Source organism: Theobroma cacao, chromosome 7, assembly GCF_000208745.1.
Source record: "Theobroma cacao cultivar B97-61/B2 chromosome 7, Criollo_cocoa_genome_V2, whole genome shotgun sequence".
Classification (NCBI taxonomy): domain Eukaryota; kingdom Viridiplantae; phylum Streptophyta; class Magnoliopsida; order Malvales; family Malvaceae; genus Theobroma; species Theobroma cacao.
Genome location: NC_030856.1, coordinates 13,568,218 through 13,634,210, shown reverse-complemented (window position 1 = coordinate 13,634,210; position 65,993 = coordinate 13,568,218). Strand labels below are relative to the sequence as shown.

At 34.9% G+C, this 65,993-nt stretch overlaps 3 protein-coding genes and 3 pseudogenes across 6 annotated transcripts; 4 read left to right on the top strand and 2 right to left on the bottom strand.

Annotated features, from left to right (window-relative positions):
* Positions 1–7,746, top strand: part of LOC108662966 — a 36,056-nt pseudogene extending 28,310 nt beyond the window's left edge.
* Positions 11,733–13,390, top strand: LOC18594910 (40S ribosomal protein S21). 2 transcript variants are annotated; one of them, XM_007022608.2, is made up of 4 exons: positions 11,733–11,840; positions 12,048–12,148; positions 12,240–12,372; positions 12,945–13,390. In XM_007022608.2, exons 2-4 carry the CDS (start codon positions 12,099–12,101, stop codon positions 13,008–13,010), a joined length of 249 nt encoding a protein of 82 aa, XP_007022670.1. In that variant the 5' UTR covers positions 11,733–11,840; positions 12,048–12,098; the 3' UTR covers positions 13,011–13,390. The 2 variants fall into 2 exon arrangements, with proteins under 2 accessions (XP_007022670.1, XP_017980560.1); XM_018125071.1 differs by having other exon boundaries at positions 11,771–11,840; positions 12,087–12,148.
* On the bottom strand, positions 16,083–19,889 carry LOC18594911 (annotated as a pseudogene).
* LOC108662793 lies at positions 21,283–29,662 on the top strand (annotated as a pseudogene).
* On the bottom strand, positions 36,108–44,985 carry LOC18594912. 3 transcript variants are annotated; one of them, XM_018124613.1, is made up of 13 exons: positions 44,973–44,985; positions 43,818–44,028; positions 43,338–43,388; positions 41,545–41,675; positions 41,332–41,448; positions 41,106–41,225; positions 40,790–40,869; positions 40,073–40,239; positions 39,183–39,236; positions 37,201–37,310; positions 36,704–36,817; positions 36,488–36,613; positions 36,108–36,405 (listed from the first exon to the last, which is right to left on the bottom strand). In XM_018124613.1, exons 2-13 carry the CDS (start codon positions 43,992–43,994, stop codon positions 36,378–36,380), a joined length of 1,275 nt encoding a protein of 424 aa, XP_017980102.1. In that variant the 5' UTR covers positions 43,995–44,028; positions 44,973–44,985; the 3' UTR covers positions 36,108–36,377. The 3 variants fall into 3 exon arrangements, with proteins under 3 accessions (XP_017980102.1, XP_017980101.1, XP_017980103.1); XM_018124612.1 differs by lacking the exon at positions 44,973–44,985 and adding an exon at positions 44,700–44,918; XM_018124614.1 differs by lacking the exons at positions 36,704–36,817; positions 44,973–44,985 and adding an exon at positions 44,700–44,918.
* LOC108662792 lies at positions 62,740–64,431 on the top strand. The gene is made up of 2 exons (XM_018124374.1): positions 62,740–63,822; positions 63,937–64,431. Exons 1-2 carry the CDS (start codon positions 62,740–62,742, stop codon positions 64,429–64,431), a joined length of 1,578 nt encoding a protein of 525 aa, XP_017979863.1.

Genomic DNA, 65,993 nt, shown 5'->3' with positions numbered 1-65,993 from the left:
TATATATATATATATATATATTATTTCTCTCTTGAATGTTCCACAAACTTCCTTCATGGTCGGCCACATCAAAATTTTGTTTTTTCTTCCTTCGCTTGTTGCTCCACATGGCCGCCCCTCCCCCCTTTAATTCACTAAGTAAAGAGTCTTTGACTCTTTTATTGACCACATGGGCTGCTACCCATGTTGGTCTTCTAATATTTTTTTTTATACACATACTATTATTATTTTACTCTATGTTAATTTTATTTTTCTCATTAATTTCCATTGCATATCCTTTAACTTTTATATGTTAAATTCGATCCTTTTAATACATCTAAAAATTTTAATTTTCATCTAACTTCCTATCTCGATGCGTGTACCACCGAAATATACAAATTGCACCTCAACGCGGTATTACCACAATATTTAAATATTTACTTATCCGCGTTGGTTCGACTTAACAAAACACGCGTATTTCACTTTTATCACTTATTTCTACAAAAATTCACTTGTATTTCTTCTCCCTCACTTGGATCAACCATATGATCTTTTTTCATGACTGATTTCGACATCCGGTTAAATATTAATATTTTAATATTATTTAATTAATAAAAATATTATTTTATTCTAAAAATTTTATCTTGTCTCCTTGATACCCAAAATACCTTATTATGCCTCACTTGACTTCCGAATCACCTTTTATCTCACAAATTCTCCTCCAATAAAATTATTATTATTTTATTATTATTTCTTCTTGTGCGGATCATTTTATCCTAAACTACTCCTTTCGTCTTTTATCACTTTTAAACATTTTAATTGACTTCAATTTGCATCTGATCAACTTTATTTATCACCATATCAAAGTATGGGGTATTTCAATATTAGTGTTGCTTTTTCTCATTTATGGAAGATTCCAGTTCTCCCTTTATATTTGTTTCATGAGGGAATTGGATTATTACTATGGTAAAAAACAAAAGGTGAAGTTGCCCAAGCCTAAGCTAATGCTGGTCATTATTGTAAAACATTTACAAGGGGTAACTATGGATTTAAGTAAAGTTTATCTTTATTTGGTTTCTTCATCTTTTACCTCTTTTTAGCATTTAACTTTACAACAATTTGTCTTGTTACAGATGCCATGTCTAGCTTGCAGCAAGCAATTAGGTACTTGAAGGCTTAGCAAGGTAGCTAGATATTACAAGGTATCATGTTTGTATATTAAGTTCTTTAATCCTCGTCTAATTTTGCCAATTGTGTTCTTATCAATGGTTGTGCTTTGAGTACTATTGTTGCTCTTACATCCCACCCTTCTCTTCGAAGCATTTAGTTTTCCTCAATGAAAATGGATTTTTATTAATCATTTAATGTAGGATACAACTCTGGCTCACGCCAAAATAGTATAATGAAACAGATGCAGTCGTAAATGGACTTGTTTAGCAATTGTCACCTAGCCAGTTACATCTCACCCTAACAATTATCTGTACATAAAGAATTTGACAGAGTATAGTTTAATGCAACATACAAAGCATGTCAAACATTAAAGAACTAACAGATCAGATTAAAAAAGTACACCAGATAGTGTTAGACTAGTTAGTGTTGATAATGGAAAATCTGCAACAGCAAAAAAAAAATGACCATATCCAAATAAGAGGATGATAATATAGTGACCAACAACCCAGTAATAGTATACCAGCTACCAGATCATTAGAGCAGCCAGATGCCAAATGCCATATCAGAGCAATGATCATTAGTTTCAAACTCAATAAGTATTTGTATGTTAATTGTTTTAGTTATTCATCATCATGGGTCTCTTTTTTATATGTTGGAAGTTCCTAAATTCTATGAATCTGAGTAGAACTTTAAGCCATCGGTTATTCTAAATAGGAAGTGGATTGCCTCTAGAGTGAATAAGTACTATTTTTGCTAATTAAATAGTAAGTGCATTGAGCTCTTGTATGTATTGTGAGGTCCTTGTATGGTGATTTTAAAGTTTATACATAAACATGTGTGCTTTTCTTATATGTGGGTGATTCCTAAATATTATGAGTCTGAATAGAACTTTAGGCTATTGATTTTTATGAAAAGGCTGCAAATTTCCTCTAGAACAACGAAAAACTATTTTTGCTGTAAAAGCATCAACAAGAGGTAAGTGTGGATTTAACTTTACTAAAGTTTTTCTTCAAAGGATTTCTTCAACTTTTTTCTCTTTGTGGGATTTAACTTTACTTTGTCTTTATACAAATGCTAAATCTTGCTTATAATAGGCAACAAACTTGTTTTGTGATACTAGAAGACTTAGTAAGCCGATTGGAATATTTTAAATTTTTTATACATTTAAAGTATATCTCATGCTTTATCTCAACATTATATGTGAAATCAGGGTGCAGATTAGAGGAATGCATACTCTAATACGAGATTAGGAGAGCTCTAAGCATCATTTTATCTATTATTCAGATTGGCTTCTTTATCTGGTACCTTCTACTTTATAGCTTATGCATAAATTGTGTGTGTGTGTGTTTGTTTAAAATTGAAATATAGCTAATTTTATGGCTTTTAGCTTAGGTGGTGGAGCATGGTCCTAAACATATTCCAATCACTAAAAAGCAAGTAGTTACACCTGTAAGTACATTTAATTAAATGTTAGTGTTGTTATGAAAGATTCCAATTCTCCCTTTGTATTTGTTTAACAAGGGAATTATATTATTTCTATAGTCAGAAAGGAAAGGTGAAGCTACCCAAGCCTAAACTGATGTTGATCATTGTTGTAAAAAATTTACAAAGGGGTAAGTGCGAATTTAACTTGTCTAAATTCTGTCTTTATTGGTTTTTAACATCTTTTGCCTTGTTTTAGGATTTAACTTTACAACATTTTGTCTTGATACAGATGCTACATCTTGTTTGCAGCAGGTAGTTAGATACTTGAAGGCTTAGTAAAGCAGCTAGATATTACAAGGTATTGTGTTTGTAAATTAATTTCTTTGATCTTCATCTAATTTTGCTAATTGTGTTCTTATAGACAGTGGTGCTTTTAGTGCTACCGATGGCTTCATTCCCCACCCCTCACTTGTAAGCAGTTGTATGGTGATATTATTAGTTATTCATCAACATGGGTGTCCTTTTATATGTAGGAAGTTCCTAAATTCTGTGACTTTGAATAGACCTTTACGCCACTGATTACTATAGAAAGGCAATAAATTTCCTCTGGAGTGAAAAAGTACTACTTTTGATAGCTAAGCAATAAGTGCTCTCAACTCTTATATATATTGTGAGGTCCTTGTATTGTGATTTTAGAGTTTATTCATGAGCATGCATACCTTTCTTATATGTGGGTGATTCTTAAATATTATTTGTCTGAACATAACTTTGGGTTGCAAATTTCCTTTGAAATGAAGTACTACTTTTGTTGTAAAAGCATCAACATGTGTTAAGTGTGGATTTTACTTTACTAAAATTTGTCTTCAAAGGGTTTCTTCAATTATTTTCCTCTTTTGGGGATTTAACTTTACTATACTTTGTGTCTATATAGATGCCAAATCTTGCGTACAACAGGCAACAAACATGTTTTGTGATACAAAAAGGCTTAGTAAGCTAGTTAGAATATTTCAAATTTTATGATACATTTAAGGTATATCTCATGCTTATCTCAACAGTACATGTAAAACTCATGCTACAGATTGGAGGAATGCATACTCTGATTTGAGAATTGTGTTTTTGTTTTTTCAATGTGAAATATAGCTGATTTTGTTGCTTTTAACTTAGGCGGTGGAACATGGTCCTGAACATATTATGTTCATTAAGAAGTAAGTAGTGACACTTACAAGTACATTTAATTAAATATTAATGTTGTTTTTTATCATTTATGGAAGATTCCAATTCTCCCTTAATATTTGTTTCATGAGGGAATTAGACTATTGCTATAGTTAGAAAAGGAAGGTGAATCTGCCCAAGTCTCGGCTAATGCTTGTCATTGTTGTAAAACATTTATAAAGGGTAAATGCATATTTAACTAAAGTTTGTCTTTATTTGGTTTCTTCATATTTTAGGATTTAACTTTACAGCATTTTGTGCCTTTACAGATGTCATACCTTACTTGCAACAAGTAGCTAGATACTTGAAGGCTTAGCAAGGCAACTAAATATTACAAGGTATCGTGTTTGTATATTAATTTCTTTGATCTTCATCTTATATTGCCAATTGTGTTCTTATCTATGGTTATGCTTTTAGTATTATTGTTGCTCTCACATCTCACCCCTTTCTTCTAAGCATTTTCTTCCTCGATAAAAATAGAGTTTTATTAATTATCCAAAGTGGGATAAAACTCCGTTTCAGGCCAGAACAATATAGTAAAATATGGACAGTTTCAAATGGACTTGTTCAGCAACTATCAATTGGCTAATTACATCACACCCTAACAACTGGCCGTACAAGAGAGTTTGATTGAGTATAGTTTAATGAAACATACAGAGCATGTTTAACACTACATAACAGACATATAAGATCCAAAGTGTACACCAAACAGTGTTAGAACATTCAATGTCCATAATGGAAATTCTGTACCAAGAAAGAAAGTTGACCGTACCAAGAAAAAATTGTAACAACAAAGAAAGATGACCATATCTAGCGAAAAGAAGGATAATTTAGAGACCAGCAGCCCAGTAACAGTAATCCAGCAACCAGACCATTAAAGCAGCCATCAGCAAGATGCCATATTAGAGAAATGATTATCAGTTTCAACATCAATAAGCATTTCTTTGATATGTTTTTAGTTATTCATCAACATGGGTGTCTTTTTTATATGTAAAAAGTTCCTAAATTGTATGAGTTGAGCAGAGCTTTAGGCCATCGATTACTATAAAAAAGTAGTGGATTACCTTTAGGGTGGATAAGTATTACTTCTACTAACTAAACAGTAAGTGCATTCAGCTCTTATGTATATATTGTAAGGGCTTTTTTGGTGATTTTAGAGTTTATTTGTGAACATGTGTGCTTATCTTATATGTAGGTGATTCCTAAATGTTACGAATTTGAACAAAACTTTAGGTTATTGATTATTATGGAAAGGCTGCAAATTTCATCTAGAATGAAGTATTGTTTTTGCTATAAAAGCATCAACAAAAGGTAAGTGTGGATTTAACTCTACTAAAATTTGTCTTCGAAGGGCTTCTTCAACTTTTTCCTCCTTGTTGGATTTAACTTTACTCTATACAGATGCCAAATCTTACTTACAACAGGCAACAAAAATGTTTTGTGATACTATAAGACTTAGAAAACCGGTTAGAATATTTTAAATTTTTCTATACATCTAAGGTATATCTCATGCTTTATGTCAATGTTATATGTGAGACTCATGGTGCAAATTAAAGGAATGCATACTCTAATTCGTGTTGAGAGATTTCTAAGCATGATGTTGTCTATTATTCAAATTGGCTTCTTTATTTGGTACTTTGTGTTCTATAACTTATGCATAAATTATGTGTGGGTGTGTTTTAAAATTTGGAATATTGCTGATTTTGTTACTTTTAACTTAAGTGGTGGAGCATGCTCTTGAACATATTTCATTCACTAAAAAACCAGTAATTACACCTACAAGTACATTTAATTAAAAGTTAGTGTTGCTTTTTCTCAATTATGAAAGATTTTAGTTCTCCCTTTATAATTGTTTAATGAAGGAATTGGATTATTTCTATGGTTAGATAGGGAAGGTGAAGCAGCCCAAGCCTAGACTAATGTTGGTCATTATTGTTAAACATTTACAAGGGTAAGTGTGGATTTAACTTTACTAAAGTCTGTCTCTTTGGGGTTTCTTCATCTTTTACCTCATTTTAGGATTTAACTTTACAGTATTTTGTCTCAATATAGATGCTGTATCTTGTTTGCAATAGACAGTTAGATACTTGAAGGCTTAGCAAAGCAACTAGATATTACAAGGTGTTGTGTTTGTATATTAATTTCTTTGGTCCTCATCTAATGCTGCTATTTGTGTTCTTATAGATGGTGGTGCTTTAGTACCGCTGCTGCCTTTACATCCCACCCCTTCTTGTAAACATTTCTATGGTGATGTTATTAGTTATTCATCAACATCACAGTCTTTTTTATATGCAGGAAGTTCCTAAATTGTGTTGCTTTGAACAGAGCTTTAGGCCACTGATTACTGTGGAAAGGCAGTGGGTTTCCTTTGGAGTGAATAAGTACTACTTCTGCTAATTAAACAATAAGCACACTCAGCTTTTGTATATATTGTGAAGTCCTTATATGGTGATTTTAGAGTTTATTCATGAATAAGCGTCCCTTTCTTATATGCAAGTGATTCATAAATATTATGAGTATGAACAGAACTTTAGCTATTAATTATTATGGAAAGGTTGCAAATTTCTTCTAGAATGAAGAAGTACTACTTTTGCTGTAAAAGCATCAACAAAGGTAAGTGTGGGTTTTACTTTACTAAAGTTTGTCTTCAAAGGGCTTCTTCACCTTTTTCCTTTTTGTGGGATTTAACTTTACTATACTTTGTCTCTTTACAGATGCCAAATCTTGCTTACAACAAGCAACGAACATTTTTTGTGACACCAGATGGCTAAGTAAGCCAATTAAAATATTTCAAATTGTGGTACATTTAAGGTATATTTGATACTTTATCCAAACATTTTATGTGAAACCCATGTTGCAGATTAGAGGAATGCATACTTTGATACGAGAATGGGAGATTTATAAGCATGATTTTGTTTATTATTCAGATTGGCTTTTATGCCTAGTACCTTTTGCTCTATAGCTTATGCATAAATTGTGTTTTCTTTTTAATTGTGAAATATAGTTGATTTTGTTGCTTTTAACTTAAGTGGTAGAGCATGGTTTTGAACATATTCTATTCAGCAAGAAGCAAGTATTTACACCTGCAAGCATGTTTAATTAAATATTAGTGTTCCTTTTTATCATTTATGGAAGCTTCCAGTTCTCCCTTTATATTTAGTTCTGGAGGGAATTGGATTATTAATATGGTCAGAAAGGGAAAGTGAAGCTGCCTAAGTCTAGGCTGTTGCTGGTCATTGCTGTAAAACATTTGCAAGGGGTAAGTGTGGATTTAATTTTACTAAAGTCTACTTTTGTAGTGTTTCTTCATCTTTTGTCTTGTTTTATGATTTAACTTTAGAGCATTTTGTCTCGATACAAACACCATATCTTGTTTGCAGCAGGTAGTTAGATACTTGAAAGCTTAGCAAGGGAGTTAGATAGTGCAAGGTATTGTATTTGTATATTAATTTCTTTGTATATTAGGCACTCATGTTGGATATTCATTGGACTAACGGTCCACATTTACAATTTAATAAAGTCTATTTTCATGGATAATCATTGATTCATGCAGATTTTTTTTGTTACAAATAAAAAGAAATTGAAAGAATTAAATAATTGAAAAAAAGACAATCAGCCCAAAATGTATTTATTTCATAAGTCAAATTGGATATTTAATTATTGGAATAATTGTTAGAGACTCAAATGGTGGATATACGAGAATGATAATTTATAAGTTGTTCCATATCTCCATGAATTTAGGAACTTCTACTCGCATTGTATTATTTGGTTCACGTTGTTCATGTTGAGGTGATTGAGAAGTTCGATTCTATATTAACATCATGTGGATTGTTTCATGGATTATTTATCAAGATATTAAGTTTTGTCTAAGTCAACTGTTGATTGATTTCTTCGACTTTAGAGGGTGATGCTGATAGTGCTCTCGACAAACTTTGGCAGAAAAAGAAAGTTGAAGTTTGATTTTGGTCATTTTGACTTTAAATTATTTTAATTTAAAGATATTTTGAACTTTGAATGAATTGTATTTAACTAATTAAATATGTTTTAATCAATTTTAATAAATCAAGTTTTGCATTTGATTTACATCGAATTAGTTTTACTACGGCCCACTAAATATTAAGTTTAGATTTCTTATTACAAATTTTAACTTTTGTATCTTAGAAACACTTATTTGTATAATCTTGAGTTTTAATCTTAATTTAATTTTAGCAAAATCGAGAATAAAAACGAATATTAAACAAGATTATGTTGCACATTTGAAATAATTTGGTTATGTTAGGAGACTTTATATCATTTTTTTTTCAATTAATATCTACTAATTATCATTTAATTACAAAATATCACATAGAAAATTTAAAATATATATTTTTAAAGTATTATTATTTATATTTTAGGATTTTCAATTTTTAAATTTACTTATTAATGAGTTGTAATATCTAATTCAATAATAGTATATAGAATCTATACAGTAACCATATATCAAATATAATTTTTATAATTTATAATTTTGTAATTTGTAAACTACTAAATATATCAATTTAAATTTAAAAATAGACTTTTGAATTTGCACACTTGGCTCTAACTTTAGCCCAATGGGGTGAGCCATAAATCGAGCCTAGAATACCAGTCGGACGGCAGCATTTTATTCTTAATAAAACTCATCAGTTTATTTTCCATATATAAACTCTAAATAACATCAGAGCCTTAAACCTGACCAAGCGGCTGCCCTTTTCCTCTTCTAGGTACCCCCTCTCTCCCTTTCTCGATTTCAAATTCAATTTTTAGGATTCTAAATTGATCTCAATTTCGTATTATTTGAGTAAACTTGCCAATTCCTAGAAAACCATACAATAGATAACCACGTTTTCAAGCTTAGAGTAATATTCTTTTTCCCAGTTGAATACAATAAGATCATTTATTATCTCTTCATCCTTCTTAGGATCCATGGCAAAAGAATAAAAGCTTCTAGGATGTTCTAATCATGTTTAGTCCCAGAAACCATCATCATAATTCATATAAAGCTCTCATTGCCTCATCTTTTTATTTATGGCTTTGCTTTCTTGCAAGACATGATTCAAATATCGCTCGATGATGATGTCCCGATCTTTCGGTGAAAAACGAAAGCGTAATAATTCTTATTATCAAGAGGATGACTATATATTATCTTCTTCTCAAGGGATGTTTCCCTTTGTACCATGTAATTTTGACACCTTCAAACTTATCGTCAATATTCTCGTAGTTGTCTAAAAATAGAAAATGCACATTTTTCCTAAAAGATTCTACTCTCAACTTAGAAAATAGAAATGATGTTTTTTCGAGTTAATTACTTCAAATGATGTCATGCTCAACGTATCAATTTTCAGAAGAAATGGTTAAATATTTGTATAAATTAATTTAGTTCTTTTCAAAAGAAAAATTGTGACTATTTTCCTTTTCATTTCTAAGTGTAAAGGATTTATTGTGAAATGAGAGATGAAGTGTTCCAAATAAGTAAAAAGATCTATTAGAGGTAGTGGAGAGAAAGATTAATATAGTTTCTAATATACCAAGTGTTATGGTTGGTGAAAGTGAAAAAGTGAATGGCAGAGTAAGGTTGAGAATAGGTAAAGAATAGGCACACAATAAACTAACAATATTATCAAAGAAGAAGAGCAAGATTGTGACTAAGGTGGAGAAAGACTAATTAATAGAGAATTAAGGAAAGCATATTTAGAGTAATAAGCTAAGAGTAAAAATATGTTTGCACTAGTTCAAGAAATCTTATTCCACTTAAAATGAATGGTCAAAGCTCTATATATAGAGAGCTAGAAGAAGCAGTTACTCAAAAACTTTCCACAACATCCCAAAGTGAAAATAACTCATGCACCTATCATTTGCTTTTAGTTACTTCAAATGCCATTTGTGTGAAAGCAATTCATGAAACCTATCATTTTTTTTAATTACTTCTAATGCCATTTACGTGAAGTAGTTGTTCCACTTGTTCAAGACTATACAAACACTTTGATACATTATTCATTGATTCAACATCAAAGTCAAAGTTGCAAAAATGCACATTTCCATAATAAAGTACATGATGTTGTTTTTATAAGATAATCTGTAATCTTGTATATATTCATTTTCTTTAGCATGAGGTTACTCTTACAACAATTAATTTTTACGTATTTAAATTAATAAATTAAAGTTAACTAATCATAACAAAATAAATTAAAATTTAAAATAAGTAAGAAATTTTAGTAAGTATTATATTAATTATAAGTAAATTTTAGGTATAATTATATACTAGTACATCGTAACAAAAAACAAAGGGGTAGAAAGGAAATAAAACTAAAAATCGTTATTTAATAATTATAGAACTGAAAATAAACTATAAAAAATCAAGTTGCTTGTGAAGTCTCAACCTTCCCAACATAAAATCTAGACATGTAAGGCTCAAATTCCTATGAGGTCTGGGTAATTGTGATGCTACTTGTATTATTATTTCCTTGTCACATGCTTCCCTAGGTATTATTGGTGAATAATATAGCATTTGTTTTCAAATTAGAAGCAGAGATTTATTAAGAAAAATACTAAAAGAATGGAATATTCTCTCTATTTATATATGTATTGAGGTGTGATCATTAATTTTCCCTGGCCTGAATTCAACTTATACGACTAAATTGTATTGATTAAATTGTTAGAAAATGGACAAATAAGAAATATTAATAGAGGCAAGTAGGAAACCCCGAAACAAAACGTTTTCAATTATATGCCACCATGCCTATGTTTGATGATAGTATTATCATTTTTAAAAGCAGGCACTCATGTTGGATATTCATTGGACTAACGGTCCACATTTACAATTTAATGAAATCTATTTTCATAGATAATCATTGATTCATACAGATTTTTTTTGTTACAATAAAAAGAAATTGAAAGAATGAAATCATTTAAAAAAAAAGACAATCAGGCCAAAATGTATTTATTCCATAGGTCAAATCAGATATTTAATTATTGAAATAATTATTGGAGACTCAAATGGTGGATATGTGAGAATGATAATTTATATGCTATTCTATATCTCCATGAATCTATAAACTTTTGCTTGTATTCTATTATTTGGTCTACGTTGTTCATTTTGAGGTAAAAGAGAAGTTCGATTCTATATTAACATTGTGTGGATATTCCATTGATGCTTTATCAAGATATTAAGTTGTGTCAAAGTCAGCTGTTGATTGATTTCTTCAACTTTGCAAGGTAATGCTGATAGTGCTCTCGACAAACATTGGCAAAAGAAGAAAGTTGAAGTTTGATTTGGGTCTTTTTGACTTTAAATTATTTTAAGTTAAAGATATTTTGAACTTTGAATGAATTGTATTTAACTAATTAAATATGTTTTAATCAACTTTAATAAATCAAGTTTTGCATTTGATTTAAATCGAATTAGTTTTACTACGGCCCACTAAATATTAAGTTTAGATTTCTTATTACGAATTTTAACTTTTGTATCTTAGAAACATTGATTTATATAATCTTGAGCTTTAATCTTAATTTAATTTATGCAAAATCGAGAATGAAAACGAATATTAAACAAGATTATGTTGCACATTTGAAATAATTTGGTTATGTTAGGAGACTTTAAATCATTTTTTTTTCAATTAATATCTACTAATTATCATATAATTATAGAATATCACATAGAAAATTTAAAAAATATATTTTTAAAGTATTATTATTTATATTTTAGGATTTTCAACTTTTAAATTTACTTATTAATGGGTTATAATATCTAATTCAATAATAGTATATAGAATCTATACAGTAACCGTATATCAAATATAATTTTTTTAATTTATAAACTGCTAAATATATCAATTTAAATTTAAAAATAGACTTTTGGACTTGCACACCTGGCTCCAACTTTAGCCCAATGGGGTGAGCCACAAATGGAGCCTGGAGTACCAGTCGGACGGCAGCGTTTTATTCTTAATAAAACTCATCAGTTTATTTTCCCTATATAAACTCCAGATAACATCAGAGCCCTAAACCTCACCAGCGGCAGCCCCTTCCTCTTCCAGGTAGCCCTCTCTCCCTTTCTCGATTTTAAATTCAATTTTTAGGATTCTAAATTGATCTCAATTTCGTATTATTTTTTTAGGGTTCTAAATTGATCTCAATTTCGTATTATTTGATGTTCTAATCAGCAGATGTTGGCTTTTGTGTTCTCTTTAAATATAGTTAGCTTTTCTATTCTTTTTACTATAAACTGGGTATTGTTGAATTAGGTGACTTGAGCTTTGTGTTGTGTTTCTTGTTCGGTTAAGCAATCCGCTAAGATGCAGAACGAAGAGGGTCAAAACGTGGATCTTTATGTACCCAGGAAATGGTATTTATTTGGCTTCACTTCTTTTTTGTTTTGAACTATTTGTATGTGTTGAAAGCTTATGTGTAGTTTGATGTTGTTGTTGTTGTTGCAGTTCCGCCACTAACAGGCTCATCACCTCGAAGGATCATGCTTCTGTCCAGATCAACATTGGACACTTGGATGAGCTTGGCAGATACACTGGCTCATATTCCACTTTCGCTCTTTGTGGCTTTGTCCGTGCCCAGGTTCGTGTTGGTTCTGTACTGGCCTACCGATTGTTTTTGGGCTGTTTTTGGATATATGCTTGTTGTAATTATTATTGCTGTGATGGTTGATAGTTAGATTGGATCTGATACTTGCATTTATTTCATGTTTACATTAACATCCTGCATAAAAGGCTTAGTCCTTCATCTTGCTTTGTTAATGATATGCCCGTGGTTTCCTTGTCATGTTAACACTCTAAATATTTGAGATATGTTTTAATTGTCCATTGTTATCCATTGGTTTTAAGAATATTTTCAATCACAATCTCATGGCTAAAGTTCAGTATGGTAGTGACAAAACTCATGCTTAAAACCTGGAAGAGACAATAATTGTTGGAGACTCAAATGGTGGATATGCGAGAATGATAATTTATCTGCTGTTCTATGTCTCCATGAATCTAGGAACTTTTGCTTGCATTGTATTATTTGGTCTACGTACCGTTGTTCATTTTGAGGTGATATAGAAGTTTGATTCTATATTAACTGTTGTGGTTTGTTCCCTCAGTTCTTTATCAAGATAAGTCAGCTGCTGATTGATTTGTTTGACTTTGCAGGGTGATGCTGACAGTGCTCTCGACAGGCTTTGGCAGAAGAAGAAAGGCGAAGTCCGACAGCAGTAATAGGCTGTTTCTGAACTTGTGTTAGTTTGAACTATTAAGTTGTAGTTTGTTTTGGTGGATTATGTTGAAGGTGTTTTCGTTGAAACGGATGATACCTTCAATTTGGTTATTTTTCTAATGGGGGCATAGCTTCCTTTTAGTGAGACATCTCTATTCTTATTGTTTTGGCTTTTAGTGAGGCAAACCTTCTTTTAGGTACACGTATAGAGACCTTCCCCACAATCAAAAAGTTTGGTAGCTCCAAAGCCAGTGGTAAGCTTTGATTTCCTTTTTGTTATTGAACTTAGGGCAAAGGTTGCTTCCATCACGGTGTTGGTCATGATTGCCATCATTAAGATCATAATTATAGCATCACCACTGTTAATTATTGTTATGTTAAACTCCATTCTTATGACCAACTTCAGCCTCTGATGGAGAGAACATTGCTGTTTATTCTTTCTTCTAGTTGCTTCTACAAATAAACTGGCTAAAGCTAGGGACATGTTAAGTATCATTTGACACAAATTTCTGCTTCTTCTGTCAATGTTTTTGGTGGAATTGAGAGGCTTGGGAAGGAAGACAGATTGAATTTAAGGAATCAGGTTCCTTATTAATGGAAACTGCTCTTACATTGATAACCCAGGGAATATAGTGTAAAAGAACTGGCAGTCATGCTTTGGACTGAACAACTGACTTGACATGTATTTCATTTTTGGCTTTTAGATTAAGATTCTCTCATGAATCATTTTCCATACATACTAATGGATGTAACCAAGTCTTTTGCGTGTTCCCTTCCCCTCCAAGGCTCAAACTCACTCAGCCTCGCCGCTCTTTCAGGTGCTAACCCAAGGAAAGGACATCAGATTAAAAGACAATCATAGTAAAGATAAAGAAGAAATCTCCCTGTAAAATAATCTTGTTTCTCCAAATTCTAAACAATTTTTCATTAACTTTATAACTCAACTGTCATTCTTTTAGGAAAATTGGGAAATGCAAGAGTAAACCATCAAACTCTCTTCCTGTTTTTTATCTTCTTTCTTGGTACCTTTTTTCCTCCAATTTTGCTGCACAAGATTTGATACAGGCTAACAACCATGATCAACTGTGCTCTGCTTTTGTACAAAGCTGACGGGCCCAATTCTGAAGCTCATGATTAAGAGCAGCATGTGGAAAAGAAAATTGCTCAAACAGAAGATAAGGGGTCCCTGAGAGCTCCTCTTCCAGTCTTGCTTACCCCAACATTGTTTTATATTAGTAGTTGCTGAGCGAGGTTAATGAATCCTTTAATACAGATATCTCATTTAAAATCATATTTGTATTACGTGGCGTGGCATGAATCAACCAAAAGAAGATTGTCAAAGAAATCAAAGGATCTTGTTTTGATACATGTTAAATTTTTAAAACAAACATTCAACTTAATTCTAACGTTGATGATCCGATATGGTGAAGAATGAAGATTCACTTGCATTTTGGCTTTGCATCATTTAATCAGATTGGTATGTTTTGAAAATAACATAATACTAGCAGTAGCAGTAGCAGCAGCTGGAAGAGGAAGAGTAGGGAAGGCAAACTGAGGAGTATAAAACCATGCCATGGACTTGGCAAAACCTTTTGTTCTTTTAAATGGTATGAGAAGACGGAAGTGGATTGCAATTTTTTTTTTAAAGAAAAAAATTTTGATTTGTAAATAACATAAAATTACAAGCTTTGCCTATTTTTCTATACAAATCACCATCAAAAACATCAAATCCACAAAAATTTCCCATATTTTTACCCACCTGATGTTTACTTAATGTGGAAGTATTTTGGCCCTCAAGATTTAGAATTCAGGCAATCGTCTAAAGCAAAGAAAGCCTGTTCTTTCGAATTGTTTCATCTTCCTGCACATACAAGTCATGTTAGTAAATCATTTTCGATTGGGATAGGGCCAAAGAACTTGTAGAACTCAAATACAGAGAGAAAAATAATTGATTTGATACAATGTCAATTGAAACAAGCTCTACACATTCCTCAACTTTGCACTCAAGACGGGAAATGAGCAGATCTTAATCAAGCACCCTATGCTAAAAGATAGTTATTGCTTAACTCTATGAGTAAAACTACAACTGTCCTTAGCTCAGGAAACTCTATCAAGAAGGACCTGAACTCGCTAAGGAAGAACATCCACTAAAAGTCAAGAAATGATATTTGCTTCATTTTTTAACAAGCAACTATTAGCCATAATTATTGCAAAATTGTAGTAATAGATAACAACCCATGTCCATTCTAGGATCAGTCACCAACCTGTTTACCTGTTATATAACTTAGGGAGTTGGCATCTGTTTATATCATTTATCCTTTCATCCTTATTATGTCACATTCAAAGATCTCCATTTGGTGAAAGAGCTAGAATTCTAATTAGACAAGACCATAACAACTGAAACTGACATGCTAATCGTAATGTTAGGTCCAATGTAACATTGTTCAGTGGATGGAAATAAACGAAATAGCCCATTAGCTGAAATTCAGATAACATGATTTGATGTTTAGTTTGCTTTTCTGAAGAAAATTGTGAGGAGAATTTCCCTAATCCTTAGAAAAAACACTTAGGGAATTTCTGCATGAAAATCTGAAGGTGGGTCATGGGTCCAGGAGATACAATTGAATTCTGCACTACGTATGAAGGGCAAGTTCACAAGTGACAGCACATGTTTCTTGATTTTAATGAATGTTGTAACTTGTAAGCACCATAAAAGAGATGTTAGTACTCAGGTCTGTTCTATAAAATAACAGTTTCAATATTCACTTAAATATTGAAAAATCGCCTAAAGACTAAGATACTAGAAACAGTATCTTAACCTTAAATAGATAAAACCAACCTAGCATCAAGTAAGATAAGGATTTTTTGACGAAGTTAAAAATTTTATGTTCCTGGTCATGATCTTTTGACACACTTATTGCTACCATAGAGTCGAACTAACCAAAAAAATTAATCACGAATGTAAGTAGCTCACAATCTTGTTGCAGCACAATGTTTAATTTTTTAAACATGCTTTATAAGAGTATAAAGCTTGCAACTGATTTCACTCCCCACAAACATATATTACAATCAAATATTAAAATGAATATATTTCTATAAATTGTTTTTTGAAGTGTATCAGACTATAGATCCTTCTATGCTGGCTAACTATAGCAAAAAAAAGCTCCTGAAAATAGTTGAAGATAAAGCTAAATAAGAATGAAGGATATGACTAAAAAAGGGTCGTGCACGTACATTGAAGAAAGCAAACAAGCACAGCATAGCATTAAGACCAAGAGATCTGTCATTAGCTCATTATTGCTGTTCTTCATAATATGGTGGTGTTGACTGTACGCATAGTTCATTCTCATCCCCATCATCATCATCTTCATCTGCTTCTACCCAGTTACTAGGATGACGTTGTGATAGCCCAAGCCCATTAATCTGGTTCCTATCTGAGCACAACAAATTCGGGGGAAAAGAAAAATCAATTACTGCAAAAGTGATAACATTATAAGCAACACAAATAACTAGTGTTGTGATTAACCTTGCACCCCTGCAACATGGTCCCTTTCTACTTGGCGATGGCTACTATAGACTGTTAAGCTTCCTCCATGACAATTAAAACAAAAATGCTTGTGATGTGTTAACCATAACTATGATTCACTTAAGTCTGTATAATGACTGCAAAACAAATGGGATTTTATACCCTCTGTTCACTAAAGCATTTGTAAAGATGCAGGAATCATGCAGGCATGGGCAAGTGCACACATGCAGAGGAAGAAGAAAAAAGGAGCATGATATTACCAATAAAAGGCTCAAAACATAGTGATAAGACTTGAATAAAGGAATAGAAACAGCAATATTCAGGATACAAATTAGGACCAGCAGGAGCACTTTCTCTAATGGGTGCAGCTTTGGTAATCTGCATCAAGCTAATCCTTTGAATATCCCTCTGTTCACTAGCATTCAAGTTCTGCTGTTTTTGAACCTGCCTTTCTTCAACCCCACTGCCACTTTTTGCTGCACTTCCTAAGAACAATTGTAATGCATGAGGTTTAGGACGAACACAGCATCAAAATCATGATATTGAATAGTTACCTGATAGGTCAGACCATATTCGGGTGTGGTCAGATGGGTGCTCAGATACATTTGCCCAAGACCTTTCTTGCTGTTCTTGAGACCCTGTCCCATGCATTGCCTGGTCATGCACAGTTGAAGCTGCTTGTATAGGTTCAGAGGGATTGCCTTCATGTAGCTGTGATATAAGCATGGTTGCAAGTACAAGTGTAGCATCAAAGTTTGAGCCAGATCCATCATCTAGTCCAAATTTTGGTGCCATTAATATCGGCCTGTTCCAAAAATAAACGTCTTTTCAAGATCAAACCAACATTTTGGCATAATGCGATAATAGTATTTAGCAAGAGGGCAAGGCAGACAAGCATTTGTATATTAGCATACTCATTGACTTTGCATTGTCCCAACCTAAAAACTAATAAACTGAACATGTGTTGTACTCTTTTTGGGTTAAATAAAGTTTCATATACTTCTAACTTCCTAAAAATATGTCATCTGTGATTCAGATAGCTATCTAATTGCAACCAATCAATGTAAGAAGCAGAATTAATGCAACAAAAATATATGACACAAACTTGCTCTAAGATATTGCTATCAAATCTCAAATGAACTATTTCATGTTTGGATGTTATTGCTTGATGACATGAAATATTTTATGTTTCAGAACATGTTGTTCTATGAGTTGCTATAAAGAGAATTATGACATTCCAAAAATGTATGGAGAACTAAAGTTACAAGAAGGATATCTTACTCACCTGCTACGTCAAAAAATAAGTGAATGTCAACCTCGCAGCCTTCACAAAAAGTAAGGAATGCCTGCGTTTCAGTTTTTTAGAGTAACATAAGGTTTACCACCTCACATATTAATGGAAGAATAATGACAATCATTAGCATGTTTAAATTGGATTTATGACCCAAAGGTAATCAAGCTGTTTCAAAATCTATTTTGCGAGCCAAGATTAGATACCTTCAATTCCTTGACACTAAAAGCAACATCTACAGGATCTCCTGTGTGAGTACACTGCACAAACTCCTCCATAGGATCTATCCGCAGTTGAGTGTGCAATGAGGAATCATTGTCTGCATTGGCAAGTGAAAGAATAAACTTTAATTCTGGTGAAATAGCAAAAATCAATATTGTTCGTGTACCTTTTGTTGGGTCTATATAACTTCTAAGCTCAACAGCTTTTCCACCGATTGCACTTGCAGCATCAGAAGGTAAAGACATCAGCTCCATTGCTATGATGGTAATTTCCTGAAGTGATGATTGAAAATTAGCTAGCAATCTGTTTAGGTCATAAGGCCTCACTACCAAGTTACTTGGAAATCTTCTCCTATCAAGAGACAAATGTTGTATGTCGGGCTTGTCATTGCAGGTAATCCAACATGCATTTTTCATACCTGCCAAACGTACATTATGAAACTGTTTAAAACCATAATAAGTCCATTTATGTCCAATATCAAAAAATTGTGTGAGGACTCTTTCATTGGGGCAGTTTCCTTGTACTCATAAATGCTGCATCAAGCTAAAAACTAGGTTTTCAAATTTATCCAAAACAGGTACAACTTCTAATATTTATTTTGGCTTTTGTGGATGGATTAGGTAAGCATAAAATCCAACTTGTAAAAGGCATGTAGAACACAATAAATTGATCGCATGCCAATGCTAACACTAACTGCATGGCACAGTGATAGTTGTCATACTCAAATTTGCAGCAAATTGAATAGACTAGTGACATACATGAGAAACACCTCTTCCCCTTCCCATATTTGATGTTGGATGAAAAATGTATCAGAATATCAAATGAGTACTTTACCACTATAGCATTCCAAAGCCCATTGTACTTTCAAAGTATCTGGATCGGCCAATTTTACAGTCAAGTGATCTATACTTGCAATAGGTGTCCTAAGAACAGAACAAACAACCTAAACACACCAAGTCACTTGAAATGCTACATTTTCACTATCCCTCCAACAAAATCTTATAGAAGCAAATGAAAGACAGGACCATTCCTTCAAAAGCACGCTGGACTGTACTTGAGTTCCAGAAATTCCATAGACATCAAAGAAATTAGGCTTAAATGTAATAGACTGGTAGGCCGACCTTGATGAATTGAGTGTCTGAAGTGCAAGCTGCAAAAATTGCCAAGTTGATCCGTTACAATTTGAAATAGCTAATAAGTACAGTATTCTGTTTGGTTGCCGAGAAAATCTAACAAACAGAAGTAGATGGAAATGCTTTGCATTTCCTTTTCCCGTTTCACTACTAAGACGTAAAGTAATCAAAATTCACCAATAATTTGAAACCATTTTTTATTCCCTTTGCTTTTAGAAAATCTGCCGCTTAAACAGCGAACCAAACAGAAACTAAATCCAAGCGTGAAAACTTGATTGCCTTTTCATTTTCCTTCACTTTCCCGGTCACCAAACAGTAAATAAATTAGCACCTATGCCCCCTTCAAACCCTAATTGTGTCCCAACAAAAACAAAAACCTAATTCAATGCTTAGTTAACTAAAATAATCACTTAATTCCATTTACTTGTGAGCAAAACAACTTAGTTCAGAGATTGAATTCGGAAAAGTGACGAAAGGGAAGCGTACCTGAGAAGGAGAAGCTGGATGACGAGCTCGTTGCCTACACGTGCGAGGCACGTGATCGAACGACCAAAGGTTCTGAGAGTGTTCCCGCTAAGGCTGAGCTCCATTTTTTTTCTTTAATCCTGATTTTGCGTTTGGCGGGAAGGAGGAAGATTGTCGAAGCTCTGCCGTCCACGTCGATTTGTTTCTCTGCCTTGTGCTGTTGACGGTCCTGATTTGATTTTTGCATGAGTTGGTTTTTTCTATTGGACAATTTTAATTCAAATCGGATAAATTAAATATTATAATTAACAAGAATATAAAGATTTTAGTTCTAATTTGGGTGACGTAGTATTCTGATAACCTGTCATCTTGAGACGGATTAATTTTTAACTATATCTAAAAATATATCATATATCATTTTAATTACATAATAAATTATATTTTAAAAATAATTTTTTACTAAAATTTAAAGGTTTGTTTGTATTTATATAAAATTCAAATTTTTGTTTGAAAGGAAAAATAAAGAAAATTAAAAGATAATTTCACAATTTCAAAATAAGTTTAATAAGCAAATTATTAATTTAATATTAAGTTCAAAACTTTGAGATTTTGAGTGAAAAAACAAAACCTTTGAGAGTCACCTTGGCAAAGTTTTTTAATATTTGAGATAATCTTTGGCTTAACTTTTTGCATCAAGGTGATAATTGATAAACATGCAAAAGTTGAATTCAAATCATAATTTAAAAAGCATTGTTTAAAGCTGATGACATACCATGAACAAGTGTCAAGTCTAGATTAGCTTAAAATCAATATAATTTGAATTGTTTGTAGAAATTGTTTAATACGAAAATAAATTAAAAGTATAATAATATTTCACATGTAATTTATTTAAGGTTTATTTTTCTTCCATTAATTTAAATTTTTTTGAGAATTAAATTCTTTATTAATTTTGAAATTCAAATTATTATGTTTATTACTAACAAGCAGCACTAAGAACGTCATCTAAAATTTAATTATATGTGTTTTTTGACGACAATGACTCACAATGATTAGCTCTTGCTTGTAATTTTTTTTTAATATTTCACCAAATTAAGAATTAAAAAAGAAAAAAACATGTAACCATCAACCGACATGTAGATCTATGATACAAATATTTTACATGTCAAATCTAAAACTTTAATCAATGAGGGATTTGGGCTTGGGCATATGTTGTATCTTTTCAATCAAATATCGCATGTATGTTGCATTATACAATATGAAAAATACATTTTTAAGCTTCATTTTATTCAATTACCAATTTTTTCTTTTTAAGTTTTGGTAAATTTCTAAAACTTTGCATTTAAAAGTATAATCTTTGCCTTTCAAATCAAAGTTCAGGATGCAAATGAAGGTAAATCTTTTAATTCATCACCGCTTATGTCTTGTATTCTCACCGCTATCTATGTGATGTATTAACTAAAATAAAAATGTATATATAAAGATTGAATACAGAAATGTTACTTTAAACTGTTATTTTTATTCAAAGGATTAGAATTATATGTTTCAGTTAGCACTTCTTTAATTAGTGCAAATTTATTTTCCCTTTTTCTCTATTTTTTAATTTAATTTGTTTTTCTAAATAGGCCTAATAACTAGAAATGAATGGGATAAGTGGTATTTATTTGTAAAATATGTATAGTATGATATGTTACGATATTAATGAAAAATTATACAAATTGATATATTTTATCGTTTTAATTAAGTATTGTATGATATCACACAATATGCATAAAATACAAAAGATATATTTTTTAAACTTTATTTTACCAAGTTACTAAAAGCTCATTTATTTATTTATTTATTATTTTAATTAAATCATGATAAATTATTTTTTGACCATAAAAGTACAGTATATTTGCATGTGACCACTTGAAATAAAAGTGCTTGGTTGTTAAGTGTTCTTTAAATATACAACTGACAACGGAACTAAAAGGAAGCATTTTCTTTAAATTATTTTAATTTAAAAAGTTTTTGAACTTCGAAGGAACTATTAGATATGTTTTAATAAATTTTAATAAATCAAGTTTTCATTTGATTTACATTGAATAACCGGTCGAATAAATGTTTGTACATTCAAATTATTTTTTGAGGTTTGAGCAATCCTTAATTGAAATTCTCAATTTCTTTTCATGGAATGTAGTGTCTTCTTACAATTTTAACTTTTGTACTTTAGAGACATCAAGATAATGTCAACTCGTTGATTTCATCATCAATGTATATTATATATATTATCAGTTAATCATAAAATTTCATTTTATATATGTGTAACAATAAAAATTTAAAATATTTTAAAATAAATATTTTTAAATTACAAATATTTATTTTTTAAAAATTTTAAGTTTAATGAGATCACAACATTAATAAATTTGTTGGAGTCCAAGACCCAAAGGCTGAATACATTTTCAATCCACAAAATGGGACTGTAATCCCACATCAATCCATGAAACGATGCTGTTTCTTTCATAACATGCTAAGCTCGAGGCATTTTTGACCTTTAGGGATTTTGCCTACATATAAAATCCTGCAAACAAAAACCTTAAACCTCACAAAAGTCTTATTTTCTATTATCGATCTCTCTCTTCTAGGTTCCCTCTTGATTTCAAATTTATTTTTTATGGTTCTAAATTGATATCAATTTTATTTTATTTGATGTTCTAATAAGCATATGTTGAATTGTTGTTCTCTTTAAGTGTTAATGTAAGTATGTTCAATTTTTTCTAACAATAAAAGTTAAATTAGGATTTGGGTTTTCCCTAAAATGTTTGTTTGATTCTTTTTCATTATTTGAATTAGGGTTTATAAGGGAATTGAAGTTGAAATGTAGTTAGCTTTTCTATTCTTTATTGGTACATGTTTGTTTGATAAATATAAACCGGTGTTGTTGAATTAGATTATTTGAGCTTAGTGTTGTTTCTTGTTTGATTAAGCAATCCGCAAAGATGCAGAATGAAAAGGTTAAAACATGGATCTTTATATCCCTAGGAAATGGTATTTAATTTGCTTCACTTAAGTTTTTGTATTGTATTATTTGTTTGTGTTGGAAGCTTATCTGTAGTTTGTTGTTGTTGTTGTTGCAGCTTTGCCTTTAACAGGCTCATCACCTCTAAGGATGATGCTTTTGTCCAGATCAACATTGGACACTTGGATGAACTCGGTACATATGTCAAGGGGTTTTCTCTTGACCTGTGAGGCCTAGCCTTTGCCTTGCTCAAGGTTGGTTAGAAAAGCTAGTAGCCTTATCAAGTTAGTAAGTTAGGATCGATTTTGGTTTGAGAGAACAAAGAGAGAGCTTTATTGATAATAATTCCAATACAAGAGTCATTAGTCTCAGATGAGGGGGCTTAAGGGGTTTATATAGCCTAGGACCCCTTAGAGCCGTTACAAGATAGTTCCCAATGGCTAGGGGCTGTTTTGAACTCTGCTGGGCCCTCTTGACGTGCCCCTGGTCTTGTTGCCAACGGCAAGCAATGACTGCCCTACAAGTCTTCGGGCTAGCTAGTGTTTCCCTCGCACCAAGTAGACTACTTGGGCAGTTCGCTCACCCCAACTGTGTGCCAGTCTGCCTGCTCTACTAGGCACCATTTCTCTACACGCCTGTGCACCCTGTTTGTGTTCTGGCCAGCGCACACTACCTGTATGCTGGCTCGCGTGCCTAGTTTACTTGTTGGTCTGCATGTTCATCTACTCGAGGGTACCGATGCCTTTAAGTCCCTCGGTGCCACATTGGGGTTCCAACCCTCGTTGCTAGCCCATCCTCGAGTTACCTCGCCTACTCTTAAGCCCTAAGCCTTTGCCAATGAGCTGCCTCGCCCTTTTGTATAAAAAGGGCGTGACACCCTCCCCTAACTATTCCGGGGACGCCCTCGTTGCCTGCTGATTGTGGAACTGCTCCACTAGGTCCTCGAATTGCCACAACGCTTGGGCTGGCTCCTAACTTGTCTCGCTCGCTAGTAATCCCCTTAACTAGACCAGGTATTGATGCTGTGGTTAGTGGTGTTTCCTCCTTAGGACCCTTTCAGCTAGAATCTGCTAGACCTCCCACTGGTATGAGGCCTTCTACCCCATGGGATGCCGCTGGCTACAGTTCCTGCTCGAGTCATCCGAGTCGGCATGGTAGGGCTTTAGCATGCTCACATGGAAAACCATATGCACCTTAGGCTTGGATGGCATCTCTAGCTTGTACGTCGCACGACCTAACTTTTTCTCAATGCGAAAGGGTCCCTTCGTACCTTCGGATCAGCCCCTTGTGTAGCTTTAGGTGGCGAAGAACCAAGTGAAGCTTCACTAACACTAAGTCCCTCACATTGAAGCTCACATCCCGTCGATGCCTATACGCCCACTTCTTGTATTCTGGGTGGTACGCTCAAGGCTCACCCTAACCAAGTCCTGCTGCTCGTGCCAATCTCGGGGGTATCAAAAGGCTACAAGCATTGGCCCCGTATAGCTGCTGACTAGGGCCCCCGAGGTCATTGGCTGCTGCCTTGTTACTAGCTCAAAGGGACTCTTCCCAGTTGGCTTCCGCTGCTGTAAATTATAGCTGAACTAAGCGATGTCTAGCAGCTTTGGCCAGTCCAACTGGGTGTTGCGGACATAGTGTCGCAAATAGATCTCCAATAGGTGGTTTACCCACTCCGTCTACCCATCCATCTGCAAGTGAAAGCTAGTAAAGAAGCGGAGCTTGGACCCCAGCAGCTTGAATAGCTTGATCTAAAACTTGTCTGTGAAGCACCCATCCCTATCTCACGAGGCTCTCCGATAAGCCTTACAGCTTGACCACATGCGTCATGAATGCTCGAGTTGCCTCCTCAGCTGGGCATTCTCGTGTGACCGGCACAAAAATCCCATATTTGCTAAACCTGTTCACCATAACCATTATAGCACTAAATCCGTTAGTTGTAGGCAGGTTAGTGATAAAATCTAAGGATACGGACTGCCACGATCGGTCAAGCATCTCTAGTGGCTCGAGCAGGCCCGCTAGCTGCTATTGTTGCTCGCCCTTATCTTGCTGGCAGATCAAGTATGTCCGCACATAGGCCTCAACAACCTCGGACAACTTAGGCCAGTAGTAGCTTGCTGCGATCAGTGCCACCGTTCGTTCGGCGCTTGGATGTCCCGCCCACAAAGAATCGTGGTGTTCTCGCATGATCTCCTTGCATAGCCCCTTGGATCTCGACACATGGATCTGTGCTCCTTTGGTCATGAGCAAGTCCCTGTCTATCCAAAACAACTGTGTTTTGCCCTCCTTGGCACACTCGATGATGGCTTGTGCAGTGGCGTCTCCCGTAGGCCCTGCACGAATCTTTGCCAACAACTCGTCTGCGCCTGGTTGATGGCTGCCAGTTCTGCTTTGTGGCTCAATGCATCAACAACTTGATTGGTGGCACCCGGCTTGTACTCTATGCTGAAGTCAAATTCCTCCAAGTAGACCTGCCACCTAGCTTGCTTAGGGGTGAGCTTCTTTTGGGTTTGGAAGAAGTTATTGGCTACGTTGTCCGTCTTCACCACGAACCACGCCTTTAGTAAGTAGTGCCGCCACACTCTCAAGTAGTGCATTACTGCCGTCATCTCCTTATCTTGAGCCGTGTAGTGCCGCTCAGTGTCATTGAGCTTTCGGCTCTAGTACGCCACTAGGTGGCCTTGTTGCATGAGTACCCTACCTATAGCATAGTTTGACACATCAGTGTGCACCTCATACGGCACACTCAGGTCTGACAAGCGTAGCACAGGCTCCTCGATCATGGCCTGCTTCAACCGTTGGAATGCCCGCTCGCACTTTGAACCCCATCGCCATGCGCGGTCCTTGAGCAGCAAGTGGGGTTAAGGGTGCCGCAATGGTCAAGTAACGTTACACTAATTTGCGGTAGTAGTTAGCAAGCCCCAAGAAACTCCACAGCTCGGTCATCTTAGTGGGCTGCTCCTACTCATTGATAGCTCGGACCTTGGCCGCGTCCATCCGAATTCAGCCTCCCCCAATGATGTGGCCGAGGAATGGGACCTTCAGTTGGGCAAAGTAGCATTTCTCTCGCTTGACATACAGCTGGTGCTACCTTAGGCACTTAAACACAGCCTACAAGTGCCCAATATGTTCCGCCATGGTCCTGTTATAAACGACAATGTCGTCAAGGTACACGACCATAAATTTGTCAAGGAACGATGATAATACCTTGTTCATGAACGTGTAAAATGTCACGGGGGCGTTGGTTAGGCCAAAGGGCATGACAAAGAATTCGAAACTGCCGTAGCACGTCACGCAAGTAGTCTTCTCTTGGTCCCCCTCGGCAATCCTCACCTGGTAGTACCCAAACCGCAAGTCAAATTTGAAAAAGACTCGAGCCTCACCTAGCTGATCGAACAGCTCGGAGATGTTGGGGATTGGATAGCAATTCCAGATGGTCATCTTGTTGAGCGCTCGATAGTCGATGCATAACTGCAATGTCCCATTGTGCTTTCGTTGGAATAGGACAGGCGCACCATAGGGTGCCTTACTTGGTCTGATAAAGCTTGCCTCAATCAACTCCATAAGCTGCCAGCACAATTCAACTAGTTTTGGGGGTGCCATTCGGTAAGGTGCCCTTGTTGGTGGCTGCACGCCGGGCACAAGCTCGATCTTGTGGTCCACCTCGCGCTCGGGTGGCAAGCAGCTCAGTAACTTGGATGGCATTACATCCACATACTCGTCTAGCACGTCAGCTACCTCACTCAGCATGGGTGCTGCCTCGCTAGGCTCGCCCTCGTTCAAGGACAGTGTGGCTACATAAGTCTCCTCACCCTTACGCACACCATCCGTTAATTGTGTGGCGCTCAGCGTCTTGGTCGCGGGTTTGCTACCCACACCTTATCGGCAACACACATTGACCTTATGGGTCAAGAATCACAATACAGTTCGAGAATGCGACAACCATGGCATTTATTTGGTCAAGGAAATCTAACCCAATCACAAAGTCATAATCATTAAAAGGAATGACTTTAATTGTTTCCTTTTCGACCCACTCACCTAGTCGCACATCCACGTTGCTTGTGGTGCCAATGGTGGGGATCTTCTTGTTGTTTACAGTTTTGATGCGCGCTGCCCCTACCTTGGTGTCCAACCTCAACATCTTTGTTGTCTCGGTAGAGGAGAATAGGTCGCTTGCTCCCGTGTCAACCAACGCATTCAATTTTTTACCCGCCACCATTATGTCCTCAAACATCAAGCCCTTGCTGTGGCTCGACTTGTGCTGTTTTAGTGCCGCCCGCACCATAGTGCCCAATCTCAAGGAATCCCGCCGTTACTGCCCCTCATCTTCTTCTTCTCGAGTGATGGCAAACAGCTTGGCCCTCTTAGGGCAATCTCGAACCAAATGTGGCCTGTCATATAGGAAACATTTAAGGGGCCTCTTGCCCTTGTCTTTCGCACAGCTACCTTAGTCAATACCCCGCGTGCTGCCTTGCCCGCTGGTAGTGCCCCTCGACAGTGGTTTGGCATTGGCCCACACCTTGGCCTTGCCTTTTCCGGTATCTTTCTCGGCATCCCCCTTGCGGAACTCAATCAAGGACTCTGCGGCTGCCATCGCAGCAGTGATGTCTTGGACCCCCGGTGCGCTGAAGCTCTTGTCTTGCCCACAGCCTCAGTCCATCAAGGAGGCAGAACAAGGCCTCCCATTGGCCTGGGTCACTGATCTGCAGCATTAGTTCGGTGAAGTCCCTCACGTAATCTTAAACTTCTCCTTGCTGTGTTAGGTACCTTAATTTGCCGCGCACCTTATCTTGCGCGTATTTCGGATAGAATTATGCTTTCAACTCATGCACAAAGTCCGTCCATGTCGAGTGGTAGCTTCACAGTACCTCTCGTCACACCTTCTTCGCCACCACAAACACGCCAAGTCAGTAAGATACATCTAGGCAATATTGATTTTCTTACCATTATCAACAATATTGGTGGCTCGAAAGTATTGCTCCATCCCCCATAAAAAGTTATCGATGACTTGGGCACTCCGCTGGCCCTTGAACTCTTTCGGTTTGGGGATGTCCACCTTGCTAGTCAACTACATGGCCAACAATCCTCCACCTATAAGTGCTTTGCACGCTTCGAGCTCGAGCCTTAGCTCGCTCATCTCGCATCTTAGCTACTCAGCCTCAGCCTCTCGCCTAGCATCACACTAGGTTAGTGCCTCGAGGGTCTCAATGAGCTTGGCCTATAGCTCTTCTTGTAGCTCGCTTATTTACTCCTCACATCCATCCGTCCAAGCCTTGCTCGCCTCACAACGGTCAGCTAGCTCTGCCACACGCTCTTCTTGGTGGGTTAGCCTGGACTCTACCACGACGATGAGGTCTCTTGAGAGGGACTTCCTCTTCACCCTACCCGAACGTGTTTCCCTTATATCGGGGGTGGAAGCAACACCTTCGGTTTTCACTCCAAACCTCATGTTTGCCATTACCGCTCTGATACTAAGTGTCACGAGGGTTTTCTCTTGACCCGTGCAGCCTAACCTTTGCCTTGCGCAAGGTTGGTTAGAAAGGCTAGCAACCTTCTCAAGTTAATAAGTTATGATCGATTTTGGTAAGCACAAGAGAGTTGAGAGAACAAAGAGAGAGCTTTTATTGATAATAATTCCAATACATGAGTCATTAGTCTCAAATGAGGGAGTTTAAGGGGTTTATATAGCCTAGGACCCCTTGGAGTCGTTACAAGACAGTTCCGAAAGGCTAAGGGCTGTTTTGAACTCTATTAGGCCCTCCTGACATGCCCTTAGTCCTGTTGCCAATGGCTGCCCCGCAGGTCTGGGGCTAGCTAGTGTTTCTCGCACACCAAGCAGACTGCCTGCTCTGCTGCTCGCCATTTCTCTGATCACCTGCGCTCCCCGTTTACATATTGGCTCGCTCACATTGCTTGTCTGCTGCCCCGCATGCCCAATCTGCTTGCTGGTCTGCACGCTCATCTGCTGGCGGGTGCCGATGCCTCAAGTCCCTCAACGCCACATTGGGGTTTCAGCCCTCGTTGTTTGCCCATCCTCGAGCTGGTTCGCCTACTCTCGAGCCCCAAGCCCTTGCCAACGGGCTGTCTCGCCCTTCTCCATAAGAGAGGCATGACACATACACTAGCTCATACTCCACTTTTACCCTTTGTGGCTTTGTCTACGCCCAGGTTCATGTTGGTTCTCTATTGGCCTGGTGTTTGTTTTTTGGGCTATTGTTAAGTCTATGATTGTTATTGTTAATTATTATTGTTGTGATGTTTTATTGCTGGATTGCATTTACGTTCTGTGTAATAGGCATAATCCTACTACTAGCTTTGTGAATGAAATGCTTGTGGTTAACTTGTCATGTTAACATTCTAAATATTTGAGATATTTCTTTTAAGTTTCTATTGTTATCCATTACTCTGCAAGTTCACTTAGAGGATGCTTTGCTTGTAAGAATGTTTCTGATTACAATCTCGTGGCTAAAACTAGGTATGGTAGTAGTTAAACTCATGCTTAAAAGACCTAGAATAGACAATATATCACTAGAGGCATATGCAACTTGCGTTGTTAATAATATGGTTGTGGTTACCTTGTCATGCTAAGACTCTTATATAGTTGAGATATGTGTTAAGTGTCCATTGTTATCTATTTAATCTGTAAGTTCATTTAAAGAAAACATTGGTTTTAACAATGTTTTTGATCGCATTCTCATGGCTCAAATTGGATCTGATAGTCACGAAACTCATGTTTTAAGACCTGGAAGAGACAATATATCACCGTATATGTTTAGTTACGTGTAGACACAAAGTCTTGGTATATTTAGGAAGTTATTCATTTTGGATGTTTTGAACTAATAGGTGATAGAGAAGTTAGATTCTTAATTAACATGTTGTGATTTGTTCCATCGGTTATTTATCAAGATATTGAGTCGTGTCTAAGTCAGTTGCTGATGATTTCTTTAACTTTGCAAGGTGATGCTGATAGTGTTCTCGATAGACTTTGGTGGAAGAAGAAAGTTGAAGTGCGACAGCAGTAGGATACGTTTTAGTTTGTTTATTTTGAATTGAGCATGTGGCTAAAAACAATTAGCTTAAGCATTTTGTTATTTTTCTTTGTGGCCTCTCTTCCTTTTAGTGATGACATCTCTATTTTAATAAACAAATTATTATTAATTTAGTACTAAGTTCAAGACTTTGAGCATGATAGGCCTAGTATTAACTTATTTATGTTCTACTCATAAACGCTTTTAGCTTAGCTATGCATTAAAGGTGATAACTCTTATGAACATGTAAAAGTTTGATTCAGGTCATTTCGAGTTTAAATTATTTTAATTTAAAAAAATTTTGAACTTCGAACCAACTATTAAATGTGTTTTACTTACATGTATTTTTTGATGATAATGGCTTAAAATGATCAGCTTTTGCTTGTAAATTCTTTTTAATATTTCACCAAATTAAAAATTTAAAAAGAAAAAAACATGTAACCATTAACCAACATGTAGATCTATGATACGAATATTCTACATATCAAATCTAAAGCTTTAATCAACTAGGGATTTGGGGCTTAGGCATATGTTGTATCTTTTTAATCAAGTATCGCATGTATGTTGCATCATACAATATGAAAAATACATTTTTTAAGCCTCATTTTATTCTATTATTAAAATTTTTTTTAAGTTTTAGTAAATTCTAAAACTTTGCATTTAACAGTATAATCTTTGCTTATCAAATGAAAGTTTAGGATGCAAATGAAAGTAAATCTTTTAATTCATCACCACCTGCGTCTTGCGTCCTGACCACTATCTATGTGATGTACTAACTAAAGGAAAAATGTATGTATAAAGATTGAATGCAGAAACGTTACTTTAAACTATTATTTTTATTCAAAAGATTGGAATTATATGTTTTAACGTAAAACTGTAAGAATTAACGTAAAGCATTATAAAGGTGGAATAAGTAGTATCAAAATATTGATGTAAATATGTGAGAATTAACGTAACAAGTCAATTATTTCAAATAAACATAATTTTTTGGAAATTAAACATTTAAATTTTTATTATCTAGTTTAAAGTGTTTTATGGCTTACAAATTTTTTCAATGAATAGACAATAGTAAGGATAAAAAAAATTATGGTGAAAATTAGTAGTTGAAAAGCCTTGACGTAAAACAGTAAGAATTAACTTAAAAAATTATAAAGGTAGAAAAAGAATTGTCAAAATATTGACGCAAATGTGTGAGTTTTAACGAAATAAGTCAATTATGTCAAATAAACATAATTTTTTGGTAAATTAAAGATTTAAATTTTTATAGTTGAGTTTAAAGTATTTTATAGCTTACCAATTTTAATTTATTCATGAATAATAGTAAGGATAAACATAATTATAGTGAAAATTAGTAGTTGAAAAGCCTTAACATAAAAAGTAAAAATTAATGTAAAAAATTATAAAGGTAGAAAAAGAATTATCAAAATATTAACCTAAATGTGTGAGATTTAACATAACAAGTCAATTATGTCAAAACATAATTTTTGAAAAATTAAATATTTAAATGTTTATTCTTACGTTTAAAGTGTTATACGGCTTACAAATTTTAATCTATACATAAATAATAGTAAGGATATAAAGAACTATAGTGAAAATTAGTAGTTGAAAAGTTGACATAAAGCCATAATAATTAACATAAAACATTATAGAGGTAGAATAAGAATTGTTATTGTGTGGACGTAAATGTGAGAGATGTAACGTAACAAGTCAATTATTTCAAATAAACATAATTTTTGACATAATTAAACATTTAAATTTTTATTTTCGAGTTTGAAGTATTGTATAGCTTACTAATTTTAATCTATTCATGAACTAATTTTAATCTATTTATGAATAATATGAAGGATATAAAGAATTATAGTGAAAATCATTAGTTGAAAAATCTTGACATACAATCGCAAAAATTAACATAAAACATTTTAAAGTTAGAATAAGGATTGTCAAAGTATTAACATAAATGTGTGAGATTTAACGTGTCAAGACCCGAAACCTCCCTCAGGCTCATGACAATCGCTGCGACGTCCCGATTGACACTCATTATCCGGAATGCCAACCGGAACCCCGCAAGGCTTATATATCAGTTTCTTTCCTTTCCTGTGAGCAATCATTGTTAAATATCGAGTTTTTAGAGAATATATACTATTTTAGATCAAAAACAATCAAAATAAAATTTTCGCCACACAGGGGTATTTTGATCATTTTTTTTTCAAAAATTTTGAAACTGGCTAAAACGTAATATACAAGTACAAAACACATAATTCATATTCAAAATGAGTTTAAAAGTCTAAAATCTTCATTTAAAACGAAATTACGGTTATTTGAATATAATAAGAAAATAAAAGAAATATTAAGGAAAATATTCTATTTTCTTATAAAACAATATTTATAGAGTTATACGTGAATAATTTTTATAGCGTAAAAGCTAAATAAATTTATACATACTGAAATACAGTAAGCCAAAATATTTAATTTAATTTACAATAACAAGAGGGCCCCCGAATAAACAAAAGTAAAGAGGACTGTGAACCTACGGTTTGGAAAATGCAGATCCAATGGTAGTCCTCGATGAGATCAGCTATCTACAGTCTATACTGAACCTGAAATGGGTGGAAAGGAGTTGGGTGAGATTTTGCAATCCCAATGAGTAAACAGACATTATCATAAATATCTAAAGGCGAGTAAAATGGAGGCAAGTTTAAACAACAAATTTCAACCCATTTCATAATGTTTTCAATTTATTTCTTAAACCATAAAATATTTGTAATTTACCAAAACAGTTGTTAAGGCTTATGTCTTTTATTAAAACAAGGCTCAAGCCAAAACTAATCCTCGGGGATACCTTGGCCGAGGCATCTAACCGAGTCCGCCAAGGGTGTTAAAATATTCACACGTGAAACACATTTTTATTTTTAAAACCAGCCGTTCCTTGGCGTTGGCCGAGTTACACATTCACGTGGGGGTTCGACGTGAAGTGAGCTCTAATACTACCCCAGGAGTTACCCTCCTCGCCTCTACAACCGGAGTAACTATATAACTGGGTTTACCGTGCCCCTCTAATAGGCAGTCCACGGAAACCCGTCACTGCAGTGACTAACCCACCAATTTTAATAAAATTTCGACAGTATAACGTGGCTTTTATTTATTTATCCAGCCTGCATAGTAAAAACAACTTACATAAATTTCCCAATGCACTCACAAAATATAGCCACATATACTCATTTCTCATAAGCCATTCCTAGGAAAATATATATTTTTCAAGTCAATTTGCAGCCTCCAATTACTCAATTTCATAATCAATACAATATATTTTTATTTGTCACATTTATTCCTAAAACATCAAAAATCCCGTTTTAATCTCGTTTTCATTTCATAAAATACATAAAGGGCATTTAAAAATAAACTCTAGATAATTTACAATAATAATAAGTTTACTCACCGTTTGTACAAACTAAAAGCTTTCTAAGCGCCCCGATCACTACTCGTCGGGTACGACTTCTTTGCCTTTTCCGGAAGGCTCTCCTCCTAGACACATTACAAAAATTTACACAATTCATCACATTGATGCTAAATCACTATATAATTAACTTAAATCCTATACTAATGCATGGTATGAAATGCAATAGCCTAAAACGGCTTAAACGCGGTATTAACCTATTTTTGGCACTTTGCCCGATAAATTGCTAACGCGCTCCATTTTAGCTCTAAATCATCCCATTCTCTCTCCAACATTTCTAACCATTAAATATCAGCCAATAACCTTCTAAAAACAACAAAATCAGCTCACTCCCTTCCTTGGAAAATTCGGCCAAAAATGGGACATTAACTCGGTTAATTTTCTACTTTGTTTTTCTATCACGTTTAATCGTTTTTCATCATTTTCTCTTCATTTTCCTTAGAATAAAATCAATTCATCATCATTGTACAGCATTGAGCATCCAGCCAAGAGTGGGTATTGTGAAAATTTAATGATTTCTTGCCCAATTTAATTTCTAAACACATTTAACTAACTAAAACTATCAATTTAACTAAAAATCAAAACCTAAAAATTTCAATTTCTCTCCCCTAGAATTTCGTCCAGCCCTTGATATCACTTTTTGATCTCTCTCCTCAAGCATGCTAAATGGAAATAAAGGCATAGGAAAGGTAGAAATCAAGCTAAAATCGAAAAATCTTACCGTTAGACGCGTAAACGGTCGAAAACCGCGAATTTCCCTTTGAATTTTCTTGTTTCTCTTTGGTTTTTCTTTTTTTCTTCCTTTCCTCTCTATTTCCTCTCTTGTTCTTCCTTATGGCCGGCCAGCACTCAAAATTTGGGTTTAAATGGGCTGACTTTTCATTAAAATAATATTATTTCATTTAAAAAATGCCACGTGTCACTTTCCCATTGGCCCATTTTTAAAATTTCATCCATTTGTTTCCAAATTTTCACCATACACTTGTCCCACATATCCATAGCTTAGATAAAATTCTCAGACTTATCCAAAGTCTCGGTGGAGTAATTTTTGAAATTTACACTTTTGCCCCCGTAAAAGTCAAAAATTACATTTTTGCCCCAAAAATTGAAAAATTGCCCATAGACATATTTTTCATCCCTTATACTCATACCATTCTCCAATTTGTCAAATTTGATCTAAATTCTCTCAAAATCTCAAATTTTGTCCGTGGGTGGCAAAATTACGATTTTGCCCCTACACTCCAGAAATCACCAGAATTAAACTTTTTCACTTCCTATCATTAAATTTTACTCCAAATAGTTAATCTTGGTAAAAAATTTCACTCCATGATCAAATTATTATCTTAGGTGGCAAAATGACGATTTTGCCATTGAATATCAAAATTTCCAATTTTACCCCAAATGAACCCTCGAACTCCGAACAATAATTTTTAGTCATTCCTGGACTATAAAATATTAAATTTCATCCTAAAATTCCTATTTGAACTAGTTCGAGGTTAAATCAACTCAAGTGTACCGTTAGGTACGATATCGGGTTTCATCTTTTCTTAGGTGCTTTCCTAGCATAATAACATGCTACTCAGTGCATGTATGTCATGACATGTATTTATAGGGTCGGGTTTTACATAACGTAGCAAGTTAATTATATTAAATAAACATAATTTTGGGAGAAATAAACATTTAAATTTTTATTCTCGAGTTTAAAGTGTTTTATGACTTACAAATTTTAATCTATGAATTAATAATAGTAAAGATAAAAAGATTTATGGTGAAAATTAGTAGTTGAAAAGCCTTGACGTAAAACAGTAAGAATTAATGTAAAAAATTATAAAAGTGAAAAAAAAATTATCAAAATATTGACATAAATGTGCGAGATTTAACGTAACAAGTCAATTATATATGTCAAATAAACATAATTTTTGAGAAAATTAATTATTTAAATTTTTATTCTCAAGTTTAAAGTATTTTACAACTTACAAATTTTAATTTATACATGAATAATAGTAAGAATAAAAAGAATTATAGTAAAATTTAATAGTTGAAAAACCTTAACGTAATCTCGTAAGAATTAACTTAAAAAATTATACAGGTGGAATAAGTATTGTAAAAATATTAATGTAAATATTTGAGATTTAAAGTAACAATTCAATTAATTAAACATAAATTTAATTTTTGTTAAAATTAAACATTTAATTTTTTATTATTGAGTTAAAAGTATTTAACGGTTTATAAATTTTAATTTAGAAATGAACAATAATAATAAAAATAGAAATAATTATAGTTAATATAGTAATTTTTAAAATTAATTTTTTATAATAATATTTATTTAAAAATCTCTCAATAGTTAATATTTTTTACTCGAGAATATAATTGTAAATTATTAATTTTCATAAAAATTCTGTTATTCTCTTTGTTGGGTTTTTCGCTTTAATTAATATTTTTTATTAGTTATCATTTTTATTTTTATTTATTTTAAATTATTTAAGTTTTTTTCTTAGCTTGCTTGTCAGGCAAACAGGTTAGAATTTTTTTTATTGATCAATAGTTGAAAATAAACCTCTTAAATCTAATGATTCTTATTCATAGCCTTAGATTAAGGGCCATTAGTGTTATTAAGTAGTAAAATATATTAACTATTATTTAATTGCATAAAAAATATTTTAAAATATCAAAGTAATTAACCAATCATATAGATTTGTTGACATACCCTAACTTAGGTATTATGATTGTATTATATAAAAGTTGTCAAACATCTAAAGCAGTCTATCAAGTAACTGCAGCATTCATTTTCATGATATCATCACTCTTTTTCTTCTTCCCTGTTGTGTTTTCTCTTCTTTCTGTTAACAAGAAGCAGTTATTAAAGTCTATAATCAGCTGAGCTCTCAAATCTTAATGGTGGTGAGGGATACAGCTGTTTTCTTCTCTGAAACAGAAGCAGTTATTAAAATCTATAACTTGCAAAAAGAATAGATGGTCATATTTGTTATGTTATGTATATAGGCAATTACATTTTTGTTCAACATGCACAGGTAAAAAGGGACTCCTCTCCAGTGAGACTTACAGTGTATTAACATAATAATGGTCGCTCAAACGTGTCAATAATTCATCTGCTGTGCTGTGTAACAGCATTTACACATGTATTTGGTGTTTATACCAATCTTCTAATTCATAATGCATTTCATTTTCACACAACTTTAACAATGGTCCCTGGAGAACCATCCAAACATTGGTGACCAGCTGATATCTGTCAGGTTATAAGATGGTGCAGCTCTCTTGATTCCTGAACAAGTGAGATCAATGGCAAGTCACTCAAGGAAACACACAACTCCATTTTGTCGATGGAAAGAAGATAAGGCACGTACCTTTTTCTGGGTTCGTAACTGCTCAAAACTTGCTCAAATTTAAGCCACATCGGACCTGTCTCTTGAAGATTTACATTCTTTGGTCCAGCAAGGTAAGCCTGAACCACAAATTGTGGAGTCCTTTCCCTGTGTTTGCCATCAGCAAAGAGGCCATAACTTGGTAAGGCTAGAATAAGTCACAGCTACATTAAACATTATTGTTGCGAATTAACCTACCTCCCTTCATACTCTGATAACCAAGCAAAATATGCCGCACCGAAATACATGGACACAAATGGTTTGGTCAAATCTTCCACATAATCAACTCGATAAGCCCTGTAGCCCACCTCTCTTCACATGAAATTAATTATAGGTTTCAGACATATTTGATCATTGCTATAAAAGTGTTGGGGACAAGTTTACGACATTTAGAAGGTGCTCAAGAAAGGGGCCAGGGAAACAAAGAAGAAAGCTATTTTCATCTCAAAGGCCAGTAGTTGTGTGTAAATCACTTCTTTTAGATTGTAGTTAATGTATTGCCATTCTTAGTGCAAATTAAATCTCATAATGCCTCCAGGTTGCATGAAATAACTACCATTTGAACCCAAGGCCATACAAGGAGCTAATTTAATTCAATTTTCTCTAGGTAAAAAAGAGGTACACAGTGAATTTAAGTTCTTTCGTGCATTTTGTTTATGGCAAAGAAATTCAGTTTCAGTTAAAATTTCACTCACGTGTAAAGCCAGAAGGCTGTAGAGTAGTCAATTCCCATTATTCCAGCTCGTGCTTCAATCCCATCTACAAAGTGCATGCTAACCATCTCAGCCAGAGCACAAAGTACTGTCTGCACAAAATATAAGTCTCAGGATAAAAGTTAGACAGAAGCAAACACATAAAAAACAAAGAGAAAGATATATCGCTAAGTGCATAACACATGAAAGTTTGGCGTTTATATGTATTTAAGAAAAAGAAAATAAACATGAATCTCAAACTAGTTAGGAGTCAACAACATGAAACCAATTACACCATTCAACTTGATCAAGACTCTAGGCTATATATTTCCAAAAAGTATACAGATTGCCAACTCCTTTTTACAGCATCAGTCCATGTAAACTTTAGTTGTCTCTCATTTCACTTCTCCTACTTGTATCCATTCAATTTTGCATTCCACTGCATCAGAAGGTCTATGTTCTACATGTCCAAACATCTTAGTCACTCCTTCCTTTAATAAATTGATACTTGAAATGGTAGAACATTTCACAGTCTTCAGAATTTGTCCCCTTTTCAAGTGCATATCTGGTTACGTAAGCATTATTTCATCACCTACATACTACCAGGTACATTTTTTCATGCATAATTATTATCATTCAATCACTCTTTAGCTCATGTCTCTGCTCAGCAAGTACAATCCAAGGCAAACCACTGACCTCAATTTCACAACTATTAGGTCAAACCTGAGAAGCAATTGCCAATGATCTTAAATAAAAATGATAATTTTGTTGACATATGAAACTTCGGATTGCAATCACATCAAGAAAAAGAAAAGATAATTAAACAGCTTCACATTTCATAATATTTCATTCTGTATACTAGATCCGCTCATGTTTCTTGTAGGTTTAATCAGAGGAATCAATAATCTTACACAAAGAAAATCATGTTCAGTGAAGAAATCACTAAGAAAGAACAGCTATGCAATACTATAAAGAAAGGGAAGGAACTTTGAAAATTTGGTGGCTCTGAAATAAATATTAAAGAGAATATTTTCTCAAAAAGAAGAAAAGAAAAAGAGATTGGAGCAAACTTCAGACATTAACCCGCTAGTTCCAGTTTGGGCACAAATAGATACATCTCTAGATTGCATTTCGGGTAAACACAGCCTTAGGATGCCAAGTGACCAAAAAAGCAAAGGAATGAAAAAAAACCTTAGGATGCACGAATGATGTGTTTGGTGCATAGCATGGGGCCTGGAAAGGATAATTTTTATCCAATACCACATTTGATGCTCCTTGTAAATGGAGGATAAGATTATCAATTGGGCTTCTCATACAATGTGGCCCAGGAGAAGCTATCCTCTTTATTCAATGAAGTGCAGTGCACTCAATGCACCATAAAATTATATGCAGTGGGTGAAAAGAGGGAATGTTGAGAAGATATAAAGAGAGCAGCATATGCATATATGACTTAGGAAGAGAAAAAGGGGAGAGGAAATATACGTTGTACTCGAGATATGACTAACATTGATATTCAAACCTTTCCATGTAGGATATTAATTAGGAAGCATATTTGTGTATTAAGGTTTTAATATAGGAGCAGCACGGGCTCATTAAAATCCCAGCTATTCAGAGTTCATTTTGCTAAGCAAACCATTTTATTATAAAGAGAAATTTATTGACATCACACCTTTTTTGTTGGTGAAAACATACCCATTGCCCATAATATAGCACAATGCACTTACAAAACTATTCTTTTCTTTCCTTCTTATTTATGGAGACATCAAAAGCATGTCTGGAATCACAAATTCTAGTCCTAAAGCGTGTGCTAACACTCTTGCCTTTGAGTATACTTTAACTAAGTTGGTATAACAGATGAGACATGGTAAAAAGTCCAATATTTTGAGTGAAACAGTCATTCTAGAAAGAAAATGTAAATTGTTAGCTGCATGGCAACTTTTCAATTTCCTATCCTGCCAACTTTTTTTATCCAACTCTATACTTACAGGTTTGATTCCCCTGGTACTGAAGTACTTGGAAACAATTATTTCTGCAATTGCCTGCAAGAGAAGATCCATATCAAATTATTTGAAAATTGACACTTTAGCTTTGTGATGACAACGATAAAATGCAAAGTGAAAGAACACTCCTGGCCATATTAAAGAAAGCAACATTTTTGTTACACGCATATAGACCTGTTGATTAATAATTATAAAACTAGTTTAACGGAATAACATAGTCACCTGGTGATTCTGTTTTCCTGTTTTAAATTGCAGTCCAAATTAAGTCTATATTATCATGTACTTTTCTTATATTATCAGCGTGAAGAGAAACTTTTCGGCAGTGTAAGGCTCTTTGTGAGGGTGTGAGTGCACTCTTTCCTATGTGCGACTGCATGCTTAAACAACCCTAGGTGTTACCCTTGCTCTTTCTTCTACTTCCATTAATTTGTCACATTTTATCCTAAAAAAAGTTTTACACAGTTAGCACTGGCAAAAGCCTACAAGCCTTAACTAGTTCCATACTTTTTACATTGATTTTAAATACACCCCTGCAGCATTAAAACCTACTTCATACTTAGCAGCCAAAACATTTCACCACGTAAGATATCTATTTCTAGCAATGAAACAGCCTCTAAACCAAGCCTTGAACCAATTTGTATTAGAAGTATAATTCAACTTCAGTTCCCCAATTCTTACCCCGGATTTTACTTACAGTGTTGAACCTTAGGGTCCTGCATCATTTGCACTTCAGCATAAGAAAATAATAGCTTATACAGAAGTTTTAACATTGGAAAGCTAATGATCTTTAAATGTCAAAAAAGGAAATATGTATTCTGAAACTATGATGGAAACCACTAAAGTTGACAGGATATTAATTTTCTGTTGATTCATACCTTCAGTTCTATTCGAGAAAGATATGGCTTCTTCTCTTTATCATAGGAAAAGCGCACTTTTCCCCTTCTTTCTTTAGATTTGGTCCACTCCTTGGAGACATCAGGATGATTCCACATCTGTTCCATGTCTTCAGAGGAAACTCTAACGTCCCAATTTAGGCCAACCCCTGAAGCTCACCGTTAAGGAAACAGGCATATTATCTAAGGTAACAATATAGAGCTGCACTACAAATAGGTAGAAAATAATATTCCAAAAGGGCAATGATCAATTGACCCCAGATTTTATGTGCTCCATTTTTCACCAAATCAACTGTCATTTTAGTAATTTATCAATACATGTTATTATTGTTCATTTTAAAATTGACTGGATAATTACTATTTCACTGCTTTAGTTGTTTAAATTAAACTTTTACTTCCTGCAACACAAAGAGATTAATATATAAAGGTTAATTTCCGAAAAGAGAAACCACAGAGGTAGCCTCAATTTGTCTTAATTTATTTCAAATTATGGTAGCGTTTTTTGGATTATGCTTAGCTTTCTTAAGAAGATCAACATGAATAGATATGAACTAAATTGGTAAGCCTTTGATCTATCAGCACCAAAATATTTTCTGTTACTCAAGTTGATGAAACTAAAATTTCATTTATGAGGTACATTGATAGTATGCTGACTAAAAATAGCTTCATATAACCCCAAGTACATGAGAAAGGACGAACCTGAGCATGGTGAGACTGGTGAAACTGGTGAAGTTGGTGAAGTTGGTGCTTGAGTCGGCGAAGGACCATCAAAATGTTTTCTGCAGAGTAAAGAGAAATGGAACTCAATTTCAATGCTGATATGTTAGTTCTATTAACATACCCTTTCACTTTTCACTACTAAAACTCTGCTTCACAGGATAGCATAGCTTCAATTGGGGCAAAGTTTTATGTGCTCTTTATTAATGAAACATTTTAAGTCAGCTACTTGAGCAGTCCATCTACTTTTGAAAAATTTCATACTCAAATGAGAACTTTCATGAGGGAGTATTAAAACCTGGATAGAAAACTTTCTTTCACTGAAAGATAACGCTTCCAATACGGCAGGGTTGATTTATGACTTGCTTTTTTTGTACCACCCCTATATGCCCTCACGATAAACTCTTCAGTTCTATCTCTGCAATTCAACACCAATGAGAGACAAAATACCATGTTATTCAATGACCTGATAACAAATATGTGATATAATGGAGATGGATCCAAAGTCTTTACTGTTAACTCACTCATCATCGAATTTTGATAACCATTGAAGGTAAGCTGCACCAAAATATACATTTACAAAAGGCCTGTATAGAATATTTGGATCCTCTTCGACTGGGTATGATGAATAATCACATTCCCTATAAGAATTTTCAAACTACAACTTCATAAATCCAAAACAGGGTCAGCTTAGTTGCAGTGCACCCGCAAAAGAGGAAAGTAACATAAAATTGTACCTGAACATCCACTCTGCTGTTTTTGGCGCAATTTGCATGATCCCTATAGTAGTTACCTTGCTTTTCTTATCATATCGAATGGAAAGAGGCCGCCTGTCACTTTCAAGGTCTGCAATAGCACAAATCATCTCCTGCAGAACGGTGAAAGGATGCCCCAACTTTGAAAATTAGAAATAATAATAACTTCAAGTTTTCTACAGATTATTAAGGATGGGTAACATGACTAATATATGTTCTTCACAGAGCATATGCAGACCAATTATGTGCTAGCTGATTGAAGCAGCCTTAATGCATGGTGCATAATTTGTTATACTACATGGACACCTTATATTAAGTAAAGAACCCATGTGGTATATATATTGAAGGACATGGCCACATGACGTACCTAGTGCTAGACAAAATGTAATCCGAGGAAATATTCCTAATTCACTGCAAATGTAGTCCTTTCCATTGACTGCACAGTTTATTGTCCTTTTGTCCATACAAGATTTTCTTTAGAGTCAAAGACATCATTGTATTGTATGAGGTCAATCTTCTAGCCTCACATACTCCATCCATTCCCTTTACCTCCAAGTTGAGATTACTTTTCAACAAAATCTCTTGTGATGTTACTACATCGGGTTGCATTTGTAATGTTTTAAGCTTTTTTCCCTAATTTGACATAGTGAAGCTGCTGTAGCATCTATACTTGAGATTGAAGAATATTTACAGATTGGCTCTAATATATATCCTTGAGTAAAAACTTTGTATCCTTAAAGTAATATTAACCTTCAATCAAACTCCAATTTGTTTTCACATCATGTTTTGCCTTAAAACAAATGACCAAAGCCTATAACTGAGAGAGGGCAAAGATACTGGGTCCAAGAAGAATTAAGACAAATAAGAGGCGAGGAAGAGAGGTGGCAGGCTACCTGTAAACAAGACAGCATTCAAAACTAGTAGCATTATACGAAGAGCAACTAAAAAGGTCAGTTTTGGATTGGTTATCAATACAAAACTAGTAGAATGATCAGGCAAGTAGTTGCTCTTTTCACCAAGCCTGAGGCTTGGACTTGTAGATTAAATACTGTTATACTAAAGATTTTGAAAGATACATGCCCTTGGTCTCTCTTTTTCATCCATTCTAGGACTGTAAGGATTATTGAGTTACTATATAATTCATAGTAAAAATTGACTGCATAGCAGGTTTGCATGCAACCAAAAGACTCTATTCTCAGTATCTCTAATCTCCAGCCAGCTGAAATGAACGTAGCACTAAAGGTGTCTTAAAATAATCTAGCAATGAAGATATCTAAAATAACAGAGTGTTGCCATTCTACCTTTTTTAAAGGTTCTTGTTTCTTAAGAAATATGCTCCCATGATAACCTAGTAAAGAATAAGCACAGGCTGAACATGGAATGATTTAAATCATTCTGGTCTACGCCTTTAATTGCACCAAGAAGAACACTGTCTATTGCTTCAAAATTAATCAATCCTCAGGACATGCCTTGTATGCAAAACTGTGCCATTTATTTTCTTTTCCACTTTTTGCTTTTATAAAAGAATAGTTAATCTAACATAAGGTGAAAGTGAATTTGAAACTAAATCAAAAACAATAATTTTAGACATCTAAATTGTTAAACATAGGCTCATCATCAGAACTTCGGACCTGGCAAGAAGTACTTCAATATATGCATACTGGTTAAAAAGAGTTTCTGTCAGTTATTATACTGCCATACCACAGTAAATTTGCATTAATGCAGGAGAAAATCAAATGACAAACTTCTACATATTCCGGTTATAGATGACATACTGGATCTATCTGTGAATGAAAATGTATGCGGGTAACGATTTCAGCCACAGCCTGAAAGAGCACCAAGTGATACAACATAAATTAGAAGTCAAGGCCCTGTACCAAAATCTCACTTTATTATTTTTATTATTGTTACTATAACTTTGGGCTGCAGTAAAAGTAGTGAAATATTGCATCATCATAATGTTTTGGACCAATGAATAAGATAAAACTGAAACTAATATCTCAATAAGAAATACAAAATTACTTATGGAGAGAATAGATGTAATAAAAAATTTTATAACCTCTTAACCTTTCAAACTTAATGAAAAACTACTTACTGAGATTAAACTTATCGAGAGATTAAATGTAAGAAACATTTTATAACTTCTCAACCATTCAAACTTTAAAGAAACCTACTTATTGAGATTAAACTTCTCAACTTTGCAAAAGCTGCTTACTATTGCCTCAAAAATTAAATATGTCATTTAAGTTGTCTACCCTCATCTCTGTTTGTGTCAAATAAGACTGTCCTTCAGGATCCCTTGATAAGTGAACTCTTTGGCCTTGAGTCTCCCCAGCATCTATCCACTCTGTTCTCACTTCGGGTTGTTTCCACATTTCTTCCATGTTCTGGGGATCAATGCAGTCATCCCAGTATTTGAAGCTGACCGCCATCCTGGAAAGACTGCTCAATTCTTTTTTATGGCATCTACCAACGAGAAAATCATTAGGTTTGATTAACGCTCCAATATTGATATGAATATGAGAGGGCGTGCAAGGAAAAGAAACTATGTAAAATGTGTCTCCTTCAAAGACTGACACCCTACGTTCAGGGGACAAGTTAGTATAGCGAACAAACAGGTGATATATTAAAATTTATTAATTAATAGCTTCCTACCAGAGGAGAACACAAACATACGTCCATGAAAATAAGACACCAAGGGTGCTGTGGAGCAGTCTACCATTAAACTAGGGAAAGGAAAGCAAACTGCATTTGGCATTACCAAAGCAATGAAAATAGAACAATTTTGCACGACTTTTCAACTCCAAGACTTGGATTCTAAGAAACGTTATGTAAATACTGTCTATATCCACCCAAAGCAAAAGAAATCAGACTTTGTTCCCTTCCAATTTTCCTTGTTCCCAAAAGGAGAAATGTTGAACTTTTTAACTTAGTATGATCCCCAGACATGCACCCGAAAAAATAAAAGATTCCCAAGATTCTATTTTAAATAAAACAAAAATACAGAATCTTTGATGTGAAATTGCAGGAATACAAGAAATGGCGAGAAACAATGAGTCAGAGACACAAAGGATATTTAGAGACATGCATATATATATGTGAATATATAAAGAAAGGCAGAGAGAGAAAGGCAATACCAGCTTAATACAAGGAAATATAAGATGATACTACAAACAGAAGGGAAGAAAAGGAGAAAGCTAAGTCCTAGAAAATGGAAAGAAAGGACAAAATGGAGAAATGGGTCAATGGGAATTTCAGCAAAGAAAGAAAGACAATTGTTAGCGGCATTCCTTCTCCAGCAGAAATACAAGGGTGGCGTTGGCCAAATGGATTCAGTTGCAGACCATCACACTTGGCATATTTGCCGCGCTGTCTCTTCTGTTGACAGAGAAACAAAACGAATTGCTTACCTGCCATTTCCAATTTGATTCTTTAATGTTCTTCTCGTTATAACCGTATACGATGCTACTAATATCGAACAACTAGTACATGTATTCCATCCAACCATTAGATTTAATTCCTTAAAACTTGAGTTTTGTTTTTTCTAAAATTGGTAATGTAAGAGAAGTGAGTTAATGAGGTGGAAATTTTTAGATGTTAGTTGCTACCAGCGAGCCAAAAATAAAAATGAGCAAACTTTTATTTGACTCAAAAAGTTAGTCAAAAAAAATTTTGGATTTTTTTATTTGTGGTTTTCCTGTTTGTGACCTTATTAGGTATAAAAATTAGTGCCCTTTGCCATTTTGAAAGGTTTTTTTGTCTGTCATTGACTTCCCTTTTTTTTTTTTATAAAATACCCTCACAATTTTTAATTTTAATCGAAATTTTAAACAAGTCCATTAGTTTTCAAAATAGACAATTCACTCCAAAAATATAAACACAGCTAACAGATGTTATGAAAAAAATTAAAATATTATTTTTTTATTATTTAAAAAAATTATTATTATATTTTTAAAAAAATTAACAAAGAGCACCAACTGGTGTTCCCCAACTCCCCAAGTGCTCCCCTCTTTGCTCGGTGCTCTCCTCTCTGCTCTCCCGATGCTCCCTTTTTTTACTTTATTAAAAAATTAATAAAAATTATATAATAGTAATTTTTAAAATTAATAAAGGATAAAATTATTATTTTAACATTGTCACGTCATCAAACTAATTAAAACACTAACAGTTGACTAACGATTAAACTTATGTGTCCAGCAGAAGATTTTTTTTTAGGCGAAGTGTCTATTTAAAAAACTAATTGACTTACTTAGAATTTCAATTAAAACTTATAAAGGTAAGGGTATTTTACACAATTTTTTTGTAAACATTAGTGTTGTAAATTGAGTTATTTAATATAATCTTGTCTACCATGTTGGGATTCAGCCTCATACTCAAATATGAAAATAATTAAGAAATAAAAATATAACACAGTAGAAAAATAAAATATATATTTAATCAAAGAAACAGTTAAATCCCACAAGATTAATGTTTGTATTTTTCATGCAATTTTCAGATTAATTATGAATACTTATAGGTTCAAGTATTACATATCTTGTTCTAGATATCGTAATTAAAAGCCAATTAGATTCAAAATGTTGTGATGAAACAAGTAACCTAAAAAGAGAGTAAGACAATTTGAAATCTTGCAATCGAAATCTTTGCTTCTTTACCTTTAGGATTTATCAAATCTTCAACCACCCAAATGTTTGGCTTCTAATAGTAATCCACATAGTGATCAAATAAGACCTTCTCAAATGTAGGATTTTACTTGTACTAGCAAATTTTATTTCTAAAACAAAAAGACCAAAGTTCTTGCACAAAGAAAACTATTTTTCTTTTCTTATTTTTATGAAACAACTAAGAAGTAGCTGAGGGCTTAAAGTTTTAATTGACTAACATAACGTATTTATATAGTCAAACTAAGTTGTAACCCTAGATACAATATTTGTATTTTTATTCAATTAAGTCCTCGTGAACTTAATTAATTTTTTCACTTTATTTTGGTTTATTTCAATTAACTTCGACTTAATTGATTATCCTTATTTATTATCAATTGTGTCACTTAATGTGTGTGACCCATTAGGTTTTTAATATATTTGCATTAAATATAAATCATAATCAAATAGCAATTTAATAATTGATTTATATTTATAGATTATGAATGATATCTAGCAATATATCATTACCACTCAAATATTAGAAAGTTAATTAAAGAATTTGACAAAGCCCTTCAATGATAAACCTTTCAGTGCAATACGGTTATTTCATCAAATGTCTCAAGCATGTCATAAAACATAGCTCAATGTCTATTTATGACATTCTATATTAGTTCTCATAATGCATGACTAATCTTATGAATTTAGGAAACTAATTTTCCTCAAATTCATCATGCTTTTGTCAAAAACTTTATACAAATTAATCTAGAATTGAGAACAAGTGAGATACATCCCTTCATATAACTTGAGGTGATGAATCCTCTCTTGACCACTCATCCACCTTTGCATGCTTCATAGCATACCCAAAAACACACTGTTTAGCCATTTGGTCACCTCTAGACCTGTAGAGGTGAAATTAAAGTATGTCATTCCCTATATAAAATGACTTGGTATTTCAAGTCTGAGGACTAGTTGCACAATTATCACATGAGAATATATTCCATAGACACTTGAGTGAAATACCAATTAGAGTTTTCATAGCAAGTTATATTCAAGGAATGTGTTCTCTAGCAAGCACCCACATGCCATCCGCAAGTATCCCATATACTTCAATCTATGAGATTAATTGCTTACTTTTCAAGTAAGGAGGCTTAATATGTACCAGTTTTTGAATATTGTCAATACCCTATCTTAACAATATAATGACTAGGAACTATTGTAGGAATATGGCTTTGATGCATCGAGATCTTATTATTGTAACAACTTTACAATTCTCTTGCAAGGCTTTTATATTCCATAGGCTTCATCCAATTTATACTTAATAACTCATTATTATTATACTTACATGAAGGAAAACCTCTATCGCATATAGTTATGTGATTAAGTATGCATTAAATGACAATATATATTCCTTGATCGATCCAATTGACTTTAGGGCATATACCAACAATCTCCTATTTGCACTTAAGTCAATTGCTAACATATCCAATATCGAACTCTTTCACTTAGCAACTATGTCTCTACAAAGACAACTCAAATTGCAATATTTGGGAATATGCTAATTTATATATTTGACAATCGCCATTGTCATAATTGAAATACTAATTTGGATCACAACGAAACCTTAATTCCGTTATTATGGCTCTTGTTATTATTTTAACAACTCAAAATCATTTATTGGTTTGTTGAACCAATGATCCAAATATCTCTCCTTTTGCAGCCTACACAAAAGGCTTGTATCTGATTATAGATTTAATTGTGCAATTAACCTTTGTTTTGGAATCATTCCAATACAATTTCCCAATCATGACTTTTGTCACTTTAGCATTTAGAATTCTCTCTATGTTAAACTCCTTTTAACATATTTTCCTAAATTCTTTTGTTGAGTCCTCTTTTAGGCTCTAACTGTTTAGTCTTATTTTATTTTTTTTTCTTAGACTAACAAATGTATCTTATATACTTTTAATGAGTAGCTTATCTTACTCCCACTAACCTTATGATGTGCACAAAATATGTTTATCTTATTCAATGTGTTCAACTACTTTGGATTTATTCCATTGAATAGAGATTATTATCCAATCATTCATGTTGGATCATTTAGTAGACTCATCTTTTATGAGTAGTTCATCGATATGTATCTTACTAATAGTTTGTATTTAACAGATGAATTATGCATCTTGTAGACACTGAAAAATATATATATATATATATATAATAAATAATAAAATTTTAATTAATTAGGAATCATAAAATAATTATAATATAGAATTTTAAAAAAAAGTAATACATTTGGCAGGGTGCGTCCGCACCCTGCCAGGCACCATCTTTCTTGCCAAGCGTTACCCTCATCCTGCCAGATGCGAAAAATTCGCGTCTGGTAGAGTAGTGGAGCATGCCTCCTTTAACCCAATAAAAAGGGGGCACTGTAGCAACCCGGCAGAGGGAACCAAAATCAAGCTAGGCAATAAAAAAAAAAACCCAAGATTTCAGCAACCAAAATACCTAGCCATAATCAAAAAATACCCTAAACCTTCCAGCAACCAAGAACAACCAATCCACAACTAAAGAAATACCAAAAAAAATCAAAAAATACACAAGGAGAGTAAGTAGTAGTTATTGTTTTTGGGGGATTTTCTTTAGCTTGTTTTAGGGAGATTTGAAGGTGATATATATTGGGGGGTTTGTGCTGCCGGTGGGGGGATTTGAAGCCTAGATTTTGTGCCGCCGTTGGATGAGAGAGAGGAGTCCGTTTAGGAAGTGGCATCGGCACAAGGAAGGTGGCGGTGAAGGGAGAGTAGATCGGTGGTTGTTTTGAGGAAAGATATGGGGATTTTGGGTTAGGAAGCCTGGGTCTTAGTGCTGATCGGTGAAAGGAGGGAGGTTTGCTTCGGGTTAGCCATCGGCGGTGAAGGGAGAGCAGATCGGTAGTTGTTCTGAGGAAAGATATAGGGATTTTGGGTTAGGAAGCCTGGGTCTTAGTGCTGATCGGTGAAATGAGGGAAGGCCAGTCAGGGTAGCCGGCGGTGATGCCGGTCTTAGGTTGTGGCCGGTGAAGAAAGATTAGTGTGAGAGAGAAAGGTGAGATTTTTAGAGAGAGAAGAGATAATCCGGCGAGTAGAGAGAGAAACAAAAAAGGGAAAATGGGGACAGATGAAAGAAAAAAAGGATTTTATAGTTAGGATTAGAGTGAAATGACGCCGTTTTGGGCATTCGGGGGCTGCTGGACCAGGGACCAGACGGTGGGCTTTGAGAGGCAGACCAGTTGGGCCAGGCTGATCGTGTTGGGCTACTGTTAACCCACTGAAGGTATACACTTATTTTTTTGTTTTGATTTTGTGGTTGTGCTTGGCAACGGAAATTAAAAAAATTATTAGAAAATAAAAATTTTAAAAAAAATAAATGAGGATAAAATAGGATGTTTAATGATACAAAAAAAAAATGAATGATGAATGAATGAATGAATGATGATAAAAAATGAGAGTAGATAAAAAAATATAAGAGTATATATATTTGATTATATAATAAATAATAATAAAATCTGGTGAAATAGTTATTTAACTATAAAAATAGGTCCAAGCATAAAATATATAGAGAAATAAATAAACATTTAATTATTAAAAAGATTAATAGATTTATTTAAGTAGTAAGTATAGGAAAAGTAAACATTGAATGGTAGAAATAGATTTATTTAGATTAATAATATATGCACATATTTGGATTTAGAATATTGTTTAGAAAAAATATAAGTGTGGGAAAAGATGAAATGTGGAATAGATTCATAAAATACATAGTTATGTCAATGTATATAGAAACCATAGCAATGAGAATAAATTAGGAAGAATTAGAATTAAAATGTAATGAAACAAAAATATAAAAATATTAAAAAAAGGGGGGCTTTATATAAAATGGATAGGGATATAGATGAATAGAGAATGAAATTAGGATAAGATAAAAAATTATCAACAAAATTGTTTAATTCAATACCGATGATGGGATGATTGGTCAGGACGCGAGAAGTCGCAATCCCGGGCCAATTTTTCCTAGGTTCAGAATCCGAATTAAGGCTCCACCAGCATGATGGGAGGGCTTCCATTTCGAGATCCCGAAATTTTTATAAGTAAAAATTTAATAACACAAAATCATTCAAAAAAATTAATAAATAAATAATAATTAAAAAAAAGAAGAAAAAATAATAATAATGATAATTCAAATATGTATATAATAAATTTGTGAAAAGGTAATATCCATGACATAAAATAGACAAATAATAAAAACTATTAATAAAGAAAATCCAAGACAATAAAATCAAGTATTAAATATCTAATGGTATAAGGTATAGATTAATAGATATTATGTAAAAATAATAAGATAAGAAATATCAAGGAATATATAGGAGAAACTTAGAATAAAAAATAAAATATGGAAGAATAAAAAGTAGAAAATATAATAATAAAATATATATAAAGTAAAATAAAATAATAATCAAATAATAATAATACTAAAAATAGTTAATTGCATTAGCATAGCATATATATAATGCATACCATTGCATATAAATATTTTTTTGTTTACAAGTTTAAGCTCCGATGATGGGATCTTCCGAGGATCTTGCGAAAGCGAGTATTCCTCGAAAAGTTCTCTAGGTGAAAAAGTGTCTCCAGGTCCCACCAGTATGATGGGAGGGCTCGAGAAACATCTTTAATAAAAGGCTTTTGCCCGTATTAGACACGAAAATATTATTTTAAAAGAAAACGTACTATGACCCCAATGATGGGAATTATTCGTTGAATTTGCGAAGGCGAGTTTCTCGGATAATTCCCTAGGTGAGAGAACACCCCAGATCCCACCAGTATGATGGGCAGATTCGAGAGAACGTCCTCAATAAAAAGTTATTCGTCCGACATTTTCATCTCACGCCATGCATCTCATCTTTTCTCATATTTGCATTCCATTTTAGGTTAAATATGAGATAAAATAAGAGAATAATAACTAAGAAAATATAGTGTCAAACCCTGCTTTGTAAAATAATTATAATATCATTCACATGCTCGATAGAATGTTTGTATATTTAGGAAGTTTGAAAAATCGTTAAAAGACGATATTGCCCCTAATGGTACCATTGAGTCGATTAAGCCTCGAACTAGTTCAAATAGGAATTTTAAGGTAAAATTAAGAGTTTCACAGTTCAGGGATGACTCAAAATGGTAATTCAGAGTCCGAAGATCAATTCGGAGTCAAATCAAAATTTTCACTATCTAGGGGTAAAATCGTAATTTTTCCACCCGCGGATAAAATTTGACATTTTGAGAGAATTTAGATCACATTTGAATAATTGGAGAATGGTATGAGTATAAGGGATGAAAAATATGTCTATGGGTAATTTTTCAGTTTTTGAGGTAAAAACGTAATTTTTCACTTTATGGGGGCAAAAGTGTAATTTTTAAAAATTTACTCCACCAAAACTTTGGAAAAGTCTAGAAATTTCATGAAAGACATGGATAAGTGAAGAGGATTGAGTGGTAGAAAAAGAAAGTCAAAAAAGATGGCTTGAAAAAATAAAATAATAAAATATTTAAAAGGTAAATAAAATAATAATATTTTATTAAGCCTATTAAAAGGCTTGAAAATATCAGAATTCTTCATTGGGAGGGTCAGCCAAAACCAGCAGGAGAGAGAGAGAAATAAGAACAAACCCTAGAGTGAGAAAATTCAAAGAAAAAGTGTGATTTTTTAAGGAATCAAGTGTTTAAAAGTATGATTTTTCAAGCTTAGCTTAAGATTTATCATTTCCATGCATTTCTCCTTATTTTTCATGGTTAAATTATGTGTTTTGATGATGGATTCAAATCTGATCATATGGTTTTAGAGAGAGAAAGTTGTTAGATTAATTTGATTTTGAACTATGTTAGTGTTTAGTGTTAGTTTAGCATATTTATGAGTAAAACAACAAGAAAAATATTCATTTTCTCCATGAATTTCTCTAGGCCGAATCTAGCCAATGGTGTGTGAGGATGAGGTTGACTTTATTTTAAGAGAATTAGATGGAAAAATGATGAATTATGAGGTTGGAAATTAAATGGGAATTTTTGGTGCAAAAAAATTGAAATTTTTACCCACTAGGGGTAAAAGCGTAATTTGTGATCCGAACTGATAAATTGGACCACATTCACAGTCATTGAGATATTGTGGATATAATTGGATAATTGAAATTGAAATGGATGGAATTGGAGTTGAATTGGAGATTTTAGAAATTTACACCGTGTATAGGTGAGTTAGGTCAGACACTATGATTAAGCGATTGTCCAAACATTTCACACCCTATCTAGTGCATACGCATGGATAAGAGCCTGAAATAATATATATTGATTTGACACAAATTATTGAATTTTTTTTTTGTCATGTATTGTGGATAGGTGGTGAGCTATCTGATACGGGTAAAAGGCTACACTCGAGGACCGAGAATAAGAGTATATTTACTCCTAGTACAGTGAGTGAACTTATTATCGTCTTAATTATCTAGAGTAGTTTTATACAATTGTGTGATTTTATGGAAAATGAGTTTAAATGGTAAATTGCTATGTTTTAGGAGAAATTGTGATTTTATAAATTGATTTTATAAATTTTCTGAAAAATCGAATGCTGATTTTGAAAATAGAGTAATTGGAGACCTATACTATGATTGTGTTGTTTATCCATGATTTTACATTAAATGGCTTATGATAAATGTGGGTATGACTGGTTATTTTTATGATTTAAAGAATATGTGAACTGTTTTGATTTGCCTTGAATGTGTTAAGTGAGTCATGTCATACTATTGTGATTTTATTGGTTTGTGGATTATAAAGTGGGCATTGCAGTGACGGGGGTTCCATGGGCCAGCCTAATTAGAGGGGCACGGTTCCCAATTATTGAGCTTACCTTGATTGGAGAGGCGCGTAGGATAACTCCCGAGGTAGGATTTGAGTACACTTCACGCTGGCCACCACGTGAAACTGGGACTCAGCCAACGCCGAGGAACGGCTGTGTTGTCAGAGGTGAAATGTGTTTGTGTGTGTGACAATAAACAGCCTTGGCGGTCTCAATAAGATGCCTTCGTGGGGTATCCCCGATAATGGATTTTTGGCAAGGGCCAAGTTTTTGAAAAGTACATAACCCATGTTGAGTAATTGGATGAAATCCAATTATTTATATGGGTTGGGATGAATTATTTTAATTGTCTCCTATTACTCGACTTGAGATTATTTTGATGATGTCTGTCTACTCACTAGGATTTTATAATCTCACCCCTTCTTCCTATTCATTTTTCAGGCTCAGAATAGGCAGTAGACTGTCAATTGCATCGAGAAGTAAATTTCAGAGTTGCATCCTGCAAAGCAAGGTTATAGACTTAAACCTTCTCAGTTATTTGGGGGCTCACGTGTCATTGTAATTTAAATTGCATACTCCAGTTTTCTATATTACAGTATGTATAAATTTATTTTATTTTTATGTGTAGAAAATTAATTTTTGATGTTTCAAATATATATATATATATTGTTTTACATTAAAATAGATTATTTTAATTAATATTTTTATTTTACTTTATTATTCAAAAAAAAAAGAAGAAAGAGAGAGGAATGGAAAAACTGGTACAAAAGCCTTGCGAGGTCTCGAAAGGCATTCGAGGGAAGAATGTCTGTCGAGGCTTCGCGGCGGTTGTCACGGGCTCGATGGGAGTTCCGGGTCGTGACATATAGTGAACTTAAAAAAATTAAAGCCTAATAGGATAATCTAAAAAATAGTACTGTTCATGGAACGGGCGTCCTGGGGGTGCTAATCCTTCTCCGAGCGTAACTGTACTCCCGAGCCTAGATCTAGAAAATCGTAGACCAATTTAAGGTTCTCTTCGACAGACTTAAAATTAATTTAAGGCTTCATCTATTAGAATCGAGTCATTAGGTGGCCAATCGCACCTAGTAAAAAAAGATTGGTGGCGACTCCTAGTTTTAGAGTTTTCACTCTCGTCTAGCGGTCGGGTTCCTGGACCCGCACGTTACGACAGCTGGTGACTCCACTGGGAACTACTGAGAGTCGAACCATTAAATAATAATAGGTTATCCAAGGCTTTAAATAATTCGATGTTTCCTTAGTGTTGATGATTTGTTCTGCATATTTTGTTTAGTGCATTTGTTTATTTCGCATTTGTTACTTTATTGCTTTTAATAATTTTGGAGACTTAGGATAGAGGGATGTGAGAATGTTACTCCGAACTCGATGTTTTCCTTCACACACACAGCACATTTTGCATTCATACATAAACCCTCCACTCGGGTTATGTCCTTTTTATGAGGGAGTTTAATAGCTACGCTCTCGTGAAGTGATAACCTCCGCACGGGCTAGTGAAGACTCCCACTCAAATCGAACCTAGTCCGTTTGAAGCCTGTAATGGGTGAGGATCGGGGTGCCTTACTAGTCCGCGTGGACAACGGTGAGGAACGATTTGGGAACCTTAGCTCTATTTATAAACCCCATTCAGCATATAGAATACCAAGAGCAGCTTAACCCTAGGTAGGGCCATACCCGTGAGAGTATACCCTATAAATAGGTACACTTGAAGGAATTTCTTCCACTCCCTCTATTTTAAATTTTGCCACGAGATAATAAAATATCGTGGAGTAAATAATGTCTAATGACGTTAGCAACACCCATGATATTGCTTATTATTCTCTCATTATATTTAACACTCCACTCTTTCTTTTTACCATACTAACTTAAGTTTATTTTGCTTGTCATGTGCATGTTACATGTTCGTTTGCATGCATTGTAATTGCATATAAGAGAAATATTGGCTACACAACATCCAACCTAAGAGATCCCGGTTACATCCATGGCATCGTCATCAGTAGGTCCACTCAACATATACAGAAATGACTATGAGATAGAGTTACATATGGGGCAGATTCAACAAGAAAAAAGAGACTATTTGACCCAAAGACATATCCCAACTTTACTTGAGAGAGTTCCCTTGGACCTTCAGCAGAATGACTTCACAGAGATGATAGGAATTTGGGAACAATGGAGATGTGCTCACCGAGACAATTTTCAGAGCAAGTATGGACACATTGCATGGCTCTTATATGTACCTGTTAATGACCAGATGCTCCGAGCCATCGTCCAGTTTTAGGATCCTTCATACCGTTGCTTTGTCTTTAACAAGGTGGACATGACCCCTACCATAGAAGAGTAATCCTCTCTACTCCGGATAAATCACATGCAGCCTGACAAGATCTATTGGAGGGCCCAAAAGACGGGACACTCGCGGAAGTTGGCCAAGTTGCTAGGAATGACTACGATAGAAGTGGATCAGCACCTGAAGAAGAAAGGAGACACAAAATGCCTTCCGTGGAGTTTCTTGAACGGATATATTAAAAAACACATGGAGGATGAACAAGGTCTCTTAGCTTTCGCGATGGCAATCTATGGCTTAGTGGTCATCCCAAAGGTTCTAGGTCATGTAGAGGTATCAGTCATAGACTTCTCCGATCAGGTGACGAGGAGCATCAACCCAGCCCGATCCATCTTAGCTGAAACCTTTAGATCCTTGAATTTTTGTTTGCACAAAGGGGAGGGACGATTCATCGGATGTGCCCAACTCTTAACCAAATGGATCAAAAGCCATTTCGAATGCAAAGAGAGTAAATTTTGGAAGCCTTATCTATCTATGAGTTGTTCTATCCTTGAGTTCGATGAAAGTGAATGGCCCGACTGCAAGAGGAAAGAAGAGTGGGTCGCGAGGCTCCAGAGGTTAATGAACGTTGAAGTGACTTGGAGAACTCCATGGATGCTGCGAATGCAAGTAATGTATAAATGCGGGGACAAGCCGTGGGTGCCACTGATGGGACCATGGAGAGCCATTAGCTATGCATCGATAATGGTACAGAGATAGTTCGGATCTGAGCAATTCGTGTCCATGACTCACCAGCTCAACCAGTTAGAGTTTACATATGGAGAGCAGAAAACTCTAAAGAAAATCGAGGAAATTGCACAAGATTAGAAGAAAACGTGCCGAGTGGATCAAGGAAGGTTTGCCAATGAAGTCACCACAGGATATGATACCTGGCATGACCAAAGGGTGAAAAATGTCGTATGCCCCTCGAAAAATCCATCAAAACATCCCATAAACCCAAAACCTTAAGATGTCCTGCTAGAGAGCGAGTTGACAAGAAAGAGACTTGAAAATGAGATGATGAATATTAAGCGGAGACGTGAGGATGAGCTAGAAGAAGTGAAGAAAGAGACGGTAAGAAAGGTACGGATGGCTTTGGAAGAGTGGGATGAGTGGCAAAGTAAGTTTGAGAAAGTGAACGTGGCAAATTCTTCTCTGATAGCCAGAATGCAAGAACTCTAAAGTGTCAATAATGCTTTGCAGCACGAGGTACGAAGACAAGAACAAACTATCCAAGAGTTGAGAAATGACTGCGACTTGATGGAAACTGCCATGGAGGGCTACAAGGCACAGAATGAAGCAGTAAGGCAAGAGTATTTCCAAATAAAGGAAAGAAATGATTCGTGCATACAAAGCCTTCAAAGGAAAGAAGCTGAAATGCGATGGATACTGAGACAATTGAGAGAAGTGGCATTTAGAGCGCGAGTAATGGTAGACAAGATCGAATAACTCAGGCGAGAGATTCTTTCGAAGGATGAATTGAGTGAGCGGTTGATCAATCACCTCAGGATGGTTAGGGACCAATATGACAAAGTTGGTTTTTCCTTTTGGTAGTTATGTAATGGTTTTAGACAATGATGTAATCGGATATTTCAGTTCTATGGATGTGGATTTTCTTATGGTAAATGTTGGATGGCCAATATTTTTCCTATTTTTCTTATTCTCTTCAAATACATTTCACTTGCATCATAGTTGCATGATTCATATAAATAATAACAAATGACAATGCATTCATCAACATAAAATTCTAACTTATCCATTTGGCCCGAAGAAGAACAAAATTCCAAAGAAACGAACCCTACACAAATACAACACAAGAGCTCGCTCTAAGATCATGGGAGACGAACACTCGGAGAGAATGGACAAGATCGAGAAGAAGTAAGAAGAGATTATGGGTCAGTTGTCAAATATTTTGGAGTTGATGTCGACAGATAAAGGGAAGAGAGTATAGGGGAGTTCTGGTGAACCAGAAGATGTTCAACAGACAGAAGCCAATACAGACCTTGTATATCCACCAGGATTTACACCACCACCAATAAGGAATGCTTCTATCCCCATGCCATTGATAGGACAATATCCGTTTTTTGGGATGCCAATGCCTACAGGCCCATCACCGACTTATGCCCAACAGAGGCTAATTTGAGGGGCAAGTCCTTCAGATCCCATCTCTGTACCTAATCTGGACGATCTGAAGGAACAAGAGAAGCTCAAGTGTGGATCCGTTGAATCAAAGGACAATCTCGATACCCACCAAAAATTTGACCTTTTGGAGGAGAGACTACGCATGATAGAAGGAATGGGAATGTATTGTTCTATGGATGCAATCAAACTCTGTCTTGTTCCAGATGTGGTTATACCCCTAAAATTCAAAGTTTCAGACTTTGAAAATTATGATGGAACCAAGTGCCCGGTCACACACATCACCATGTATTGTAGAATGATGGCTGCATATGCCCATGATAACAAGCTCTTGATACATTGCTTCCAAGATAGCCTCACTAGTGCTGCAGCAAAGTGGTACGTCCAACTGGACCGCAATCAAATCCACGCATGGAAGGACCTTGCTCGGGCGTTTGTAGCTCAGTATAAGCATGTTACAGATATGGCTCCGGATCGCCTTTCTTTACAAAACATGTAGAAGAAACCCACTGAAAGCTTCAAAGAATATGCTCAAAGATGGAGGAATATGGCTTCTCAAGTTCAGCCACCATTGATTGAGAAAGAGACCACCGTGATGTTAGTTAACACCCTGCGAGCCCCTTACTATGAACGATTGGTCGGTAGTGCCACAAAGAACTTCGCTGATATGGTGATTTCATGAGAGATGATAGAGACTGCCATTAAGCAAGGGAAGATAGAATGAGGTGATGCGGCACACATGAAAAAAAGAGGAACTTTTAAAAAGAATGAAGGAAAAGCCCAAGTCATCACTTCGTGACAACCCCAAGGAGGAAGCTACAACCCTTACCAACCATATCCACCATACCTCTATTACCCAGTTGTGAATAACGCTTCACAAAGCCCACACCTATATCCACCCATGCCAAATGCCTTTTCTAACCTGTACCCATATGCTCCCATCCAACGGACACCTTACCCCACAAATATCCACCCACCTACTTCCACACCCATTACAGCTTCAACCACACAACAAACAACACCTTTAAATAACCATACTGTCGGTGAATCAAGAGGATGACGAAATAAGCAAGAGAAAGTGCAGTTTGACCTAATCCCAATCCCATATGCTGAACTCTTCACTCAGTTAGTTGCAAACCATTTTGTGGCACCTTTATACATAGAACCATTAAAACCTTCATTCCCGAGATGGTATGATGTTTTTGCCCATTGTGATTATTATTATGGAATCGAAGGTCACTCGATCAAGAATTGTACAACATTCAAACATAAGGTGCAAAGGTTGATCAAGGCAAGAAACCTGAATTTTGAAAAGAAGTCGGAACAGAATGTTAACAAAAACCCACTGCCAAATCATGCTAGGGCAGGGGTAAATGCAATCGAATGGGAGGTGTATGTTAAAAGGAACATTCGAAAAGTAAAAACCCCCATGGAGAAAGTGTTTGAAGCCTTGGTAAAGGCCGATATGCTCGAGGTTTGGAAGGAATATCCTGATGTGAATGACTTGAGAGATATCCAAGGACCATACTACTTATATCATAAAGGATGCGTGAGGCATTTAATTAGAGATTGTAGTTCTTTCCGAAAAGAAGTGCAAAGAATGATGGACGAATCAAGGATTGAATTCTACGTGGAAGCCTTAGGGCCAGCAGTAAACATGATGGCCAAAGATTCCACCCACCCAATGAAGATAAAACCTTTAACCATTTTCTATGAACCAAGAGGAAAGTTTGTGGAAGACAGAACCCATGCCAAAATGACCATCGAAGTCCCTAAACCTTTTCCCTACAAAGATGACAAAGCTGTCCCGTGGAACTACAATTGCAATGTACAAGTTTCAAATGCGGGAAAATGGATGGACGAATCTCAAGATAATGCTGCAAATATAACTGGTGTTGGGGGGATTACTCGCAGCGGATGTTGCTATACACCAGAGGCGTTGGAGAATCTTAGAAAGGAGAAGGGAAAAGAAAAAGAGTAAAATCCAATAGAAGAAAAAGTGCAATCTCAAGAATCGACAGATGGCTCAAAAGGGTCGATGACGAAAAAAGAAGCTGCCGAGTTCCTCAAGTTCATTAAACATAGTGAGTACAATGTGGTCGAGCAATTGAACAGGTTGCCTACTCTTATTTCACTACTATCTTTGCTTCTCAGCTCAGAACCACATAGGAATTCTTTGATGAGGATTCTAAACTAAGCATATGTGGATCACGACATTTCAGTTGAAAATTTAGACTACATCATTAGGAACATTTCAGTGGGTAACATAATATCCTTTAGCGATGAAGAAATTCCTTTTGGAGGTAGGGAAAACTACAAAGCCTTTCATATCACTACCAAGTGTAAATGTTGTACCGTCGCAAAAGTGCTGCTTGATAATGAATCGTCCTTAAATGTGATGCCCATGAGGACCTTGGCCCGCTTATCCATCGACATGTCTTACATAAAAAAAAGCCAGATGATTGTGAGAGCCTTTGATGGGATGAAGAGAGAAGCAGTAAGGGATATTGAGATACTGATAGAAATCGGCCCGTGTACCTTTACCACTAAATTTCAGGTTATGGATATCGCTCATTCATACAATTATTTGTTGGAAAGACCTTGAATCCACTTGGCTGGGGCCATACCTTCATCGCTTCACCAAAAAGTCAAGTTCATCGTGGATGGGAAGATTGTATGTGTTAATGGGGAAAAGGACTTACTCATAAGCAAGCCAGCGGATACTCCTTAAGTGGAAGCGACGGAAGAAGTGCCTGAATGTTCCTTTCGATCCTTCAAGTTTGTTAACACCACATATGTTGGAGAAGGAACCACACCACCCATTTCGAGGCTTTCCAAAACCACCAAGATGGTTGTCAGTCAGATAGTAGGGAAAAGATACCGAGTAGGGGTAAGACTGGAAAAAGAGCTGCAAGGCATTAAAAGGCCAATACGTGCTACCAAAAATGAAGAAAGGTTTGGCTTGGGATATAAGCCGACTAAGAAGGAAAGATAAGAAATGATAGCCAAAAGAAGAAGGGAAAGGTTGGCTAACTTTAAGGGGCACGGGTTGGAAAATCATAGAATGATATATCCTCATCTCTACGAGACATTTCAGTCCGGAGGCTGCATCTTTCCTGAATCACCGTTGGGAGCCGAGAATCAGTGTCAGCATTAGGGGAAGCCTTTTCTGATTTATCAATATGTGTAACGAAGGAAGGCGAAGAGCAGCTAGGAAATGTGGAGGGGATCCCTACTACATACCTCGGACTATCTGAGCTGAAATTGAGCAGCTGAACCACCATGAGTTTATCAGTCACTTGTGATTCAATTTCAAAGTAATGTAAACTAAACATCCGTGCTTATGCCCAAGAGCATTGGAGATTTTATGTATCGAGCTTTTTATCATTTATCATTCTAATAAATTGATATGCGTAGTGCATTTCTCATATCTCCCCTCATGATTCACCATTTCCATTCTTGTCATCTGATCTGATCCCTTTATTTTGACTATTTATCTATACAATAGCTCTACATCTTTTAATTCCCTTTACCTTCTAGGATTCCAAATAATGAATGTGAAGATGATAGTGACAGTGATTTTGAGGTTAATTTTGAAAAAGGTATGAGTGTCAGTGAACTTAACGATACAGAAAACGTTGAGGATTATGATTTAACTCCGGACTTGTTAAGACTAGTAGAATAGGAGGGGAGACAAATTGTCCCACATCAAGAGACACTTGAAACGATTAATTTGGGAAATGAAGATAATAAGAAAGAAGTTAGAATTGGTACGACGCTAGTGCCAATTGAAAAAGAAAAACTAATAAAGCTACTTTATGAATATGAAGATGTGTTTGCATGGTCCTATCAAGATATGCCAGGACTCAATACAGATATTGTAGCCCATAAACTGCCTTTGAAACCTGAATGCAAACCAATTAGGTAAAAGTTGAGAATGATGAAAATTGAAATGCTATTGAAAATTAAGGAAGAAATGAAAAAGTAATTCGATGCAAGATTCTTGGAAGTAGCTAAGTATCCCGACTGGGTTGTAAATATCGTCCCAATGCCTAAGAAAGATGGGAAAGTAAGAATGTGTGTGGACTATCGAGATTTGAATAGAGCAAGCCCAAAAGATAATTTTCCTCTGCCCCACATTGACACCCTTATTGACAATACTACCCGTCATTCCATGTTTTCCTTTATGGATGGTTTTTCAGGGTATAACCAAATTAAGATGGCACTAGAGGACAGAGAAAAAACTACCTTCATAACTATGTGGGGGACCTTTTGTTATAAAGTAATGCCATTTGGTTTGAAGAATGTTGGGGCAACTTATCAACGAGCCATGGTGACTCTTTTCCATAATATGATGCATAGAGAGGTTGAGGTGTATGTGGATGATATGATTGTAAAAGCTCGCAAAACAGAGGACCATGCGACCAATCTTGAAAGGTTATTTAAGAGGTTACGGAAGTTTCAGCTCAGATTAATTCCCACAAAATGCACTTTTGGGGTCACTTCAAGAAAGTTACTTGGTTTCGTCGTCAGTGAAAAAGGAATAGAAGTTGACCCTGATAAGGTTCAAGCAATCCGTGATTTGCCTCCTCTCAAAATGCAGAAAGAAGTTAGAAGATTCTTAGGAAGGTTGAATTATATAGCCCGGTTTATATCACAACTCTCACTCAAATGTGACCCAATCTTCAAGGTCCTTCACAAACACAATCCTGGGGCATGGAACGAGGAGTGTCAAGTTGCTTTTGACAAGGTTAAAAAATATCTGTTAAGTTCACCAGTGTTGGTACCACCTGTGGCCGGGAGACCCCTCTTTTTGTACCTGACAGTAAATGAAGGATCCATGGGATGTGTGTTGGGATAGCATGATGAAACTGGTAAGAAAGAAAGAGCAGTTTACTACTTGAGTAAAAAGTTCACTAAGTACGAGTCCAAGTATTCCTCGTTAGAAAAGATATGTTGTGCTTTAGCATGGACGGCGCATCGACTCAGGCAGTACATGCTATATCATACCACTTGGCTCATTGCGAAGTTGGATCCTATTAAATACATCTTCAAGAAACCATCCTTATCAGGTAGAGTGGCAAGATGGCAAGTGTTGTTGTCTAAATATGATATTGTATATGTGTCCCAAAAAGCTATTAAAGGAAGTGTAATCGCAGATTTTCTGGTAAAAGGGTGGAGGAAGATTATGAACCAATGGAGTTTGAGTTCCCAAATGAAGACCTGATGTCGGTTTGTCAAACAAATGAGGAGGAATCAGAGGAGAAAGAGAATTGGAAGATGTTTTTCGATGGAGCTTCGAACGCCTTAGGGCATGGCATAGGAGCCGTGTTAGTGTCACCAGAAGAAGATCATTATCCCGTCATAGCCAAACTCAACTTCTATTGCACCAATAATGTGGCTGAATATGAAGCTTGTATCATGGGTCTTCAGGCAGCAATCGAGAGGAAAATTCACATTTTGGAAGTGTATGGGGATTCTGCTTTGGTCATTTATCAATTACGAGGAGAATGGGAGACACGCGACTCGAAGTTAATCCGGTATCATAAGTATGTTTCAAAGCTAATTGAAAGTTTTGATAAGATTTGCTTCACCCATTTGCCCCGAAAGGAGAATCAAATGGCTGATGCATTAACCACGTTGGCAATAATGTTCAAAGTTGGTACCGATGTCAAGATTCAACCCATCATGATTAATCTTCGAGAGTGCCCCGCACACTACTCCAGTGTAGAGGAAGAAGTAGACGGGAAATCGTGGTACCATGATATTGTGCATTATTTCAAGTTCCAGCAGTATCCGAAGCAGAGCTCAGAAAATGATAAAAAAACCATTAGAAGGTTGGCAATGAATTTCTTCTTGGATGGGGACATCTTATACAAGAGAAGTAGGGATCTAGTGCTTTTGAGATGTGTGGATTCAGCCGAAGCTTGGAGAATAGTTGAGGAAGTTCACAAGGGAATTTGTGAGGCACATGCAAGTGGGCATATGTTGGCAAGACATGTCATGAGAGCAGGGTATTATTGGCTCACGTTGGAAACGGATTGTATAGATTTAGCTCGAAAGTGTCACAAGTGTCAGATATATGCAGACAGAATCCACACTCCTGCAAATTCACTGCATGTATTGACATCGCCATGGTCATTCTTAATGTGGGGCATGGATGTGATTGGGTTAATAACCCCGAAGGGTTCAAATAGGCATCGGTTTATTCTGGTGGCAATTGACTACTTCACTAAGTGGGTAAAAGTAGCATCTTATGCCAATGTGACCCAGAAAGTGGTATGTAAGTTCATCCAAAAAGAAATAATATGCCGCTATGGTCTCCCGGAAAGGATCATCACAGATAACGCTAGTAACCTCAATAGTTCAATGATGAAATAAGTTTGCGCCAAGTTCAAGATCAAGCATCACAATTCAGTGCCTTATCGCCCAAAGATGAATGGAGTGGTAGAAGCAACCAACAAGAACATCAAAATGATAATTGAAAAGATGACAGATGTATACAAAGATTGGCATGAGAAGTTACCCTTTGTTTTGCATGTTTATCGCACAATAATCCGAACTTCCACGAGAGCTACACCATTCTCTTTGGTATATGGGATGGAAGCAGTTTTACCAATTGAAGTAGAAATCCCTGCCCTAAGTGTCCTTAAAGAAGTACAGTTGGAAGAAGCCAAATGGGTTAACACTTGTTATGAGCAATTGAATCTCATAGAAGAAAAAAGGTTGACAGCATTTTGCCATGGGCAATTATATCAAAAGAGAATGATTAGGGCACATGGCAAAAGGGTACATCATCGTCAGTTCCAAGAAGGAGAGTTAGTATTGAAAAGAATTCTTCCCAACCAGCAAGATCCTCGCGGGAAATGGAAACCAAATTGGGAATGACCATTTGTGGTGAAGAACGTTTTTTCAATAGGAGCACTAATTTTGGCAGATATGGACGGAAGGGAGTTTTCCAACCTAGTGAATGCCGATGCTATCAAGAAATATTTTGCGTAAAAAAAATCAAATCAAAAAAAAATTTCAAGTGTAAAACTTGAAAAGGCGGCTTGAATCTGAGAGATGTGTTTAGGGCGAAAACCCGAAAGGGCGGTCTAGACACGAAAGAGGTCCAAGTACTACAAGGGCTTAACACAGAAGGGGTAAAAATCATGATCCGAGATGTTCAGACAAAAAACAAGGGAGCTGACGTTTGTGCCTGCTTTGAGAAAAAATTTCGAGGCTACTGTCAATATCTATCGAAACAGTCATTAAGAAAGAACTGTATCTCTTTTGTATTAATTGGTTTTCCCTTATTCCTTGTCATTATGCCTGATTGTAGAAACTTCTCTTTTTTCTAATGAAAAATAGCCTTTCTGCTCTCAACATTGTCATCATTTCCATTCTGCCAAGAGATGAGATATGAGTACATTGCATTGCATTTGTCATAAAATTAGAATGATATTTAATAAAGAGCATGATAAAGTAAAGAAATGTTTGCAATATTTTGAAAAATGATCATAATTGACGGGGAATGAAATGGAGTCTGGTAATATAAAAAAGAAAGAGAAAAGACTAAGAAAAGAGAGAAAGAAATGGAAATAGCAACAGAATGGAGAACAGTAAAAATTTGAAGAATGATTGGACCATGCATATGATAGAGGAAGAAAACAGTTGTGCGCAATGAATTGAGGAAGACGAGATATCGAAAACGTGATCAGTTCATCCCCCATTGATCAAAGAGAAGGCTCTCAAACACCTAAAAAAACTGATGAAGATGATTAGGATATTTAAATTGCCATGTTCAAAGTTTTAAAACAACTGAAAAAAAGGGAAATTCATCTTTAAAGTCGTAGAACCTCATATGAGGAATTGATTTATTTTTCATTTCAAAAAAGAAAAAAAAGGTTTTGTTACCTCAGTTTTGAGGAGTTCATTTTTAAAAGTTTCGTTTCCTCAGCTTTGAGGAGTTCATTTTTAAAAGTCTTGTTGCCTCAGCTTTGAGGAGTTCATTTTTAAAGTTTCGTTGCCTCAGTTTTGAAGAGTTCATTTTAAAAGTCTCGTTGCCTCAGCTTTGAGGAGTTCATTTTTAAAGTCATGTTGCCTCAGCTTTGAGGAGCCATATTTTTAAAGTTTCGTTGCCTCAGTTTTGAGGAGTTTCATTTTTAAAATTTCGTAACCTCAATTTTGAGAAGTTCATTTTTAAAGTTTCGTTGCCTCAACTTTGAAGAGTTTCATTTTTAAAGTTTCATAGCCTCAATTTTGAGGAGTTCATTTTTAAAAGTTTCATTGCCTCAACTTTAAGGAATCTCATTTAAAAAAAAAAACTTGGTAAGAGAATTAAAGAATTTAGTTAAAAACAGCATCTACGTCTTTGCACTATTTCGAATTTTCGAAATGCACAAAGAGGGGCAGCTGTAGACTTTGAAATATATATATATATATATATATATATATATATATATATA

Excerpts from the sequence above, each read along its gene's own strand:
- LOC18594910 (XM_007022608.2), top strand. The coding sequence starts at position 12,099 with ATGCAGAACGAAGAGGGTCAAAACGTGGATCTTTATGTACCCAGGAAA. Across the intron at positions 12,149-12,239 it reads CTTTATGTACCCAGGAAATG|TTCCGCCACTAACAGGCTCA; the intron begins GTATTTATTTGG and ends TTGTTGTTGCAG. Across the intron at positions 12,373-12,944 it reads GTGGCTTTGTCCGTGCCCAG|GGTGATGCTGACAGTGCTCT; the intron begins GTTCGTGTTGGT and ends TTGACTTTGCAG.
- LOC18594912 (XM_018124613.1), bottom strand. The coding sequence starts at position 43,994 with ATGGCGGTCAGCTTCAAATACTGGGATGACTGCATTGATCCCCAGAAC. Across the intron at positions 36,818-37,200 it reads ACAGCCTTCTGGCTTTACAC|AGAGGTGGGCTACAGGGCTT; the intron begins GTGAGTGAAATT and ends TTTCATGTGAAG. Across the intron at positions 36,614-36,703 it reads TTATCAGAGTATGAAGGGAG|GGAAAGGACTCCACAATTTG; the intron begins GTAGGTTAATTC and ends TGGCAAACACAG.
- LOC108662792 (XM_018124374.1), top strand. The coding sequence starts at position 62,740 with ATGGAGTTTGAGTTCCCAAATGAAGACCTGATGTCGGTTTGTCAAACA. Across the intron at positions 63,823-63,936 it reads CCAATGTGACCCAGAAAGTG|TTCAAGATCAAGCATCACAA; the intron begins GTATGTAAGTTC and ends GTTTGCGCCAAG.